Genomic DNA, 72,089 nt, shown 5'->3' with positions numbered 1-72,089 from the left:
TGTGTCAGACACAGATTAAATTCTTGCGGCTATACGTTATTCGCGCGTATACTTTGGTCACTGCCTCTCGTCGAAACGGGCACAACATGGTCATCAAATGGGCCGTCATGCGCTGACACGGGGTGACATGGTGCGACTTGGGCCCAGATGGGCAATGCGCCTCGTCACATTTTCTCTCAGACGGGCTCCCTATCTCGTGCCATGATAAATAATAGGTTTATGGGTTTGAGCTAACGCAGCAAAGTAAATTTGAAGCGCTCTCTCATTCTGACGAACCGAGTGCCCACCTGCCTGTGTCTGCTTCATTAAGCGCCTATCGTAACACTGTAAAAAAACTTTACCGTGCAGCCATGCAGGCTGCACGGTAAAGTTTTTTTGCATTGCAGCTTCTGGCCACGCATTGTGTGTACGTGAACCTATCGGCAGGAACGTCCGTAAGTTTGCAAGTGGCATAAACTTCTCTTAAGTTCCAACTGCGATCTATAATGAAGCACGAGATAAAATTTACCATTATTACCAATCATGCCTGGAGCGTACAATAGAAATCGCTTGAGGCATAGTAAATACCACTTGCAGCTACACGTACACGCATAATAGAGCCCTGAGAGCGTGCTGCCAGCGTGGCAGGAGTGTGATCGAATTGAAGTTGACGTTTGCTGCTACAAACAACTTGTTAGTTAAACCACATGTATTGTTTTTATGTGTCGCACATCAAACTGATTTATGCCTCTATTTTGTGTGTTTGAGGTATGATATTCAAAGTTTCGTTGAATTCGTTACATAGATCTGTTCCCTTCTGGTGGGGAATTATTCGTCCGTTGTTCAACAACTTGTTGCCTACATTAGCTGCGAAACTTGCTGTTTATCATCTGTGCATCGCGTGTCCAAACTCCCAATCACCCGGGCACTTCCCGGGCACGTTCAACTTAGGAAATCTGGATAAGGCGGTCGTTTACGGCGAAAAGCGCCATACGTTGTACTTGTATGACGTTCAGTACTGCATGAATCCTATCGTGTAGCGCACGTCAAACTCTTGATCACACGATGGGAATCGTTGCCGTCCCCACATTCAGCTGCGAATACCGGTACCGACGATCGGCCTTCGCTCCGGTGGATTGACTGGCTCAGTTGTCGATCTCCCCAATCCGACACACGTGGCAAAAGAACAGAAATGGCCAAGGACAGATTCATCAGCGCGAATCCGTATCCGGATGTAAACGTATCCGAGGAAGAGCGCCAACAACTGATCGAACTAGTGGACGGGTTTGTTCAAGACTATTTCAAGAAATACGAAAAGTTCGTTCTTGTCGACAAGCACCAGGTAGACGAGCGGCGTTGGGGACACGTCAAGTCGAAAGACAACCTCCACATCTATACTGAACGCTCTCAGAAGGAATTGGCTCGCAAAGGTCTGCAACCGGAGAACGCACCAAGTAGCACGGAGCTTGGGGATGAGGACACCTCCGCAAAGGAATCACCCGTTATGCTAGTGTCGGAACGTTCGTTGGAGAGATGGATGATCTCATGTTTGGTGTCGTGAATCCTACGCTCGATGTTATGCGGATTAAAGCCTCGTATGTGCATGATCTCGACAGTGCGGCTGTTTTGTGTCCAGTAGTTGTACCAACGGAAGACGGGCCTTTTCGATCGCTTGTAGTGAAGTGGATGACCATCGATGTCCCTCTCCAATCCGCAAATTTGGTCAAATGTCGCGATTTTGTGTACATCGAAGCCACGGGCGCGGATGGTATTCGAGTGCACGGTGAGGGGTTTTCGAGTGCAGACATTTTTGCCACGAAATGGCGGAATGACGAGTGCAGATAACACATGGCGATATCGTCGGCTCTATACTTGTCTTGTCCGGTCCATGCTTGTTTGAATTTACTACACTGTCCTTGGGGCCGGATGCAGAGCTCACCAGGATGTAAGAGGAGAAAAATACACGTATTTGTGAGAAGAAAACATGAATGAGCCTTGGATCCTGGCTCACTTCCTACACAAGGTACGCTGAGCTCCGCTAGTCCAGTCCTACGCTCACATGCTCAATGCCAACTGTCACTCCTGATCGTCTTACCTGTCCAAGTCCTGATCGTCGTCGGCGTCACGGTCGACACTGCGGGGATGCGATTCGTGTGTGCTTGCGTGGGCGGCAGCACCCTTCGTAACATCGAGGCCAGTACGTCTTGATTCTACGATCAGCTGCACCAATTCCTGGCACTCTAGGAAGACTTGCTTGCCTCCCTCGAAGTCGACAAGCCATCTATATCTACCACCCCGACTTGAGTAGGCTTGAATTGTGCCAATCATGCTGATGTCTTCCTCTTCTCCGTTGACGACAACGGCAAAATCCTTTGCTATCTGCCAGCCATAAGGATAGTGCGGTTTCTTCATCAACTTCTTTTCCAGGGATGATATCGAAAACGTGCGGCAGTCGGGTGCATCAATGAAGAGTGCACCAGCGATTTTGCGTTGTCCCCCGCAACGTTTCGTGGTAGGACGAACGCCTGCTTATCGTTGCTGCAACATGTAGCTTACATTAGCTACGTCTAAACTAATGAAGGCAGAGCCTTGACGCATCTTCTTCCGTGCTCAAGCCTTAACCTCAGCAGTGCACTCGGTCATTCCCTCAAGTTGAACAAGGGACACTCGGTTTCACACCTTTCGAACAAAAAACTAACGGTGCACTCGATTTCCTAAAAAAAGCACTCGAAAGTAATATCGTTCCCGAAGCCACCGGCATTCTGCACTTTACCAGCGGCGACCGCGTGGGCTACCACTTGTTGCATTCCATCAATTTCCCGCAGACAAAGCCGCTTCCGAATAAAATCCGCGGGAATCTTTCCGTGTTCGGATTCTTCCGGCAAGTTGAGGAAAATGTGATCGATAATTTTGCTAGTGGGATAGTGGATCCTGGAGGTGATATTATGCGCTTTTTACTGATTCCGACGGCAGCAGAAGCTCTGCTTTCTGCCACAAACTACGTGTATTGTGGACAGATGAAAAAGATATCGTGGATGTTGCAGCGTCGACATTTCGCCTTTGTACGCCAAGATCAGCCAAAAGATTTAGAAGAGTGTGTGATGTGTACCAAACGTACGACCCGTGGGAAAATACGGGGTCTCGGGAGAAGCACGTGCAAGCTTTGTTACGGCTGTGTCTGCTATCCGTGCAAGATCCGCAGACGCATCAGCTTCATCACGTTGGATGGACAATTAGTTCAGCGTAAAGTTACGTTTTGTGCAAAATGTGTGAGCATGGCTACCCAGTGTGAGGCACAGGACGCCGCGAGGGATCAAGCAACGGGCTATGCGGCTTACAAGACCCTCTCAACATCATCACAATCCAACACGGTAGAATCATCGATGTTCGAGTAGCTTCGAGCTCCAATACTATGGAAATATATGCAATTTATGTAGGTATTAACTAGAGGCGTTGCTTTGGCCTTTGATTATTTGTGTTCGTTTTGAAAAAAAAACTAAAAGTAAAATACTTCAAATTTATTAATTTTAGAAATATAATGCGACGTGATATTTAGCATTACTGTTGGGACAGACAAGCTAATAATGGATGCCCCAAAGTGCAGCCGAGAGACGACTAATGCTTCATGGGCATCGAGAAAAGGCGAGCTGTTGCAGCATGTTCAGCTAAGACAAGTTGGTCCAAGCGAAAGCAACAAGAATCGCTATTGGGCCAACTTGCTGAGAGTATTCTGGATAAAAGCTGAGGACATTGCGATCCTGAGATAATTATTCGAAGCATCCAAAGCTTGCGCTACCTTATTACCACTCCAACCCCGGTGACTTTGTCTTCAATAATCAGCGGTGGGCTTCCTAGCAACATTCACGCAGCGCTTATCACAGAACGTACGCTAAAAAACATTTTGTACCCGTAGGGTCAGTCTGTGGGCTATCGACTCAGGTAACAATCGCAGAATAGGGAACGCTCTCATTGCTGCAGCCAGTTCGACAAGCTCAGGTGTTAGGATTTTTCTTAGGTGTTACGATTCCCTTGGAATTTGGAGCAAAGCCGCTCAATTAATTCCAGATCTCGGAGACGAGTCGATAGCAGGCGTCTCGACGAATTAACGTTCGCGTCTGGATAGGGCTAACTCGAACCTTAGCATGTGCAGGCTGTCGAAGGTACGATTGTGCAGAGTGAGTTGAATTGGCACGCTTTGTGGATCGGCAATTCGACTGAGGAGTCCAAATCGATGGAGACAGCTGGGATTTGGGTCTTACTACGGGCTCTACAACGAAGCGGAGCAACACGCTGTCGCTCAACTTAGTGACGCCATTATTACGTACATCACATTGCTTCCAATTATTAGAATTAGCTAATGATGCTTTTAGAAAAGCTGCGTTTTTTCAATTATTTTTGATATTTTTGCTTTTTCAAAATGGGAAGTTGCACTCAAGGTATGTTTTGTCCACCTGTGTAAGCACTGTGTTTCATATCGTGTACATCGTTGCTCGAACCTGACTTGAATGAATATGACAGTTTATCGGACCATACTTAAATTTTGTATGGGTACGTACTGCCAATTACCTGCCAGCAGAAACCACCGACCAATCGCAATAATCCAAATCATGATTTTAGCCAATCGGATGTAGTAGGTCTAGGTGAGTCATCTAAACCACCCGATCGGACATAACAAGTCCGATAAAACTCAAAAATATGTGTCTGTTCATTCAGTTGTCATGTGGTAGACGTATCACTTTCATATTCCTCTTCATCGGACCTCGCGATGGGTTTGGAGGAATTGCAACCTGGCAACACATTGCGAGCTAAGGCAACTGCTGTCGCAGCATTTTACAAGTTTAAAAGGGTGAGGAGGCTGAGAAGGAATGAAATGTATTGAGGCGAATGAGAGTGGCAAGAGCTTTGTGTGCGTCATGGATAAGTTCAGAATGTATCTTGCGTTTAGTGAAGGAAATAGGGTAAATTGCCGGCGCGAAACACTGCAATGCAGTACTAGCGCCAAGTAAACTTGGCTCCTAGTGCAAGTTTTTCAGCACCGAGCTTCGCTAGAATCGCGGCTGCTTAAAATGGCAAAAACTCTAGATAACTTTTGTCTAAAAATAGATGGTGGTGGCTTCGTAGCAAAGGCTCCACCATGTACAAAGGCTGACTTGAACAAGGGTATTTATCAAGAGGATGATACAACGAACGAGCAATTAATCAGAAGCAGATACAAACGCAGTGATAGGTCTAAATTAAATAACTCACTTTCCATTTTGCAGAACCAAGAAGCTAAGCACCTAGCAAACGTCGACGCATGTCTCGCCACGGCCGCCATGCCACCACAAGCGCACCCCGCCTCTTTCGGTAAGGCACACGACGGTCGCTTCTGCTGGGGAGATAGCAGTGAGATATTGGAGGTTGCCACATAGACAGATTATATTTTGCATTTTCTGACGACGTCGATTGCTTTTGTGGTAACAGGCGTTTATCAGGTCAAGACGCACTTAGTACCTGCTACTCGGTCAATGCAAGAGTGCAGGTATGTGTCTATTTAGTGAGTATTGCTGATATTTTTAATGCTGACGCTTGCTTCATTGTAATGATGATGCAGTATATGGAAACGATGAAAGTGTTGGCTACGTAGTCGAGACGAGCATAGTCATGGTGAGCTTATCCGAATTGAGCTGTAAACTCACTCGCGCACGAAGGTATTCCAACAATTTCGCTATATATTTATCTCAATTACCTATCCCTGCCCTATCTGTACAAATCTGCGCACTAGAATTTACTCTTTTTGATCATCAACAAATACTGGACACAAATTCTTTACTTCCTACCCCAGATATGTGCTCATGATGAAGCTATTGGGCTGTTCTCGAAGGTCACTCGGGTCGCGTAATTAAGTCAGTATTATAATATGAAAATGTTAAGATGATCTGAGCTCATTCATCCTCAATCTATCTTATTATTAACAGATTTTCTTCCATCTGCTTCAACAGTGAGACAATATTATTATTATGCATTAAGGATTATCCACTATCTTTAGCTTAGTTTCTGCTCTCTTTCTCGTACTCAGCACGTTTTCTTCAGGCAGTAAAATGAGCTTCACCAACGACGTACATGTCCGGTAAAATTCCGACACTCACGTATTCTACTTCTGCTACCGGTGTCGTGCATCTTTGAACGTTGGGACCAGTCGGGTTGCAACGGCTGCATGTGTACGGCTCCCGTTTGAGTACGCCAGCTCCCTTCAACTGCGCTGAAAAGTGCTGCTATTGCCTTACATGCGAAAGTTTTGTTGTAAGCGGCTTTGGCTGTTTCTTAATCGCTGTTTCTGTAATTTTTGATGGTCGTTTGCGCGACAAAGCAACGAGCCATTGACAACCAGTTTCATGCTCGGAACACAATCACTTAATATGAGTTCCGCCACCGACCTTCTACCGCTCAACACTTTTATTAATGTTAAACGCGTAGTACTTGACAAAAGAGCCCGCCGTCTCCAAGTCCACAAAGTGTTAGAATTTTTCGGGCTCAGCAGCCTTCAGATCGAGCTGAAGGGCTATCTGCTGCAAGGAGCTCATCGCGAGATCGTTTTAAAGTGTTGTTGAGGAGTCACCTTAGCTCTTGCCGAGAAGTCATCTTTCGTCCCTAAAATACGTTTTATAAGGCTTAAACCTTATGGAATTTTATACATTCCTAATTTTATTTAATATACCACTGTTAGTTATTTCAGACCAATCACTGCGTTTGTATCTGCTTCTGATAAATTGATAAATTGCTCGTTCGCTGTATCATCTTATTGATAAATATCCCTTAAGCAAAATGGTTGTGTATATGTATGTCAATGCATGTTCTGAGGGTGACTACCAAGATGCTGCTCTTCTGTGTCTGCTCTTGTTCCTGTTAGGGCGAGCTTCGGACCTGTCGATGATCAAGAAGCGGAATATCGCTAAAGTTTCCGCTCGTGTCTTTGTCGTGTTGGAAATCCCACGTGAACTCTAGCTACAAATGTAGTTAGGAAGCCCCCACACCAATACGCCTGCTAGGATAGCAAACGATCGCTCGGGCGGCCTGAAGACCCCGATTCTGCCCTTGCACCGGGACAGACTGGACCTTGCAAACCACTTATAAAGGCCAACCAGTAAGAATAAGAGCACTATACTTGCACGAGCAAAGCTAATAGGTGCTATGAATCCTCGTGGCCCAGCAGCGAAAGGGTACTAGACACGTGTAAGCCTTTTACGAGGGCACCGAGTGTTCAACACTCGGTTGGAAGAACAAAAGGGATGCACTACAAGCACTTCCAGTCGTGCAAATAGGCAACAATAAGCCGTCACGTAAAATCTCCCGATAATAATCGGCCAATACACACACAGTCTCTTGGCCTTGCCGGATGATCCCTAGCTACAGAGCTTCGAGCTCACCGACATGCATAACACACTCAAGCAAACTTAACCAGAATCTTACCTTGAAGCTTGACGTCGCTCTGTGTACTTGAGTGGGAATTCTGTTCTGTATTTATATTTGCCATTTCGGGCCTATTTCTAATACATGTAGGAATCCTAAAAGTGTTTACAAATATCAAGTGAGCTATGATCCGTTATGAATCTTCTTGCACGCCAAGCGTCGTCTGTAGCATCGCATGAGCATCTTTAACAGATCGCGCACTTTCCCAGACAGTGAACGTGCCTTCAAAGCGTTGTGGAGTCTTCCGCGAACTCATCCCAACCGCCACCGAGGGTTCGTACCGTAGATGGTCAGTTCTTGGCCGCTGAATGCGAATCCGGCCAGTCCATTATTACCCCCCCCCCGCTCTCAACGGACGTACATTATAACATGCGAGGCTTTCCCGGAATTGGCCTTTTCTTAACGTGTTGTATAAACATTTCATTTCGCAAAACGACACGGAGGACTAATGGGAGCCCGGCGACAGACTCGCAGCGAGCGTGATGCCTTCTTGGCAAGGTTGAAGGGGAGGAGCATCGCAGAGAGAGCGCGGCTGAACGCTGAGCACGAGGCGTATGTAAGGGGCGAGAGAGAGATGGACGCTGACTTCGGCCCTAATGCCCCGACTGGCGAAGCAACGCCCGCACCAGAACCGCCGAGAACAACGTTTGCAGCATCTCGCCTGCATATCACGCTCCGTGTCAGCCACAAGTAGGAAAGACAGCAGGCTACATAGCACATGCGAAGAAGGAGCGGGCTGGCCGCTAAGGTAGCAGCGCCGACGACGGCGGTAGCGGTTGAGAAGAAAACAGCAGTGGCCGAAAAGAAAAAGGCGGCGAGCAAGAAGAAGATGGCAAAGCATCGTGTTGCTGATATTAGACGCGACGAGAAGCAAGCAAAGGAGAACAGAGCAATTGCGCGTGCAACAAGTGCTGTTGCCGCTCAGGTAGAAGCGAAGAAGGGTGAGCGTGACCGCGTGGCGGACGAGGAAATACGAGGAGGCCAAGCTCGTGAACAAGCGTTGGCGCAGCTACATAAGAAGCAGCCAATCGCGGCAGAAAAGCGGAAACGCACTCCTACGAGTCATCACGTCGGCGACGACGGTGTAATCGACCAAGGTCCAAGTGCAGACAGTGGTTAGTACGTGTTTGAGAGCAAGTTGTATATTCAACTTGTACCGGTGGCATAGTATGTGCTGCAAAAACCTATCACCTGGCAACTCACCACAGCGCGAAAATGCACCCTTATCCTCAAGCTGTGTGACCAGGTATGTGTGCACTGTATACAGCACGTTTAAAGACATTCATGCTGATTTATACTGCATGTTGTGTTGGCAGGTCTCTCAGTATGGATGCTGGCGAAGCTGATATCAACAACACAGCTGTTGCCACTGTTCGTTTTTTTTTCACGTTTCAGATGAAGACGCATTGAACTCGGATGAAGAAGAGAGCAACAATTCAGAAGGTTGGTGCACAGAGTAAGTGGAGGGAAACACTGGAGGAGACACCCTCATTGATGAGGCTGGGCAGGATTTGAGGGTGATTGGTCAGACGATGATCCTGACGGCGAATATGGGGCGAATCTCCTCCGACTGCAGAAGAATCGTTCGCAGAGAGAACTATTGAAGCAGCGGGCTGCTACGGCCAAAGCTCGAGTGTCCAGAGACGGGAAGACAATGACAACGAATTGGGACACGATGACGAGCGAGGAGAAGGAGCTACTTGTGATGGATGAAGAAGCGCTGGCAAAGATGCGTGTCGATGGCTGAAACTTTAATACGCATTTCATGCGTCAAGAAGTTCTATATACTACGTGTACTGACATCTCATGTTGTATTATACATCTAAATCATTCCACCCAGCCTGTACGAACCGAAGGATATTTTGGCCTGTTCTCTGAAGACTATGGACCGACAGAAGAACTCGTGGAGCTGGCAGATTCACCGCTGCGTCTGTTTTTTTCTTCTTCATGCCCCCAGCCTGTGGAGACGAATTGCAACGGAGAGCAACCGGTACTGCAGTCAACAGTTGAATGGTCGAGTTGACCGCATGGCTGCTGCGTTACAGACGCGAGGTGAGGAGGTGACGAGAGAGGAGGTGCTGCTGAGGGAAACAAAGTCGCATAAGAGGATTCAACCCGAGGACGTGGTGCACTGTACTGGCTTGCTTGTGGCTAGAATGCTGTGTCCTCACAAGCGAAAGCTCGTTGATCATTGGGCTAAGACTCCTGTTGGTGCTGTGTCTAAAGGAACATTTGGCCCCTACGTGAGGAAAGCTCGCTTCGATCGGATTATGCAGAGCTTGCATTTTACGAACACCGCTGACCCGCGCGTGGAAACGGATCGCGCTTGGAAAGTGGGATCTGTTGCTGACACCTTGCAAGAAACATTTCCAACGAGGATACACAACGCCTCCAGTGGTGTCATTTGATGAAGCAATGATTCCGTCAAGGAGCCACCATAACATCACTTGCCAGTTCATGAAGGACAAGCCTCATAAGTGGTGGACCAAGTTGTTAATGACCTGTTGTGCTGGCACTGCTTACTGTCTTCGGTACGTTGCCTGCACCTTTTTTTTTGGCTAAGTAGCACATGCTGTAGAATTATTCATGTTGGTGATCTATATGTTGAATGTACAACGTGCTAGGATCGAGGTCTACTGCGGGGCGAATCAGCACTCGGACGACCTCAGAGGGGTCCTACCAACGCAGTTTTCGGCAGACCCGAACTCAGGCCCTTCCGCCGTCTTGCGGAATCCCCACAAGGTTTTCCCACCCCGCCAAGACGGTGTGTTTCATGCGGTGGTCACCAACCGCTTTTACACATCTATGTAACTTGCACTGCAGTTGCTTTCTCGCAATGTGTACCTGGTGGGGAGAATCCAGACAAAAAAGAAGTTTTTTTTTCGCCTGCTCTGGTCGTCAAAGCGGCCAGCCGTCCTCCAGGAGTTGAACATGGATCCGCAACGATTGCAGTATCTAAAAGCTGCCCACATATGCAAGGCTTACAATGGTGGGGTCGCTTGCCGGTCTATTTACTTTCTACCGGAAACAGCACTGTGATGGAGACTGCAGGTAAGTTTGGCTTAATATTTGTTATGACACTTGGGTTTAGCTAAGTTTATCGTGTGTATTAGGGCGTCACGTTCCTGGTGGTCGCAGAATCACCATTTCCAGCCCGTCCGCGATGCGTGATTACCATCGTTGGATGGGTGGGGTGGACATCCACGACCAACTGCGACTGCAGCGCTATTCGCTGCAGCTGTCTGTGCGCTTCCGCAAATACAACAAGACCATTTTCCTTGGGCTGGCTGACAAAGCAGTGGTCAATGCTTTTATCGTCTACCGCAGGGCGCTCAAGCGGAAAGGAGAAACTCCAGCTGACCATGCTGAATTTTCGGAAGTGCTTCAGACCCAACTGCTCCAGACGACTGGTGAAGACTTCGAAGAGGTACGTACAACTTGTTGGGATGTCGACATGCTCTATATTCTACTTGTGTGACTTGTATTTTTATTGTGTGATCAGAGCTTTTCACCAGGACCCGCAACACCAACGCGCGTTTCGACAGCGATTTCTGGCTCGCACAAGCTGTCTGAGTCTCCAGAGTGGGTTCAAGTGCGAGAGGGGGTTAGGCAGCGGCCCCAACACCAGTGCAAGGTCTGTTCTATCCGCCGAACGAAAGTTGGTCGGCGCAGTGCTACCAGATTCTACTGCGAGGCCTGCATCAATGGAAACAAGCGGTGAGTAGTGGTGGATTGACATATTGCCCATATCGCCTAACACGCTATATAGTGTCTACCTGTGTGATCGAGTGCGACCGAGTCACTATATGAGCTACAACATGACGTGCCATCAAATATGGCACATCACGTGGAAGAACGGTGACGAGCGCCCACGTCCTCGTGTCGGGCGAGACGTCCAGATGCGTGGCTTCGGCAAGAAGTGCCGCCGCTCTCATGAGCAGCAATGACAGCGACGACGAGGGGGGCTCTGAAGATGTTGGCGCTACAGGCTCCAACGTGTCTGGGGTGCAGATAGCACAGAATACCGCTGATGTTTTGGAAGCGGAGGAGGCAGAGAATGTTCACGAGACGGCACTGGAGGGAGGAAATGATAGCGAATGAGGATGAGATGGTTGCTTGTTGGAAGTATTCAATCGAATTATCCGTGTCACCGCGCAAAGTTGTGCAACTTCGTTCGACCTTTGTTCAATCAAAATAAAAGAGCCAAAACACACTGTAGTATATACGCCGTGCATCACAAGTTCGGCTAGTCCACAGGGTATTTGACAACATGTATGGTACAGAACATTGCACAGGATGTGAGCAACTTCCCGCAGCTCATAAAAATGTGTCGTACTTATGACAGACAATACAAATCCCTAGTTTAAACCGGCCTTTACATGTAGTATAATACTACATGGTAAGGCCAGGTAGGGGGCAATTTTTCGCTTGCGAGCGGGGGGGGGATAATAAGGACAGCCTGGATTGAGTGACTTCTGGACCGTATCCAATATCCGTTGAGTGCTCGGTAGTGACATTGTCAAGTCTCTAGCACCTTGGAGTTACAGTACATCACGTGTCCGAGGGTTCGTTGCTTGAACATCTTCGACGGTGCCGCATCTATGTTGGGTGATTATCCTCAACGCTGGATAGATCACTTCACCACATCTTCTTTCTTCGCTTGGTCCGTGTGAAGACGTCGGAAGAACAAGGCTTGTCTCTCTTCCCCGACGCCGACTTCGCAATGTGGCCCTCTCCGTCCAAGCTGCACCGTGCCAGCTCTTATCGGAAACCTGCCCGACCAAGTGCAGCAAACGCCGACCACACTTTCACCTGACGTGCCGCTCGTGGAACTATTTAATGCACCACCGGCGACCTCTGGTCTTGCTACGCCTGCTCCTCCTCCTCGTACTACTGCGGCCTCGACAATCTACGCACATGTCAACCGTGTACTTGATCGCGTCGCCCCTGCCGCCGATGTGTCAGCTGCTCTCACGTCGCTCACCTCCCGCCGTGGTGGGGCCCAATATGCCAACAGCTGCGAGAAGATGAACGCGCGCTGGATCTTTGAGCACGGAACTTAAAACCCAAGTACCACAAACAAAGGGTCCAACTACATTTTCAACACAAGTAGAGAAGACCACAAGATTGCCAAGGTATTGAGTGGATACAGACCCGAAGACATTATCCCTCTGCAAGACCTGTCCAGCTTTGACGCAGACACGCTTGACGAGTTCCAACGAGTCTTGCTCGCAGCTTGCTATCAACTAGAGACGGAGGGCTTCAACATCAACCAGAAGGCTCTGGACGTCCTGACCGCTTTCGTCGTTAGGCACTTTCCCGTGTAAAGGGCTTATATCCCAGCCGTCCAGCGGTGCAACAACTTGAAACCTGTAAAAGGCAGGCTGGACGTACGCTACCGGAGCTCTTAGCCTGGTCGCGGCATCTTGCGGGAGCATATTTCCTGGCAAGACAGCATAGAAGCATCCACTTTACCATCCATGCCAATCTAACCAAGCCAATAACCGAAGGTCATCGATCACCAGGTCGCTGTGATTAAACACATTATCGAGAATTCCAAGCACCAAGACGCCCGCATGGATATGCTTGACGCTAAGCTGAACGGTGATCCTGTAGCTGAAACACAAAAAAGAAGCATTCAAGATGAAGACGCCACAGATGTGAGCAACCCAAGCAAAAACAGCGTAGGGGATCAGCTACCTACCTTCATGCGACTTGGTTTAACTGGTACGCGCAAGAGCCACGCTGGTACGCCCAAGCACAGAAGCAGCAGTGCTCAAAGGCCACGCTGCTAGTCGCGTACATGAAGCTGTTTCTCGAAGACGGCTTCGTGCTCAACCAAACGTCAGCGGACTGCCGCGATCGAGTTCTGGAGCTGGGGAAACGCGCCGAGAATGCTGTACTAACGTACTTGAAAGGAAAACACAGCATCAACTCTCGCGGATCGAGCGCGGCCCTCAAGCACCTCCAGGGGGTCCACAGCACCGGCGCGCTAAATACCACGATTCAACGCCACCGTCAACTGCTCCAGACAGCTGCAATTCATGACCCGTCTCCTGGCTGCACACAGGACTTCTTAAGAATGTTAGTAAGTAGGACAAACAAACTAAATTTGAATGCATTCACCCTTCCTCACAGCAATAATATAGTACAGACTCCGCCCAGAAACTGAAAAGGGTGGTTCCCCCAGGTTATAAATTATGCACCGAATATGTAATATCACAATGCAAATGTCTCACATTTATTTGTCAAATTAAAACGTCGCTCATTCTCACTTGGTGTCGACGCGTGGGGGGAGGGTTGCTCTCCTTCTCCTCTGAAAATACTATCCCGCTCTTCATAAAGCAGTGGCGAAATGTCTCTGGAGTGATATCGTCCCATGCTTCGTCAACCCACTTCATTCCTTGCAGTTGTCCAGCGTAGTAGATACCCTTTCCCTCCGGAGCCTTGTGTGGCATCGACTTGTCAGCCCTATCGCACGCCAAACTCATGTGCCTATCGCAATAACCACTCTTTGCTGCCGCAATAATTCCGGCGTCCATTGAAGATGTAGTGTTTGGCGGCAACTTCTGCACAGTGATGTTGGTGAGCTCACCGCTTTGAAGTTCATGAGACGTTGCGTTGTCGACTAACAGTAGAATGTCTCTGCCTGCTGCACGCATATCGCTATTAAATAACTTGATCCACTCCGTGTACAAAGTCCGCGTCATCCACGCTTTAGTATTATTCTGGTAGTAGAAGCCGAGTTCATCTCCATACTTTCCCTTGTAGCAGTGAGGGCGTAGAGCACTCTGACACTCCATCACAAACTCGCCAAGCTGGATCCCAAGCTCCGGGCAGCGTACACGAGATATCCGCCCTTTAGCGGTGGTAGCAGTTTAAAGCTTAGCCTTGATGATTGCTGCGTCCCGCAGGACCCTAAAGATTGTAGCATCGGCTGGAGGGTGCGAAAGCTCGAACGCATGTAGCGCCCAGCGCGCCAATTCGGACAGTGTCAGGGAGGGACAGCGACAATGTTTTTCAAAAACCCTGCACTTCTGGTTGATAGCTAGCCAGAGACCTTTTGTGCCTTTCGTCATGTTCTGCTCTGCTCGAAGACGTGCAATGATGCAATTGGCGGGAGGATTCGAAATTCAAACAGTAAGTGTGAACCACATTTGCGTGAGACAGAAATCACCTCCTGAATATGCTAAGCCTGATACAGCCGATTTTGAAAGGTTATAAGCAGGAAGTAATTTTCAGTTTCTGGGCGGAGTCTGTATTTGATCAATTATTGTAATAAGTGTATTCGTCTAGATTTCTTGGGTTGAAAGTAACCTGATTTCGAAAACGGTGCAATAATTGCTGGCGAAAATGGCAGCTACTTGAGAGTGTTGTTTATGACGAAGTGAAGCTAGTGTGGATGAGCAAAGCGTCCTGTTGTTAAAAATGCGATTGAGCCTACAACTGAGTTTGAACGCCAGCGGTAACTCGACTGAGTCGTCCAAGTAGGGGGACATGTTTTTGACTCGAGGTTGAAAAAATATCAATACAATTACTATTGAATTTCTTACGGAATAACATATTTTTGCACCATCTTCCTTCCAGTAAATATGCAAAATACTTTTGCATTACTCAGTCATTCAAAATTAAAGTATAAATCACCGGAAACTCATTTCAAACGCATCGCATCTCATCGACGCCGTGTCCCTCTACCTCTGTCGAGTTACCGCTGCATGAGGTGTGCAAGTTCAACTCTCTCACTCTACACAGCCACATTTTCGACAGCAGCTCCTGTTTGCTCCAACATACCATAAACCTTGAGCGCAACAGCTGAATTGCACGCATTTAGTTCGTCTAGAGACTCACTACCGCCAGCTTGAGTCGCACAAGTCGTTGGTGAAGGCGATTCGTCTTAAGAAAACCGGACAATGATCGGGTGGATATGCTACAGATTTCTAGGCCAAATCGTTTCATCAGAGGTAGTCGAATTGGCTACGACAATGATATCGTGAATTCTTCTGCAATTCTTCTGTGACAATGACAATACGGTGCTGAACAACCTTCCAGCCAATAAACGTAATGTAGACTTCCGCGTTGAATGAGGGCGACGGGATTCTGTCTACTGCAATCATAAGTCGTCGTAGTGATATTGTGTGGTGGATTACGCGCACTCTTCCTGAAGATTAATTAAACCTGCGGAAGGCTTTAGATGAAGCCGTGGTCAACGGGGGTATTCTCGAAGCCTAGTGGCTGCTAGCTAGAGGAGCCCAATGGATTCGGTTTCTACCTCACTTTATCGCTGCTCACGGACGTTTAAATGTTCTGAAGTGGCTAGCAGAGCAAAACCAGCTGCGTGCAATGGCTACACAAGAGTCGATCAGAAGGCTACACTTTTGAAGCTATTGACAAGGTCGCTGCCGGAAATCATCTCGGAATGGTGAAGTGGCTTCACCTGAGTATCGAAGCGGAAGAAACTCAACTGCTGCAATAAAGCTCTACCAAAACCTACACAAACTCGATTTATGCGTCTGACAAAGCCGTGACGTATTTGTTGTCACAAATCGGTAGTAAAATGTTGAGGCGTTTTTCTCGTCTCCACACAAAGTATCGACGCAGAATCGTTCGTATCTCATTTCTGGTACAGCTATTGGTGTCCAGTCAAGCCCACTTCTAGTTTTGCTTTGGGGCACAGCAGCTGAGCCGCCGATGTGCTGGAAGAGAGCGGGGCTTCACTTCCCCTTTAGGTTGAACGTACGTAGTACGTCACAAATAGGATCTTATGAATGGTTTAACGCTGTTTTCAGTATTGCAGGCCTGTTATCTTTCGTCGAGCGGATTCTTTCGCTCTGGGGGCCGCCCTGGCTTGCCCACGCCACTTTTAACTACGTAATGCACGCTACAAATCTGTAGCAAACAATCAAATGCCTCAGGATCAACGGTGACAACTGATATGAAGCTCCCACGATCTCGACTAGCATACAACGTGTACCAGGGAGATTTAGCAGGATCAATTAGCGCTCCAACTGTTAGAACATTACGATCAAAAGAGTACATACAACGCAGCCGTAGAATCAACCACACCTGCTTCTTTAAACGAGCCTTCCGGTGCTCGCACGCTAGCACAAGTCGCTGGGCCCTAGCCATCAAAAAGGTGAATGGTCCGCGTACATGTACCCATAACGTTAAAAGTGTTAATTTTGGTATGCTAGGAGACATATCACAAATTCAACATATATTTCAACACATTTCGCTTTTAAATTTGTGTTTGTGATTGCATTTGTGTAGGTTTTGGTAGAGTTTCAATGAATGGAGCTGCAAAAAATAGTTATTTGAATATGATCTAACGGCTGAACAATGCTAGATGCATCACAGAAGCTATGGATCAGGCCGCCACTAATGGACATATCGATGTCGTTAAGTGGCTACATGTGAACCGTAATGAAGGATGCACCGTTGCAGCTTTGGAGCAGCAGCGAAGGATGTGGTCAAGTATCTTCACCGTCAGGGCTTGGTAATATCTAATATGATATTTATTGCCAGGCAGACCCCACGCCAATTATTAATGGAGTTATTTGTCAGTTTTCTTTCCAATACATGTACGTGACAGATGGAGGCGTACATCACACTGCCGCCTCGCACTTTCAAAAAACGAAAACCTGGGATCTAGTCAAAACGAATACGCGCATTGGAATTGGAAGGGGGGTTTAATTGGAGAACCCTCCCGACGCGCCCCACCTCCCGAACGAACACCAACTCAAACATACCAATCGTACTGATGGATACATTTTTGTGATTACTAAAATACTGACTAAAACTACTAATAGTAGAAATTTTCTACTATTGGTATTTAATACCAGTACGAAAATCACAGAGAAAATTTACCAATCTGATCAGTTCGCGTTTTCTTCTTCCCGAGCTCGTGTCCGCTTCTTTCCCAGCTCAATTGCCTCGGCAACCACACTTGCATCCCACAAGCTCCTATTGAACTGCAAAAAAGAGTATCGTCTCCAACGTCATTGGGTTAAGGCTTCGGCGCAGATGTGAGAACACAATTTCTGCAAGTGAGAACAGCCTCTTCACGTCATTAGATGTAGGCGGGATCCACTTCAGGTCCTCTTTAGAAGAAGTCACTTCCTCCTGACTCAGCGCAACCTCGGCAAAGGACTGATGGACATCTTCACCTTCCTCCTGCGGTACCGTCGCCAAAGTATCGGAGGTCTGAAGAAGTTTTACTACAGCTGCTCGTTCTCCTCTTGTCAGGATATTCTCTCTGCCAGCCATAAGCTTAACGACCCCATTCTCGAAGTCGGGAATTTTGGCCAAAGAGGCTGTAGGAGACAGGTACAACTCCGTTCCAGGGTAATGCTTGATGACATGATCAACCAGAGCTCGCACATCAAGCAGGGACAACGTCGTTGTTTGTAGCTTCTTGTTCACACTCTCCAAGTTCTTGAGATCTTCATACAGAGCCTTCAATCGAACATTCTCTCGCGGGGTGGGAATGAAGTCCGCCAATTGGCCGTCGATGTGGTCCAACTTCGAATAGATGCGAAAATAGCGGTCGATCATGGAGAATGTGCTGCTCCAGCGTGCTGCATTACGATAGACGGGCATGAGAGCGGCTGCCTTGCGGAGATGATGCCGGTTCTTGATCGTGTTCAACTTGCCCATGAGCGCATGGACTTTATCCAATATATCGTCGTCCTCGCGCATGAGGGCTTGGACGACCAAGTTTAATCGGTGGCTAGCACACCCTATCATTGAAACCAGTGTCTCGTTTGCAATGCTACATTCACAGACGCGTGATCGCACACGTAGAAGCACAGCTGAGAGGCATGAATCTCGTATGTGTCTAACACGTCGTCAAGCAGCTCGATAATCGCGTCCAATCCCATGTCCGACTCGTCCATCAGAGTCGAAAAGCACAATAGATACTTGTCGTCCTCAGTTACACCGATGACCGCCACGAAATGCGTACCGTCCTCGGTCCATGCGTCGATAGCAAAGCCAATTTTCTTGCCGCGCAGTCGCAACTTGATCCGCCCCTGAACGACACTTCAGCCCGAACATGTTCTTCTTAAGCGTCTTCACGCTCACTCGGCTCAAACGAGTATACTTCCGCGTTTTCGCCTTTTCACACATGCTCAGTTCGCGGTTCTCCATGATGATCCAGTCCAACCAGTGATAAATTGTCCTGGAAAATTTATCACCCTTCACGAGAGTGCCGAGGCTACCTCCTCGCCGCTGAATCGGCCGGAATTCGTCCTCGTAAGTATTGGCATGGCACCGTACGAGATGTTCCACCAGGTTCGTGTACCCAGTGCCTCGAGCTTGCTTCCGACGGGAGAAGCAGATCCGACACTGATGGTATCCGTCGCCATCGGGGACAAAGAGGGCTCTGGCAAGGGATCTTGGGGCGATTGAAGACATGGGTGAGCGGCGTAGAATGATGGTCTTGTGCTGGTTTCGGCAAATTGCGGAATGACAGGAAAGAAGTGTTCTCCTATAGCGAATTGCGCATGCTTCCACGAATACCAACCACCAATTGTATAGGGTTTTAAAACTAGTAGTATATGTTTTATTGGATGAAATTGGGGATTGGGGTCAACTAGTTATTGCAATAAGTTACTGCCAGTTATTATTACAGTTACTGAAGTTTACCAAGCCCTTTTCACCGTAACCGAACGGAAGGTTGCACATCTGCAGCGATGGATAACGCTGCACATGGAGGCTATTTGCGAGTAGTAGAATGGTTTTACTGTCATCGCAAAGAAGAGTGTACAAATGCGGCCACTGACAACGCTGTAGAGTCCGGTGAAGTCTTTCAATTTCTGCACTTTCAAGGCTCTCAGAAATGCACATTAGCAGCATCTGGCAACGCCTTAAAAAGACAGATACTCGCCTAGCTTTACGCAACTATCCAGCTCTTCGAGGAATAACCTGCAAAATTCTTCTAGCAGCCAATTCGAACATTAACAATAAAAAATTAAACAAGAAATGGAAAACAACTTCGTAAAAGATTGGAAATTACTGTTGTGAACAACTGTAATTTAAAACGAAGTAGTTTGGTTTGTCAAAATCTATATTGAGTTGTGTCCATTTTAAGGATCCTTATTTATTTTCAGCCTTTTACGCCAGCTTTTTTATAACCGTTTTCGCAGTATTAATAGTGCGTAGGTTGAATATTAATAATTAGTAGAATGGGCCTGCCAGAAGCGAGTGCAGCGAGCTCCCCGCGGAGCCTGCAGACATGATAGAGATGGTCTTGTACGTGAAAAATGTTGTACTTCGAGACAACTTTAATTCAATAATAGGAATCGTTTAGGACGCATCAGGAAAACAGGCAGGATATTGCCAGTGAAACCCAATTTAACTTGAGATGCGGTTTCACGCAAGCCCGTTCGACTAAATCAGTACTGATAGCTATTATTGTGCATTTCACTGCTTTTTTCTTTTTCACTTAGCCTGAGGCTCGATTTATAATAAAAAGAGGTCGTTTTATTAAATCGAGGTCTATAAAACGTACAAATTGATCTAGCTAGACTGGCTGATAAATCGAGCTGCGAATGTCAAATCGACCGCTCGGGATCGATCACCCACCAAATCCACATCGATTTCCTGTCAATCGACCATTTTTGCCGTTTTGATTTAGTAATTCGATCACAGATAAAACAAATCGATGCTTGCCTCTTCCCATCTCATTTTTACGCGTGGTTTTATGCTGCTCGATCAAGCCTTGATATTGTAGCCTTGATTCAAGGCTATAACGGATGGACCAAAGCACAATACATGTTTTATAAAACTGAGTTACAGCACGAATAGCTATCCCAGCTGCTTCTTGATCTCCACATGGCGGATTTAACCAAACAAACAATTCTAAACAATTACACGGATTCAGCTTGAAAGTCGCTCCGGCCTGGTCGCAGCGGGACGGCGTGCGAGGATGAGCGATAAATCCAAAGGGTATAATAGCTCAACTTGTGGACAACTATCTCTTCAAGAGATATCTACATCAATTCAAAACTGAACCAAGATTATTGCCCAAGTTCCCCCTGCAGGATCAAGATCTGAGTCAGCACCGTCCTGTTGTACATGTATTAGGACTGCAAGCCAACGACAAATTGTCGGACAATGTCATTGCCGCATTATGGCCCAGTCTGTGCAAGCATCCGCTTCGAGAAACGCTGCATAGAGATCACCCAGGCTCGTCTTTGATGCACACGTTTAACAGTGGTGAGCCCAGATGGCTACTGTCCATCATTCAAGAGATCCAGTCTCTGTGAATGGTCATTGTGTCTTCACTCCAACATTTCCTTTAAATTGGCCACTATTAATACATTTCTCATTCCTGCACTCCGATGAAAGGCCGCTTTATCGTCAATCCTTTCAAGGAGCTCAACTTGTCTTTGGAGGACAGAGCCCAGCTCGAAGACCTGGCAAATCAATGCATCACAACCAACCTCGACTTCTGCACAAAGTTCAATGCCAAGAAGCGCATCGTGGACACTAATCGATGGAAATTGCTCAAGGAAGGACAAAAACTAAAAGTTTACTCGGAGCGATCGGGAGTGACGACAACTGCGGTTGCTCAGGGCAACGAACCGACAGGATCGGGACTACCTATGCTCCTCTGTGTGGGTACAATGGAGGGCAAACTCGACGACCTCATGTTCGGTGCCATCAGCGAAAACCTCGAGACGATGCGAGTCAAAGCTTCGTATGTCGATGACTTCAGTGGCGCTGCTGTTCTTGACGACGTGGTCGTGCCTACAGAGGAGAAGCCCTTCCAATCACTAGTAATCAAGTGGATGGAGCTGGATATTCCTTTCCGTTCCACCAATTTAGTCAAAAACCGCGACTACGTGTACCTCGAAGGCACAGGTTTCGTTAAGAACGAACAGAACGAACGTATCGGCTATCATCTGCTACACTCGGTGAGCTTTGCGCAGACCCACCAACTCCCTAATCGAGTGCGTGGCAACATGTCCTTTACCGCATTCTGGCGTCAACGCGGCCCCAACACGTTGGAAATGTACGCCACGAGTGTCATGGACCCGGTTGATACCGGTTTGATCCGTTAGCTTGTGGTGCCGAATATGGCCAATGTATTCCTGTCCACACTGAAGTACGCTTACTGCGGACAGATGCGTAAGCTCACGTACATGTTGGACAAGAAATACGCTGAATCGAGGTTGCGAGGAGCTCCAAACATGAAGAGGATTTGTGTCACGTGCTCGTCGCCGGTGAGTGGTCGTCGTCTAGGCGACTTTGGAAAGAGCAACAGCTTCTGTAGATTGTGCTTCGGCTTCGTCTGCACCGCCTGCAAGATCACCAGGAAGTTGAGCTTCGTGGATCCGGATCTTCTGCTCTCCCAACGCAAGGTGACGTTCTGTACTGCGTGTATTAGTGAGGTGACCAGCATGAGCGCTATCGACGTTGCTCGAGCACTGATTGCTACCAGAACCCTCCAACTTACTGAGCGAGCCAGCTTCATGAGAACGTTGTCGTCGGACGACAGCGGCGTGAATTCATCGTGTTCTAGCGGTCATTAGATTTGACTGTGTCCAAGGTAGACACAGAGTTGGTATGTAATAATCCGAGAGGCTGCCATCGAGTTTTGTTGTAGAACGTCGCTCCGTTTTAAAGATCGGCACGTATTAATAAAACCATGCACAAAAATGAGATTGAGAAAAGTACTTAACTTCAAACATGAAGTGAATTTTCAAAGTTTTTTTTTTGTTTTTGAATTCGAAGACCTGCTGAAGTTCTATTTACAAGCTTGTAAATTTGTTTGAAAGTGGCATTCTATCTGTTCATAAACGACCTTTATCAAAGGCGTGCAGCAAGCAAGCTTCAACGTGCACATACTCTGCTTAGGTACTCAGCCGAACGACAGTCTGCGCTGCGACGCAGCACACGTTGCCCCCGCGGAAATTGACATCCGCTCTTGATTTTTGTCACCACGTGTCATGAAACTTTTCTCTTGGTTGGATCTGCGCCGTGCATGTACATGTAGATTTCAGACTTCCTATCGGCGCTCCTCTATGGAGAAGTCCGAGCTGCACTGTACATGCTGGACGGCGCATCGATCTCATTCGAGGTAGCTTGACTGGCTTGTATCTCTTGCTCCTCTTTCCCTCCCTTCAAAGCGTCATCCTAACTATGATATAGCACGGTTGGTTCCATCCAAAACCGACATCAGATAAAGATTAAATCTTTAAATTTATGAGACCGCTCAAACGTAGCGTTTTCAACTGCGCTTGAGCAAAAGTAAGGGGACTTTTCGATTAGCAATTCGAAATATTTAAACAGAGTTGTCCAGAAAACTATCCGTAGCCCGTACTGACAATTTCTCGCGAGATGGACAACCTCATGTTAAGTGCTACTATGGACGCAATGCGCAATGTGCATTGTGTCTAGAGTGCATTGCGTATGAAGGTCTTCCATGTACACGACCGTCGCTTTTGCCCCAATCATTTTGAGAATACACTCGATCATCACTCTTTCACTCTGAGTTACCGCTTTTCTAATGCTTCCAAAAGCTCCAGAGCGTATTCTATCTACTGTACCACGAGTTACATGTATGAGCCTTGTACCACACGGTAAAGCTAGCTTATACTACGTAGTACGATGCAGAGCTGACGCTTCCGACGTCGCACGACGCCCAATCCAATTCTAACTACAAGCTCGGTGTGTGAAAGTCAGCAGATGAGACTGGGCGGCAATAAAGGCTTCACTGTGCGCTTATCCTGTAGAGATTACAGGTGTATGAGTAGTCAAAGACTACATTTTGTGCGAGTTACCGGTATGTAGGAAACACTCGACATACTTCTTCATGCCTTCATTTTTGAAATTTTACAATAAATAAAAGTAAACGAAAACTGTGACAATTATGTAAGAAATCATTATTGAACTTGTACAAAAAGAACCGTTCTGCGGCGGCGCTCTCCGGGCAGTGCGGCAGCAGCTCTCGCTCCTGTACAGCTGCTATCCACCGCCCCAGTGTTCTACCAGACGTCAATCCAACTGTAACTGACGTGGTGGGGACTACTGGGCCGAAACTAGTGGCTAACTACCTGAACGAACGTGAAGCTTCATCATTGCTGGGGTGTGTGGCGAATTTGGCTCAACTTTGAAGATGAACACGAATCGATCTTCTCAATATCCTGCACGTGATCGGCTTAGCAGCTACAGGGCGCTGAGGCTCAACAGTCCTGAGAGTTTACACGCCGCTAGATCCTCAAAAACACCACCTACCCGCTGCGCAGTCTGAGGGCACTTGTGTCGGTGCTCTTTTCGCTGTGCCCCATGGCTCATTCCGACTGGTCGAATGACTGGAAAGTTGATGGCTAAGGCTTTAGATCCAAGCGACTATACCAGGCTGAACCCTTTATCCAGTCAGAACGTGTTTCTACCTCCCGGACAGTGAACTCCAGCATGAACTTTCAGCTGCGTTTCTGGTCAGTTAACACGCTCGTGAAGTATACTGCAGCGAGCGCTTACACACGCACGACGTGAACTGGTGTAATGTGTGCGTACTAACGAAGAGAGAACCGAAGGATTCGATGCTGCACCACCGGCACTTGCAGGCAAATTTGCAGCAATATTATGATTCGATCTTTCTCCTATACGTGCTAAAACGTAGCGAGCCAACGAGTCAGTGAACGATACGTCAGAACAACAAGACGGCGGGAGTGATCCAGTCCTCCGAGCTGATACAACACAGCACAAGGCTCGACACTTGCTCATGGCGCTCGGCTACACGATACTGGGCATGTTGCACGCTGCGATAACGTTAACGGTATTAATGGACGTGCTGTCGATAAACGCAACGATGAATGGAGCAGTAGACGCTGCGAAACGCGACAGAAATATACTCTTCCACTGCAAATATTGTAAGCAAAGTGCTGTTCGCTTTTATCTAAGCTACATTTTCATTTTATCAATGTGTGTTATGTACTTCTTGTTTCAGCTTTACCGGCATCATCAAGCTGCCTCTCCGACACCAACGGCATCTGTCGCTGTGAGTTTCCGTACGTGCATCATGAGTGGATTCTTCATGCCGATCGTGAGTCCACCCGAGCAGGCCACGTCTTGGCCCGGCACTTCGTCCAAGTGGAAGCGACATACTACACAGGCGACTACCATCTTCATCTCCATCATGGCAAGTTTCCGTCCCACACAGACACGCGGGCCGGTGTTGAACGCACTGAACTTACCGGACGATACCTTGAGCATCTCTCCCGTCTGCGAGTCGATGAACCGTTCCGGCACAAAAGATGCCGCATCGGCACCCCAGACACCCGGCATCCGAGCCATAGCATGATATACCAGAGCAATATTCGATCCTTTGGGTACGAACGTACCATCCGGAAAGACCGTGTCGCGTATACAGAGTTTCTGGGCCAAACCCACGGGAGAGAACAGTCGCAACGCCTCGCAGATCGTGGCCTCCAAGTACGTCAAGTTCTGTACTTCTTGCATATCCGGCACGTAGTCGAAATATGTTGCCAGTTTAGGCAATTTATCCAGCAGCTCGGCACGCAGCTTTATCTCCACGCGAGGATTGAGTGTCAGCAGATGGAACAGCCAGGCCATAGCGTCCGCGGCCGTGTCACGCCCGGCGATTAACGCCATGAGCACGACATTACGTACTAAAATGGGGTCAACGGGCTTGCCGTCCACAGTCTCATTCGCCAGAATAAGCGACACAATGTCTTTTCTATGCGCTTTGCCCTCGGATTCATTGGCTCCGTACGTGTCCATCGTCTTGGAGATGACGTCCATGACGAACTGGTCGACCGTCGTGAGCGCGTCACGCAGACGTTTCTCGGTGCCAACGTTCAGCCAGCGCTTGAGCTTCCAGTACCAGGTGGGCACGACCAGTCGCGCCGCGACGATATGTTGCGCATCCACAAATGCGCGTTCGAACGGATGCTCGTGCTGCAGTGTAAGTGTGTTCATGTTAAAGCCGAACGCGATCTCTCCGAACGCGTCCAGTGTGAACCGACCCGAGTACGTGAACATGTCGACGGGGTCTTGTGTCTTGGCTGCATCCGTCAGCACGTGCTGCAGTGCACGCACGTGTTTCTGAATGATAGGAGCCATGTGTTCTCGTAGAGCTCGAGAGCTGAAGAGGTTGACGAAGACGCGGCGATGGAACTTCCACTCTTCGCCTTCGACGATCAAGATGCTGTCGCCTAACAGATCCACGAGCAGGTCGTAGATGTGGTCGCCTTTGAGGAAGTTGTCGTATTGCGTCTTCATTACATGTTCGTAGTGCTCTGGGTTGGCTGTGAGGATCATGTTGCGTTGGAACGGCAAGCGCAGTGTGAACGGCGCGCCGTTGCGTGACAGGAAGACGTCTGTGACCCAGTCCAGGAACCGGGTGGCGTGGTAGGCCATGAAGACGGCGTGTCCCACGACCGGGATCGCGGACGGTAAGAACGGCGCTCGTGTCGGCCCGCGCGCACCGGGAGTGACGGTTTGCTGCTGCTTGGACAACTTCTTGTCTATTGTGTCATTGGGCAGACACTGCGACGCGACCGCGGCACCGACAAAGACGCCGAGCATTAACAGTCCGAACTTCTTGAACGGATCGTCCACTTCGAGAAACCAGGTGAGCATGGTGAAGGTTGGTAGCTTGTTGGCCTCAAGTTGAGTTTGATTGTGAACGTACATGGAGGTGACAACATGTTGTGTCACTCACTGTAGCCACTCACGGTACTCGCGGGAGAATGCGCGACGGTTCCGGCACACAGCGCTGAAGTTGAGGAGGCGAGGAGGAAGCAGTCAGCAGTCAAGGATTTCAACAGATGGGCAACGAGACCAGAGTGGACGCAAGCAGCCTCTCCGCCTCGTGCCATCATTTTGATGACCCTAGGTCAACAATAACGGGCGGGATGGGTGAATCGTAGCCACTTCGGCGCGTACACGTTCGAATCGAAGCGGACGATGGGAGACACCATGGTTGAGGTGGCTTCGTCGGGAAAATAACAAGTGCCGGTCCAACGTTGCCGGCATTGTCGGCATAGCCGCAAGCACGGCGAAGGCCGAGCTTGTGTTCGACGTCTCAACAGACAGAAGAAGCAGCAACTGACGGCGGTATGTGCCGGTCGTGCGGGGTCCTGCGAGCCCTGCGTGCATCGCTGAAGTGACAATACGTACGCGGACAGTGCTTAGCAGGTGCATTCGGAGTTGTATTCCCTCGACACAGATCTGTAGCCCCTACAGATCGTACTCAAACGACCGAGAAGGGTCCTCGTCGTGCAACTGACACTAATAGTGGCCCACTGTCCAGTTCGGAGACCTCGCCTGCGCCATCATGTGCCCGTCGCGCGAGTCGCCCGTGGTGGGCCGTCGAACAGGGACGCGGCTGCTCCGGCAAGCCAGTCATCGATACCGCTTTCGAGCTATACCTCAAGACTGTAGCACGGGCTCGATCACATTGGTACGCGTCTCCAGGTACTCGAGACGAGCGCTGATAACTATCGGTGTGCTCCATACAAATCAATATTGATCTCATAACGGACTTGCAGCTGCTAAGTGTCGCTTTCGAAAGCCTGTTAATTAGCGTAGCAAAGCTAGTACACGAGCTGCCTTGTCCACCACAACACAATACACCCGCCGGCTGCGGCGTCAACGATGCCCAAAGACCGCTTCAACATGAGCCCGTATCACCAGCTGAAGCTCACACTGAAGGACCAACGCATGCTGCTCGAGATCGAGAATGACCTGGTCGAGGACACGTTTCGGAAGTACGAGGAGTTTGTCATGAGCAACTCGCAAGTAAACCCGGCGCGCTGGCGACACATTAAGTCGAGGGACGACCTGCACATCTACGCGAAGCGCTCAAAGAAGCCGGCGGCCAAGGTTATCTGCAACCCACAGTGTTGCCGCCCCGACGTCGAGGAATACGACAGTGCCGGCGTTAAGCCGGTCGTTCTTAGTGTCGGCACTTTCAAAGGGCAACTGGACGATCTCATGTTCGGCACGGTAAACCCGACCGACGACATTATGCACGTCAAGGCCTCGTACGTGCACGACTATAGTGACGGTGCCGTGTTGGCCACGCTGGTCCGACCCACGGCCGAGGATCCGTTCCGGTCGGTGACGGTTAAGTGGCTACAAATCGACTTACCTTTAAGCTCTACTAAGCTTATTAGGGACCGTGACTTTCTCTGTCTCGAGGCGTCGGGCATTCTACACTTCGCTAACGGCGAGCGCGTCGGCTACTTGATGCTGCATTCAATCGAGTCGCCGCTGGTACAGCCGCTGCCGAACGTTATCCGTGCCAAGCACAATATCGCCGGGTTCTTCCGGCAGGTCGCACCTAACGTGATCGACACGTTCGCGTTCGATTCGGTCGAACCGGGCGGTAACCTATTGGAGTCGGTAGTGTTACCGGTATGCGCCAATGCTTTATTGTCGGCTACGAACTATGTCGAGTGTGGCATCATGAAGAAGCTCACGTGGATGCTCCAACGGCGCCAGGCAGCGCTACGTGTGGGCGATTTCGCACCCATACCGCGCAACGATGATCTCTGCGTAACGTGTCGACGCAATCTCCAACCAGGCTGCATGAATGGCCTGGGGAAGGGCAAGTGCAAGATGTGTTTGGGCGGTTTATGCTACGGATGCAAGGAGGTGAAAACCATCAGCTTTCTCTCTCCGGATCGAAAGCTGCTGCGACACAAAATCACGTTTTGTGGCGCATGCGTCACGATGGCCACTCGGATGAATGCGATGGACGCAGCGCGCGACCAGGCTAATGGCTTCCACGCCTACAACGCTACTTAAGGGGATCGAGTAAGGGCACATCGATCATGTTGTTCATTGCGGTTGCATGTATTAAGGTAGTTAATTGTCAAGTACATTCGTCTTCTCTGGTGGAAGCACGATGCTGTGTACCAAAATGAGGTGGAAATTGTCACGGTTATGACCATTTAGTAGTCTAGAATCATCTTTGAAATGGGATATTAAAACTTCGATTAGATAGAGTATACATTTTGGACCTTGCGCGGAGGCTCAAGCTACAGAAGCACAGAGCCGCATACAGCTCATTAGGTGCCTGACCCCATACGCACATTAAAATATTCGAGCATTCGACAGTGGGGCATTCTCGGTATTGCCCTGCAACTTGGCAAAATGTCGCTAAGCCACGTACTTCATTTCAGATGCCATTAAAAATACTGCTCTGCTTAGAACACTGCAGGTTACACGATGACCATATAAGCGCTAAACTTGTATCGTCTGGGGTAGCTTGGACAAGTAGCTCAACTACATGCACAAACGCAAGATACATAGTATTAGAGTCAGGCGAAAAGAAGCATGCGCTTTAAGGGCGATCCAGTGATGCAACGCATTCGCGCATTCAGACATCTCCATGCACAAGAGCTGTAGCTTCAGACTCTCATTTAGTATACTTATAGCAATCTTGAGAAGCCTTCCGGCGGTCTCTTTGGGTGTCTTATAAAATACGGCTCTGATTTTGGTATACAATTAAAAACGGGAACACACTCGCATCGATCAGATGAAGTCGTCTCCTCTCTTAAATCCCAAGGCATTGCCTGTAGGAAAATCGTCACTGCTGAATTTAGTCGGGTCCAATCGATGCGAATCCCCGGCCGATTCAATCGTGTCTCGTTGGCCGGACAGGCTGAGCATGGCCTTGGATAACTTTAGACTACATAATCTACCCATCCGTTATATATCACTTTACCACATTCGCTTACTAAATTTTACGAGCTAAGCCATGTTTCACAATGAGGTGGTTATAGCGCCTACATTGATTCAGTCACAACGTTTCTTAGTAAAACCGTGAATTCATCCCACTCTACTGCTGCATGTAGACAACTCCGGGTAAGGTTTCAGTTTTACACAGACCAGCGAAATGTAACACTGCTTGATTTTTGCTAAAGGAGCTACTATGACCACAGTAGCTAAGCTTTTCATGGACTAAACGATGATATTTAAGAACAGAAGTAAAAACATGCCAGTGGCGTAAAACCCGAGAGCGGCTCCTGGAACAGATGAAGTAGTGTGGTCAAAGCGGATTGCATGTATTATTCCTGTTGTTGCAAATGCGAAAATGTGTAGCCCTTGTGATTGCCAAGATGCTTGAGCTACATCCAAGCAAACCATCAGGGACTTAGCATTTAAACGTTTAAGGATCCAGGGCACCGGTAGGAAGGGTCCACGAATAAACATTGCCTTATACCAGGGCAGCCCGGAGCTCGCCAAGCCATGGCACACGATACAACGGTAGCTCACGATAGCTTGGACGACCGACCAACCTCAACTCCACGCTATAGCACGACAGCATGGACGGTGGATTTACCAATAAAACATCGGAGAGCATGCAGCCACGCGAAATCACTGAGCCACGCAGCACGATACCAGTGTAGAACCTGGAGTCCCCGAGCAACGGAGGACGATACTTCATTAGAACACGATTGCACAGACGGCAGACCAGCCACGAGACTACGATGAGCACTCTAGCGTGAACAGTGGCTCAACCACTAAACCATGGAAAACCAAGCAGCCACAGGAGCTATATACGGGATCTTATCATCAGCACACGACACGCCATGGACGCTTATCCCTGGTCGATGTAGAAACAATTATTGCTACCTTCACCGTTGACGTTGGGGGTACGAGCGGCATATCGATTGGATACGGACCAGATCGGTGGGTTGACATAATGGCATGTTTAATAGGCTTCGAAACCGACTTCAAACCCATGTCGGTGAAGATACTGCCCTCACAATAACATCCCATGACGGTCGAAACTTTTCAAGTCGGTGTATGCCAGTTGAAATAACCTGTGCTTGAATAGAGAACATTCACTGCTCCCTAATCCACCCCTAAATGTTGGAGAAGAAGCCAATTAGAACCACGTCTGCGATTACTTTGGAGGCTTGCCGTCGACGCCGCTAAAGCGAGGGCAGGCGGATGAAGGCGCTCGATTGCTCGCTGGAGATGCTGTGCGGAGCTGCCAGTAGACAAAAAATTGCGACAATGCCACAAAACACGGACAAGCAAATTGTTTTGTAAGTAAAATGATTCCGTTAATAAGCCCAAAAGAAGTACGAGGGGGCCCGATGAAAGCTCAAACCTAGGACAAACACAACACAATAACATGAGCATTGGTGCGCGAAACAATTAGCCAAAGTTCGTAATTAAAGTGGATCGAAATAACTTTCTACAATAGAGCTTATCACGGTTAGAAGATAGGTTTCAGCAACTAGTCAGATCAAACCTACCTGACCCGTCCTTCTCAGCTCGTACCTCCCTTCAAAACCAGGAAGGTTTGGCTGCGAGGTGAAGATCTTGCATGATTGGTGAAAGTCCCTGTGGAAGATATAATTTGACTGACCGCCAGCAAAAGCCCCGCCATTTTCAAAATCACACGAGCATACACACAGTAGCTCGGCGGTGACTGGACTCGTCGGGGCGGCACTGACGAAAATAGAACGGAAGCAAGCCCCTACGCAGTGCGATGGATGTAAAAACAGTCACTACCCACAGCCACGCTTCTGGCATGTCGTCGGCGTACATTGGCCTCTTGGAGCTCTAGCGTGGAAGAAAGAGGCTTTTAGAGTGAATCCTTCAATGCCATTGGCATACTCACCAATTAGAGTACTGAATCTATTCGTTAAAGCGATAAAATTTGATTTGATTGAAATTCAAACGTGATAGCTCCTAATGGCATTGTTATAAGATCAACCATCTCGTAATTTTTTCCCCAATTATTTTTTAATACCAAAGTACTTCAAGAAGTAAAAGGCAAATGAAATAGGATTTTTGCAAACTAAATATCTTATAGCCCTTACAAATGCGAACCTACTAAAAAAAAGCATAAACCAAAAGCTGAACTTCTTTCAAACTGTGTCATATCAGTATTAAAACTCATTTTGAAATTGTCTGTACAGTAGACATGTTTTATTTTGTATTATTAAATATCTTGAACAAGCATTAAATAGGTATTATCTAATACAACTTGATATGTTTGAGCCACAGCGTACCGTCAAATCCTTGCTCGACGTCAAAGAAGTGGCGTGATGCTGCCGGCGGCAGCCTGCCGCTAACTTTGGAAGCATTCGGTGCTCTACCGGCTGTAAGACAGCCCTGACAATCAGCTGCTCCACTCGTTGATCCATGCTCCTCACAGTAGAGGGCGCCCTCCTCGTCTAACACCAGCTCTCATCTTCTTCCAAAAGCTGCATGACGATCCAAATCACTTCTGTTCAAGGATACTTCAACTTCCAAAAAAACTACAATCGTTTCAAATATCTTTAGAAATGATCCTCTCAAAATCCTAAATTCTTAAAACTTGTCTGCATTGCATAGTTGAATCTCATCAGCCCCACACCATGGTACCACCCGACTGCATTGCCGCGATGGCGCAGGTACCGGTACAGTAATTGTTAGTGTAAAGTTTCGAGTCCCATCTGGCCCAATGTGATGGGGGTAGACGCAACAGGTACGTGCTCGTTGCTCATGCACGTCGTCGCGAAGACGCCCTGTCACGCACAATTCGCAGACATCAGTGGGGGTAGTACCCCTTTCGCTACATGTACAAGCGGTACCTGACATCGCTGGTCTTTTCGGAGCTGAAACAGCGTCGCTCGTCACAACCGAATTCGCGTCCAGACAAACATGGGCAAGACCAGCTTCACCTCTAATCCCTATCCAAAGCTCGACCTCACGGAAGCTGACCGTGAGATGCTGCTGCAACTCGAAAAGGATCTGATCAACGAAGTGTTTCCGAGATACGAAGAGTTCGTCGTTGTCGATAAACGGAAAGTCAAACGTGCTCAATGGAAAGCCATCGGTGACGACAAGAACCTCCATGTATACGTCGAGCGAGACGGCTGGAGCGGTACTTCCCAAGACGAGGACGTTCCCGTTCAAGACAGCACCGACAGCTGGCAGAAAAATATGCCGATCATCCTCGCGGTGGGCACTTTTGAGGGAGAATTAAACGACCTCATGTTCGGTACTGTGAACCCAACACAAGAGATCATGCGAGTCAAGGCCTCGTATGTCAAAGACTACAGTGATGGCGCAGTGTTAGCCAATATTGTTGTACCCACCCTCGACGACCCTTTCCGTTCCGTATCCATCAAATGGACACAGATCAATCTACCACTGAACCAGACTGGATTGATCCAAAACCGCGACTTTGTCTGTCTAGAAGCCACCGGTATTCTACATTTCGCTAATGGAGACCGCGTCGGTTACCAGCTTCTTCATTCCATCGACTTCCCAAGTACCCCACCACTTTCCGGAACAATCCGAGCTCGCCACAAGATCATTGGATTCTATCGACAAGTTAGCCACAATGTCATCGATACGTACGCCTTCGACACGGTACATCCAGGTGGGAAAGTGTTCCGATCGGTGGCTCTGAAAGCCTCAGCTGAAGCTCTACTATCCACGACAAACTACGTCATCTGTGGCCAAGCTAAGAAGCTCACATGGAGGCTACAACACCGTCACGCCGAGACACGGTCGTTCCGTCATCGAAGTAGCACACGCAGCGTTCTCGGTGACAATTCGTGTACAGCTTGTGCACGAAATTTGGGTCCAAGAAGCTTCGGTTTCCCTAGAGTCACGGCTTTGGGAAAGAGTGTTTGTAAACTCTGTCTGAACCCCGTGTGTCTCAAGTGTAAACGTCCGAAAGGGATCAGCTTCCTGACTCCGGATGGGAAGCTTCTACGTCACAAAATCACATTCTGTGTCATGTGTATGAGCGAAGTCACGCAGATGGATGCGTTGCCAGCAGCACGTGATCAAGCAGAGGGATACCAAGCCTACAACGTCATGGCTTCACTTTCCGGATCCGACATTCTTTCGGATGATCTGGATGTCTAATGCTCGGAGCAGTTTGTATTGTCAAATTTGTAGTCATGAACAGCAGGATAAGTGTTCCAATATCCACGCGTGCATCTCGTTAAAGTGATTGTCATGCGTGTCAAGTGCAGCAGATTCTGTGTAGTCCACATAACAACGGAAATGTAGGAAGAGCACCGTCTCAAATTGAATATGTGCGGCAGCAGAAATCACATGCATCGTTAATCGTGGTAGGCGTCAAGCCTCTGCTCATATTTGAGGTCTCCATTACTTGCACCGTGCATGGCTCCTTCCATGCAACTTCGGCTCGGTTAACACCTATGGAAGTAGCCATGTGCTGCTGCTTCATCCGAGACGTTTTGGGTACATCTTTCAGATCGATTCGAAGGTAGCCATTTAATCACGCCGAGCTGTCCTGCCATGGGTGCGTTGTTCATAGCTCTCGTTATACACCTCGATACGCAACCAATGCTGCGTTATTTATCGATTCTTGTGTGCAACATTCTGTTCTATACTGAATGTAGCCAATTCACCGGATAATAAAGCTGCGAAAGTACAGTCTTCGGTTTTCGTCAATATCATCCATGTATCCATTATTCGCAGCTATATCCATTTACCTCGTTGCTCCAATACTCGATGGTCATTCTCAATGAGAGAATGTAAAATATCCGTTGCACCAGCGCACGCTCTGGCCACCACCTTGGAAGAGACTGAAAACCCTTGAAACTTAATCGAGACCCATACGAAGGACAGCGTCATCTAGACCCTTTAAAAACAAATAATGTCCATAAGTCTTTCTCTGTACGCAGAAACCTGAGTGTCCATCGGTGGTCGAGATCGTGTACCGCGTTTTCGCTGCTGGTATGTCTCATGGAGCATAATTTAACGACGTAAAGTAGCGACAAGCTCAATGAAGAGTAGAGGAAGTCGGAGACACAATGCACGACCTACCGGAGGCCTTGAAACGCCGGCTTGGGACGGTTGACGAAGGCAGTACGGCGGAACTCGGGCAATCTTCGGTTGGCATCCTCTGTAAATTTTGCTGATAATTATGTAAGATCTTCACTGCGATAAAGGGTTTAAGAAATATAAATAACTAATGAAGTTGCATTGTGTACCATTTTTTTACTTCGGTATTGTAGCCATTTCTTTGACCTAACCAAGCGTGCATCGGAGTGGTCACTCTTGAGCGTCTCGATTGCAGCTTCATCTGTGCAGACTGGAAGTGTAAGAAACAGCGCCATCTCGAACTCGTTATTTTTATGCAGCATAACCAGAGCGGAATACGAACAGTTTTCGTCGCGGTTGGCATACAGCCACTGGCTTTAGCGTATCCATTATATGGATACGTTGTGTAGTGTTCACTACACAGCGACCCTCGCAATCTCTCGAAGATACTTGGCAACTTCTAAGTGCCCGTGAAAAGCGGCTGCGTGGATCGCTAGCATCGCCACCGCGACCACAACTCGTTCGCTTGTCGTATGCTTCTGCTGGGTCAATTCGACAACCCAACGCACAATTACTAAGTAGCCATTCTGCGCAGCGATCGGTACAAATATTATATATTTGTTCTAATACTCGACTGTCATTCTCATTGAAAAGCTGCAAAATGTACATCGCGCCAGCTTTGCAGGGTCCGGCCACCACCTCGGACGAGAATGAGAGCCTTTGAAACTTGGTAATCATCCACTTGATCGTTGCCAAGTATTTACGTTGGACGGCGTCCTCTAGACCCCTTTGAAAATAAATACTATCCGTAGTGTTTGTCTGTGCGCAGATACTTCCTGATTGTCCATCAGTAGTCGGGGTCCTGTTCCACGTTTTCGCAACTGGTCCAAATACGCTCCAGAAGCCTCACGGACCGAGTTTTGACGGCATAAAGCAGTGAAATGGCCACTGAATCGTCTAAGAAGACGGAGACGTGGTGCACGATATGCGGGAGGGCTTGGAACGCCGACTTGGCCCGAAAGTCGTACTGGTGGGGCACACCGTAGGTAGGCGACAGCGGTCAACGGAGGCAAATTCAAGTAAATTATGTGCGGTGGACCACAAATTGCAAATAGTGCGTTAACCAATCTACTGAATTAATAATGCAATCGGCTTGAAAATAAAATAAAGACGATATGCAATTATGAATTGATATTGAGCTCATGCACCGTTACACTCCTGGACACAATGATACGACCACCTCGTCGAGTGCCCATAACTCAGTCAATTTTTATTATTTGACGGTGTGGTTTTCACACAATTTGTAAAACATGCTTCGAAATAGCAAGGATGTGCTAATTCTCGCGTTTTTACACTTTAAAGGAAGGCTCACATAGAAAAAGAGATTTGTTAAGGTGGTCACAATCTACGGCCACTATCGGCCCATGACATAAACCTATACTTCCACTGGTTGGAAATGATCACGCGAAAACATTTTGATCAATTGTTTCAGCTCAATTTATACAATACAGCATCTGATTGGACACCCGAAAACCCCGCATCTCATCTTTTTAAATCCACCAGTTTTGCGCCGAACGGACTTCTGTAGCATCTGCCGTTTGAGTTTTAGCTCTCAAGGTCTCAAGCCTCGCCTGGAGTGCGACCCGTCACGCCTGCGCTAAGCTGCAACTTCCTCTACAAGCATGCCGAAGTCCAACCTTACCAACAACGAGTGCAAAGCCGTCATTGACGAGCTTCTAAAGATCACCAACAGCGGAGAACTACCCAGTGGAGCGTTTGCTAAGATTGGTGCTCTTATGAGTCGACATCCAGACACCGTGAGGTTGATGTGGAAGCGATACAGCTCTGCAGTGACGGCTGGTGTCGTGGGGGGGGGCTTAGCCGGATTAGTAAGATTAGCGGCAGAAAGCAGAAGAATCGAGACGAAGTACGTGACAAACTGAAGAGAGTTCCTATCGAGAATAGAGGAGTTGAAAGACGTGTGGCGGCGGTCTCTGGTCTCGCTTGGCATATGATAAGACAGGCAGTGAAAGAAAGGATGGTGATGCGGCGAGCTACGTTTATGAAGCTGGTACTAGCGAGTGATAACAAGATACGGCGGGTATAGCAAGCGTTGTCGTTTATCGACGAATAAACCTTGCAGCTCGAGCTATGCACAATCTAGTGCATATAGATGAGAAGTGGTTTTACGCAGACCGCACCAGACGATCACACTTCGTTTTCGACCGCGAAGAACTACCTGCACGTGCCTGGAAGAGCAAGCGATTTATTCCAAATACGATGTTTTTAGCTGCACTTGCACGGCCAAGGCAAGCCTCTATATAATTTATTTTTGGAAATGACAAACTTTAATTTTAGGTACGATCCTCACCGAAAGCAGCGTTGGGATGGCAAAGTTGGGATATGGTCTTTCACGGAACAGTACAAGTCTAACCGGCGAGGCAAAAACAGAGACAAAGGAACTATTTGTACTCGTAATTTCAATACGGTCTGCCGGGAAGTATACAAAGATTATCTTCTGACGAAAATATTCCCAGCGATCAAAGCGGCGAAGGAGCGATCGTCGTAAAATCATATTCGTACAACAAGACAATGCAAAACCGCACGTAGCGCCAACGGACCCGGATGTTATGAAGGCCGGAACTGAAGGAGAATGGAACATCAAGCTACTGTGTCATCCCCCCAACTCGCCCAATATCAGCTGTTTGGACCTGGGTCTGTTCGCTTCCATGCAAATTATTCAGTATCGAATACCAAGAAAGGGTATCAACGCTCTCTTAGCGTCGGTGATGGACGCTTTTCGGTGATAATATTGGTGAGGTTTGTAAGACTTCCGACTTGCTACATCACTGAAGCACGAATGCAAGACTAATATTGAAGCATGAATAATTACAGTGAAGGGTGCGCCGCACCTACCTATCGCGTTGAGCTCGTCCAGCAGAGAACTTGTGGCGCCCTACTGTGTAGTGCATGCGGCCCACTGCTAATCTGTAAATACAGTCAATGGCTGAGAAGTGAAGATGTGTCTCACTTCAGAATTTCGCACCTGCAGCGCAGGCAACCAATCACACCACTTCAAGTTCCTGTTGTGGCTATTACAACCACAGCAAGCTTGTGTGTGTTGCGTCTTACTTCCTTAAATACAAACACGAAGTATGTACAGCCTCAGCTACGGAAGCACTCCCGATCGTTTGAACAGGATACGGTCGTAGAGACCACAACTTATATTCCGTGCCCGTTTACACATATCCCAGTCAGCGAGTTGCAGCTTACCGCAAAGAGAAGTTCCCCTGACCAGTATAGGGAGGTCCAGTTCTTGTTCCGGAATCGAGATCACTTTGGACAGCACCCACTACTAGATCGTGTACACCCAGCGTGCGTACATTGAGTGTAACGACGCACCAACGTCACAGCCAGCGATGGCCATGACGTTGGTACCAATGCGTCCTACTTTCTTCAATTATCTTCCTACTTGTCTATGTTGACTGCCAACTGTCTTCTTAAGCTGCCAATGAGCGGCCAGGCAGAGACACGCCTGACCGGAAGGCAATCACAATGTTTGGACGAGTATTGCCAAACATGGAACTTCAATGACAGTCATTCTTTTTCATTTGAATTCACTATGGAGATTCTGACCCGGTTCAAATGAACCGCGGTTCACTACTACGCTACGCTACTTCAAGATTCGACTCAAGGACTACTTAGAATCTGGGTTAGTGAAATACATATACTTACATAGGGTACCAAGGAAATGCAAACAAGCACTTCCTCGTGGCCGACAAACAACTAACCATTTCAATCTCACTTTCCAATTTACCTTCTTCGAGGCACGTCAGTAGCCTCCTACGTCTTACCTTCGAGTCCCCATCGCTGGACTCTCGCCGCTCTCCTCCGCTTCGCTCCTCGCCACGCGACTCTTCCCGTCATCGAAGTCCCTCTGCGCCGTGCTCTCAGCAGTCGTCACATTGAGGGCAGTACACAAAGCGCCTCACACGGAGAACGCTCACGGATGTTGTACTCCCCAAGCGGCCAGCGAGTCAAGATCTGTTGAGATGCAACTCATTAGGACGTCTATCAGCCATACCACGCGCTTGTTGGTGCGCTGCAGTACCTCTCGCCCCGACATTGGTCATGCGGTACGATACCTGAGCAAGTACCTGGCAGACTTAACCTTCGATATTTTTACAGAGTCCAAACGGGTGCTACGCTACCTGTTACAAACCCACCAAGGACATTGCACTTCATATGGTGGTGATTCCTGGTGATGACGTCTGTGCTACAGTTCTTACGGGCTCGGACAATGCTAACGCTCGAGATGACACCAAGTCTGTATCGGGCTACGTAATGTACCTTGACGGCAATGTGATCTCGTATGGTCCGAGGGAGCAGGAGACAAATGCACTGTATTAAGGCATTGCGATAACGAGAGCGTTCGTGGCATGCTGTGAATGGTTACATGGCAGCCGCATCCCATGCACATGCCAATCAGTTGAGTTGGGGTACGTGCATTCCCTCGGGCTCAAGAGGGATGACTAAGAGACTGCGTGGCTGATCAACGGTACTTAAAGCTCAAGCTTGTCACTCATGACGCGGTGTGCCGCTTGCGCTACCAGCCCTCGATGCGTCTGGTAGCAGCCGTGACGGCGCGAAATAATGTGATGGAGCAGCTGCACAACCGCTTGGTCCATGCAAGTACGAATTTAACACGAAATTCATTACGAAGGTCTTCTCCTCGTATGAATTTGTTCTATGTAAATCAGGTAAGCTCAAACATACATCTTACAAGCGTGGAGCTTTGCTCAATCCGCCATGGCATATGGGGACAAACAGTTCATGCTGGTAGTGGATGAGGCAACGCGATATAATTGGTGCTATGTATTGTCGAGAACCGGCTAAGCTGCGGTGCTGTTAATGAGCTTAAGTTGACGACTCTTATGTAAATCTAAACCTGAGGCTTTAATGTGGAGAAGTTCTACTCAAACTAAGCGATGGATTCAAAGGTGCTGATCGCCAGTCGTTTTGCGAGCGACGCGGCATTGCTCAGATTTTTGCTACTGCTTACTCCCCGGAGGAGATAGAATAATTGAGCGCGCAAATGGTATGGTATTGCCACAGCTATGAGCACTACTTCATGCAACAAACCAGAAAATTTTACTGCGGGGAAAAAATCTCCTTTACGCGGTCGACACTTTCAATCTCCTGCCTACTCGACCACTGCTGTGCAAGTCCCCGCATGAACCACTGCTCGGAAATCCTCCGGGGCTGGAATCTGCGAATATGTGGGCGCATTGTACATGCACAGGTGTCTCCAGAAACCGACATACCGGGGTCAAAGCTTGTTCCACGTGCTGAGCTGAGTCTGATACTTGGGGAAGTGTAGATGCACGAACGTATACAAGCTGATGGATTTACTCTCCAGGTATTCGCTACGAGACGAAGTGGAAACGTATACTACCACGAGAAGTTGACATTGGTTCAAACCTACATGCGACAGCTACTCCTGAATACTTACCAGCATGGTAGTTATGAACTTCTAGTCGCGATTTTCGGTGGTTCTGATTTCTTCCTCGTTTTTAGCCCCGGTCATTCCTCCGAGCCGGCAAAACTTTACGATTGCCAGCGGAACCCGAACTTCGAATGCCCCATCCATAAACTTAACTGGTGGTAGACAATAAGCAAGTGGGAGTACACGCTGATGCACAGCTAGCGGCCAAAGCATCGGACGAAGAGAAGGGAAGTACTGTCCGGCAGAAATCGGTAAAGCATGCCAAGCGTAGGCGTGGCAGACAGCGTGGTGAATCTACGTCGGATAAAGTTTGCGATTCATCGCGGACGGTGTTCGCATCAGGTGACGTGGTGCAGTGACTAAGCGTAACAGGCGAGTATCTGCTCACCTTATCGAATACGTGGTGGGGTCTGTCATGGCGGGAGACATCAAGATTCCCAGCGCACACAAACAAGCTAAAGGAAGCATTCAGTGTCTGGAATGGCAAGCAACCTTGAAGGAACAGGTTGAGTTACTGCGTGAGCACGGTGAATCTACGTCGGATAAAGTTTGCGATTCATCGCGGACGGTGTTCGCATCAGGTGACGTGGTGCAGTGACTAAGCGTAACAGGCGAGTATCTGCTCACCTTATCGAATACGTGGTGGGGTCTGTCATGGCGGGAGACATCAAGATTCCCAGCGCACACAAACAAGCTAAAGGAAGCATTCAGTGTCTGGAATGGCAAGCAACCTTAAAAGGAACAGGTTAAGTTACTGCGTGAGCACGGTGAATCTACGTCGGATAAAGTTTGCGATTCATCGCGGACGGTGTTCGCATCAGGTGACGTGGTGCAGTGACTAAGCGTAACAGGCGAGATTCTGCTCACCTTATCGAATACGTGGTGGGGTCTGTCATGGCGGGAGACATCAAGATTCCCAGCGCACACAAACAAGCTAAAGAAAGCATTCAGTGTCTGATATGGCAAGCAACCTTGAAGGAACAGGTTGAGTTACTGCGTGAGCACGGCACGTGAGAACTAGTGGCACGATCAAAACTAACGCACCAGACAGTGATGGAAAAGCGAGCGATACACGCTATCGAACGTGATGCTCAAGACTGATCAAACGCTTAAAGCTCGACTTGTGATCAACGGCTTTAACCAGCCGCTTAGGGCCGATTGACTGGGCACCCACACAAATGGGACCTGCTTCGAGACGATAAGGACAGTGTTTGTTATGCTTTTAAGCGGAGCTGACCTGTGTTGCAGTACGATGTTAAGGCAACATTCTTGTATGGATAGCTCGAGGATCTCGTCTTTACAGAGATTCCATCGGGATCAGGCGAAGACGACCCAGGTGGTGCATTGGTTTACCAGTTCATCAGGGCTATTTACGGCTTGAAGCCGTGTGAAACAAGACGCTGCACGACTTTCTGCAAAAGGTTGGGCCCCCGCGCCTCGACAGTGACTACGGCTGGTACACCATATATGAGGATGACGCGGTGGTTACACTCCTGACTATTTGCGTCGATGTGCTATTAATGATGAGGACATCACATCTGCCCGTAGCGACATCAAATACACGCATTGCTACACTTTCTGTAGCCCCCAAAGCTTTACTTCTCCCTAAAGCCATCTTCAATTCTTCACTCACGTCATGGTCTACGTATCGAAAATTGAGAGATTAGCCCGTTCAGCTTCATAAGGTTAGTCGAGCCTACACGGCCATGGCCATATTCATATGGCGATCATCATTAATATTTGCCTCCTTGCTCTGATCAGAGCCAACAGGAGTCGTTGGAGAGCATTGTATTTTTTTATTTTCAGGACTAGCTGGTGCAACAGCAGAGTACACGGGTGAGCCAGGGGTGATGCGGCTACGAAGCTGCACAGCGGCCGTTGATCCTGGTACGTCTCGCATCAGCTCATAAATAAACTTTAGCGGAGGCTCTTGCTGAACAGAGCGCACTTTCTGGGCTCACGCGTATACCCAGCAGTCACAGATTGCATACCACGGTCGACACTCGTGGTAGCCGCCGTTGCTCGCCAGCCCAACGCTCACGATGGCTCTGCTTACTACCGTATTCACCGTAGAACTTACACTTGGACGTCGTCTTCTTTCCGCAATTGTCTTCTTTCAATGCTCAGAAGTTATTGACTGGTGAGAAGCCGTGGTCATCAGTAAGCTGGTTCTGATTGAGGGCGACTACATAAAACCGAGAGCGAATGACCTCAATGTTGACTGCAGGGCTACAGCTGTAGTGGTCGTACAGCGTGCTTCATATCTTGCATAGATCGGCTTCATCAAGTAGCACAACTTAGCGCTCAATGATCCCGTCGGAGAGACTGGATATGATATTGCTTTTAGCTTTGGCTTCACGCGTACGCCAGCAGTACTTCTGCTTCGCGGTGACCCAAAAATCAAAGGGCTACGGCACTACCACTAATCTAGCCATATTGTAGAAATATCGGCCTTTTGTGCAACCTGGCTTGCAACCCTATTTTGATTGGTTAATACTAGTGCTGATGATTGTGTTGAAGTGCACAAAGCGGTAACTACACACGCAGAGCAGGATGGCCGCCATTCTTACGATCCGCACGGAGGGCCACCAAGATACTTGACACTGAGAGCTGCCTACCATAGACTGAATATACCTTGTCTATCGCTGCGTCACTGGTAAAACCTGACCGCACCAAGCTAGCGACTACGTCCCAGAACACGTTTCGCCTAGAGAAGGCGAATTTGCTCGCACCACGCTCGATTGCCGTAAAGTCTTTTGCTGCTTTCAGGTCACCGCATCCGACCTGGTATTCGTGCCAAAGTTCGAATAAATATTTCGGCCGCTTTGAAAGTACAGCCGTAGACGCTCGGCGAGTCGGAGGCGGATTAGGTGGAGATGTAGTTATATCCTGCGTAATAACGTCGCGCCGAAAAGATGGCTTTATGGCAATTCGCTTTAGTATGGCCTGAAACTTCCGTAGCTCTCGTTGGTTCTTTCGCCGTAAACGCATGACTTCCGTCCAGCACTTCGGCTGTTTGGCGTCGCCCTGCTCCAATCTGCGAGTGAAGGGCTGCTAATTCACGGCGACTACCATCTCCGAGTACAGCGCTACCACGGCATGAACCTCGTGAGCTCTCGCTTGTACTGGCTTGTCATAGTGCTGGGGCTTGTGGCGTTCTTTTCTTTCTTTGCAAACGTCTGGCTTGATCTCACTTGGATTTTGATATCTGGTTCTACACTAAGTACGTTTGCAACCTGACTTGCTTTTTGTATCAGATTGAGTTGCAAAACTGACCTGAACCTGCCACCGTGTGAACAACCCAAGTTGCGATCGCCACCCCACCGTTTCGCGCTGTACAAGGCACAATTGTGGTCTATACGCTACGTGCAGCCAATCAGAGATCAGGATTTTCAAAAATACAACCTTGGTTGCAGATGGCCGATAACGTATAGATATGGCTAGATTTGTGGTAGCGAAGACGCGCTCACGCCTGGGTTGGTTGAGCCAGTTTGGCTTCAATGTCGAAATTCGCGATAATTTGCGGCTTGCAAACCAAAGGCGAGTTAGTCAATGCGGGATCAGCGTTGGTGCCGCCATCTTACTGTGACTTAGTGTTCCCACTAGAAATAGGTGGCGACGCAGGATCGTGCGTGCTAGAGAATGGGCTCATAAGTCGAGACTTGTGCACACTTAGCGTTTGAAAAATGAGGAAGTGAGACTCAACACACATGAATTTGCTTTGGCTATAATAGAGCGACCGGAACTTGACGTATGAGGTGGGGTGACTGGTCGCCTGTGCTGAAGATGTGAAATGCTGAAGGGATAGCTACCTCCATTTCTCAACCCGAGCGTGCGTTTGTCGTTTAGCTCTGGACCGCACACACCCCTCACAGGCGTGCCTCAAGGTCTGTGCTGAACGAAATGCTAAAGTTCAGTGGCGCAGCGGCCCCCCTCTGTTGCCCAGATGCAATGTCACACCGCACACTAAGCGCACTGGCCACTAGGGCTGGGGACGTACAGCCGAACTACCACTCTGCGACAAGTACGCTCAGGGGGGGGGGTTGTGCTCCCTTTGAACCCTCTAGTAGCCCCATTCGGTGCTTTAAATTAACAAATGTATTCTTTCAAAATTGTGTGTTTCTCACAGACCATCAGCACTGAACGTCTTCGGAAAAGAAGGCGAAGTGATGGCACTGACTAGTGTCACGCTACAATAGACGTCTTCAGCAGCATTAACGCGTACTGAGAGATCATATCGTCCTGATTTGCGTCCTGTGCGGTCGTTGAAGGAAGAAACAGCTCACGGCAGAAGCAGCTCGTGAACACTGAAGACAGATCGACAGGCGCAAGACGTCCAGCAGAACGTTTCAAGCTGTAGTCAGCCCAATCGTGCTGGTAAGCGCTCGCACTGATCTATGATTGCTTGCTTAATGAGTATGTGATGCTTAACCTGTAGTCGAACTGCTTGGCCTTTGACGATACAAAGAGCGCTCAAAATGTCGAGATCAACGGCAATCATCAAGTCGAACGAGTTCAAGGCGTGAAACCCGTCCAAACGCACCATGACAGTGCTTCATCGGTAAGTAGCTGTGTGCTTTAAAACCGATGTCGGAGACTATTGTCAAATGCTAAATCGTTGTAGCAATGGAAATCTAGCTTAATCCGTCGTGCCATACAGTCGGGAGCGAAGGTATACGAGCTCGACCTAGAGCCACACCTACGTACGACGGCTTTAACAAAGCCTCATTTATCTGCTGATGCTGTGGTGTCTATCTGCAAACCAAGATCACGCATTTCCTGCACTACTCCATTTTCTGAATTTGATCAGCTCTTTGACCAAGCGTTGCGCTCACTCAACGACGCCAGATGACGTGCAACGTGCCCCCCGCTTTTGGAGTCACTACTCATTTTACGCCCGATCGACAGTACCTTAAAATCGCACGTTTTCTTTATGCTGCAGTGAGATTGCCAGTAGTGGATACAAGTTTATTGGAAACGTAAAACACAATTTACGTATAGAACTTGCACTACTTATATTAGCAAGCTATTGGAGTCCCTGCCAGTTCTCAGCTACAAACACCAAGTCTCTCATCAAATCCGGCGCCAGTGAGCTTCGTTTGACTGTCAAAATATCTCCAGTAGTTGAAAACGCTCGTTCTGAAGGCACGCTGGTTGTTACACACCCAAGCCATTTTCTTGCTAAACGACATAGGTTAGGATAGCTGCTAGCATTGATATGCCACCACTTGAAAGGGTCGATGGAGGTCTTCACAGCTGAAACAGCCCCCAAGTTGCGCTCACTCAACGACGCCAGATGACGTGCAACGTGCCCCCCGCTTTTGGAGTCACTACTCATTTTACGCCCGATCGACAGTACCTTAAAATCGCACGTTTTCTTTATGCTGCGGTGAGATTGCCAGTAGTGGATACAAGTTTATTGGAAACGTAAGACACAATTTACGTATAGAACTTGCACTACTTATATTAGCAAGCTATTGGAGTCCCTGCCAGATCTCAGCTACAAACACCAAGTCTCTCATCAAATCCGGCGCCAGTGAGCTTCGTTTGACTGTCAAAATATCTCCACTAGTTGAAAACGCCCGTTCTGAAGGCACGCTGGTTGCTACACACCCAAGCCATTTTCTTGCTAAACGACATAGGTTAGGATAGCTGCTAGCATTGATATGCCACCACTTGAAAGGGTCGATGGAGGTCTTCACAGCTGAAACAGCCCCCAAGTACTTCGTGAGCTCTTCTTTGCAGGCTTGCTCGAGATCTGGCGTGATTGTGACATCGTCGTCAGGACCAAACACAAAATCATGCATAAACCTGGCTTTTGCAGGTTGGACTGGTCTTTGAGAAGGCGGATTACCGCGTGTGTCTGGAGACGCCACTCGTGCTAGCACAATCGTAGCTTCAATCAGATCTGCGCCCGCCTTAGCCTTCTCGATGGGAATCTAGGTGAGGCATTCGCTTAGCCAATCGAGGATCGAGAAACGCCAACCAGTTCAATTCACTTCCCTCCCGTTTCTTGAATCTACTCTCAAACAGCGTTAGCATAATGTTTTGGCACTCATTCATCATCAGTTCCAGGGAGCCCGAAAATATAATTTATAACAATTTCAAAGGACATCGAGAAATACATAACGCGCGGCAACCTAAGAACTCAGCAAATAAATAAATGAAGCGGGGGCATTGCAAACGTAGATTATTAGTGAAATAAAGTACCTAGCCTGGGTGAAGCCGCCTAAATGCAAGCATCCACGGTGGTGAAAGAAGAGAGTAGTTTTTGTTGGGGTGTTCCTGGGAAGTTGCAGGATGAGCTAGAATATGCGTTTCGAAGAAGTCGAGGGGCTCCAAACCAACCACAAACTGTTGGTTGTTGTTGTCCGGGAAAATAAATTTTGGGTCGTGGTACACCAACTTCGTAAATACATATTTTGCTGAAGCTTTTTTCGTAAATAAATTATTGAGAGAAACAAAAACAGTAATTGTCAATAAATATATTTATCGGGCTCCCTGATCAGTACCATTTCATGAACGAAACATTCCTCCCCTGCCTCGGCTTCAAGAGCAGCAAACAGGTTTTTGCTCTCAAGGTGCGAGCGAATCCCTGAAATAAGTGGTAGATCTAGCGGCATCGTATGATAGTTCTGACGCCCAAGTGTGTCGGATGCCACCGTGAACGGGCCCAGTAGCCTTTGCAGGCACTTAATAGAAAACCACTCGTTAGGTTTTGGCCGACGCAGCTTGTTCTTCATATCTTAAAATTCTTTGCGGCCATCGCGGCTTTTTTGAAAAGCAAAAAACTTGACAAGAGCTGATTCCAACTCGATGAGACGCTTCAGCATTTTTCAGCAGCTATTCCATCGTGTCGGGCAGTCGACAATCGGGCACACTACGTCGTTGACTTTGACATTAAGCTGCTTCACTTGGATTGCACCTATTCGGTGCTTTCCTTTAGGCGATTTTTGAAAGTAAACAGCCAGCGTTCGGAAGTGCTGTGCAATCGTGCGCACTGAAGTCACTTCAGTTTGCTGCAGTGCTGCAATAGTATCGTCTAAGAACCCATCCAGATCTTCAATAGCAATCTCTCGAAGCGCTTCGATTTTGCTTCGATCTTGGGGAGACAATACTGCTTCATCTTCGTGTTCAACAATGTCCTTATCGCCTTCTGCAGCAACAGTATCCACCCATGCAGGCTCCGATTCGCATTCCTCTTCTTTTTCTTGATCATGACACCAGCAACAACGAAATGAAGACTATGTGCAACGCATGCTTCGTCTTTGAGACCCAGTATTTTAGCCGCTGATACCATGTTGGACCCACCGTCTCTCAGAAAGCGAGCGCAATAGCGTTTATCGAGTGACCATTCTTCCGAAATTCGAGTTATGGCAGCGGCTATTGAGTCTCCGTCGTGAATACCGGGAAGTTCGAGAACCTCGAGCGACCCGTTTTTAGCGGTAAATTCGTCATCGACGTAGTGATTAGTCGAAGCAATGTAGCTTTTCGCATTCCTTCCAGTCCAATATCGCATGTGCTTGTGTAATATCTACACCCACGCGCGATATTTACTTTGACACGCCGGCGGTACTCTTGAGCCAGTATGATGATCTCCAGTCTTAGCTTGCCACGGTTAGAAAGAATCACTTTTACAAAGCCAAGTTCTTCAGTAATAACGCGAACAAATTCAACGAAACCTGCGTCCTCCACAATCATCATCGGCCCAAAGTAACGAGCCGCCCATTCAGCAAGAAGTTCATTGACACGTCGTTTCTGCTCAGTAGTGCTTTCTCGAAGGGGGTGCTTCTTGCCCCTGTCAGCGACTTCAGCAAATGTATTCGCGATATTGCGACTGATAGGGGCACCCTTACCGCGCCGTAACTGCTCAGCCTGGGCCAGATACGCCGCCGACTCAAACGAGTGGTAGGCATCCATATGCTGCGGCAGTTTTGACTTGCCTACTCGAAATCGGATTGTAATTTTGCAGAGAAGGCAGTACGCCAGCTTAGCATGATCGTTATCCAATTTATCTATGTCAATCTCCCAGTACCCCTCACTTCGAATGAGTCGGGCAAAGTTCCAGACCTCTTTGCGTTGCTGACGTCTCATGACAAACAGATCTAGATCAAGTTCCAGTTCAGCTTGTGCACACAGTGCCTTCACGTCGATGACAGCAGTCTCATTCAACAAAAGCTGCGAATCGCGATACGGTTGGTTGCACTACTGGGGACTGTCTTGAATGCGTCAGTTGCTGCCGCTGGATCTGAAGCTACTGTAGTTGAAGCTAGAGTTGCAGTTGTTGCTGTTGTTGCTGAAGCTGGGTTTGCTGAAGTTCGAGCTGCTGGCGAAGATGGAGCTGCTCTGTTTGTCTTGACGCAGGTGTAGGTGGTGGGACCAAGCTGCGTCGAGCATGGGTACGCTCAGGGGTCTGGCAAACCACTTGTTGGTTAGACCCCATATTAAAGACTGACTTTATTACCGAAGTGGGCATGCGTCAGTGGGAGTGCCCACTTGGAGGCAATTTAGACTTAATATTTGTATGGTATATCTAACAAAAGCGAAGGGGTTCAGAGGGAGCATGCGGTATATACGAGGGATTCGAAAGGAACAGAGGCTGAGCCCCCGGGTGCAGCGTAGAGAGGGGGCTAGCGTACGTTCACGAGCGGTACGTCCCCTGCACGACTGGCCACCAGGGTCTGTACGGGACGTTCCGGCATGCAGGGCCCTCGGGGTGGCAGCACAGTCCTTCGGTTGTTTAGGACATCGCGTGTCGATTAGGAATGATAAGCATCTTCAGGGATCTCACCGCCGAGCTTTGAAAAATTAAGTTGAACAGGACTCAGTATGAATGCGTACACGGATGCACCGCGCTTCAGGGCCAAAGCGCTAGCGCCGAGCCGTATTATCGGTATGCTTCTCTACAGTAGTAAAACTGAAAGAAGGCTTTTCCGATGGAATGAAAATGACCAGCTTTCCATTAATAATATCCTTCTGAAATCGATCAGTAAAGTAAAGATGTGGAAACTTGATTGTGTTAGAGACCCAACTCAATTTGTGATTGATCCAAGAAACCTTTTCTAAACATAGCCCAACTCTCTAGTTATTGCCTCTTGTCGAGCAATTCTCAAAGAAAGTGATTTCGCGACTGATTGGTACACTCAGTTTCTTTACTTATGCGGAACCAATTTGTATAAGCGTTGGGGCAAAAACCAAACATTTCAAATTTGTATTAAATCGATATCTACTTTTTGTGTGCGCATAATCTCGAATTAGTCCCGTGAGCGGACGCTAAGAGCATCTCCACCGGTGCGTCGCTATATGTATAGACTCGTTGCCTTCCGATTGGCCGGAATGTTTTTAGCGATAGACACCGAGAGGCATCACTCTCCAATCTGTCGCTATGTGGAGAAATCGTCTTCTGCGAGAAGCTCTTGACGACGAGGAAGAGGCGTACGTCTGCTCGTTACTTTTGACCCCTCGCGCACCGAAAAAAGAGAAAACACGGCGGTTCACAGCCCGGCAAGGCTGCAAATGTCGACAGAGACTTCACTGCGGCTAATGAGATGCTTGTGCGGCGAAGTATCGCCGCACAAGCATCCTGGTACTATCGTACGGTATGACTGCAAGATTAGCGTCCAAAGGTTGTCCGCCTTCTGATCGGCCCCTGTGATTGGGTTCTGCGACGTAGCGCACCACGCCGTGCACAGGGCGGCGTCTTCCTTGTCCGACCATGCTTTTCCTCGAGGCATTGTTCGTTTGCAAGTGATCCAACCTCCTATAGATTTCAGTCGCTATGGCGTCCGAAATAGCGACCGAAACCCCCCGGAAGCTAAAACATTACGCCTGGTGAAACCCCAGTAGTTATCAATTTGAGCTCTTCAGTCGCTATATAGATATAGAGCCCCACCGGTGGAGATGCTCTAAGTAGTTCCAAATCTAGACTCAGAGTATTGTAGTACTACACAATTCCAAAATCAAATTTGCATTTATTTAAATATTGATATTAGCTAATACCGGTAGTACTATTCTACTTCTTTGTGTCCAGGGCTTGAATAAAAAAACCTTTATTATACTGCTGGAAAAAAAACGCTCGATAATCGAGATTATAATGCAATAAAAACTCATTTCGTACAGGAACACAGCTAGTATATGACTTGTTTTAGTATGTCTGGTAAATCAAGATTTGTTTCTCTTTTCAAAAGCTGCAATAGTAATAAATTCAGTACGCCTTTCGGCAATCATCCCTTATTCCGTAAATATAATACTCATTATATTGATATTTTAAAAAAAAATTATGCCCTGTTTGTGTCAATCCCGCCTTGGCGCCTTTTTCTCATATTATACTTTTCTTCTGGTACGTTACATTGGTGTGATCGTTAGCAAATTACTACGACAAGGACGAGCAATCGCGGTGCGGGAGTAAAAAGCGGGTGGCCGTTGAACAATGTGCCGATGAAGTCGGGCGGGGGGGGGGCTTGGTCGTCGAGTTTCGCTGAGTTTTCTTGCGTGTAGCAGGGGTTGCACAGGACGACCCCTTGCTGGTGGTGCTTGTGGCAGTGCGTGGAGCACGTGTAAGTGATGTGCAACGGGATATGCTGCCTGGTAGGCGAGGGTTCTTTTTTGAAAGTGATAGAACAGTCTGTGAGGGACCTGCGCTTTTGGCGCGAAAAGCGGGGGCTCTCGTTGGGTGCAGATCGCGTACGCGCGTAATGTTGTAGCAACTACATTTACAAAAATTATGTGTCCTACGTTGTTGTCAAAAAGTGTAGAGGAGGCACACCTTAGGGAGTGATGTCGGGGAAAAGCGTCTTTGCAACCGCGCAACGATGGATGGAAAACTCGCAACACGCACTGGTAGCTCGCGTCAAGCTCGCTTCTTGATCCGTATGCTCGTCGCGTTTCCCTTCAAAGTGTGACCGCCCTACGAATGGCAGCGGCTGTCATCTTCTGCAAAATATCTACCCTTTTCCTGGATCTGCGGCAATAAATAGCGTAGGGCAAATATTTATTAGTAAAAATGAATAATTGCAGCTTGAACATTACAAAAAAAATATTTGTGCATTAGTCTTACATGCTCACCACTTTCTCATAGTCGAGAGTCCTAATGCGGAGAATGATTCCTTATTACAATTAGTGTAAACTCCAAACAGAAGGCCAGATTTACCCTCACGTTCACTTTTTTTTTTCTTCCTTTATTCATCCGCCGACGGTAGTAACGTCCCAATACTTAAGATCATCCTCGAGAAACATGATCATCTAGAGCGTCGCAGGCGAGCAAAATAATCATGTGCTACACACAAACCCATAAAAACATTTTGTGTATTTGCCGCACCTAAATTAACCCCTTGGTTACCAACGTCATAACTTACGACGTAGTGAAAACCTTAAGTCGTAAGTTACGACTTAACTGTCAAGATAAACAGGAAATGGCTCAGATGCGACGATCCCATACTTTAATCAAGTCTGTTTCTCTGCAAAAAAAATATAAGCTTGGAAAGGTAGTGGGCGACAGGGGAGAAAAAGGCTGTAGGTGGATTCACTGTCCCACTATCTCGGGACCGTACGTTTGGTGGACGGTGGATGTCCTCCACCAGTACAGAATTTGCGGACTCAAGCAAAGATGCCGGTCAGAACAAGCAAGCGGACAAAAGCTCAAGCAGAGGCGCTCTCAGCAATCGACGTGCGAGATGTGGATTTTGGTCATCTATGGCGTCAGCTCGTGCGTGTCGGATGGACGTCAAAGAGGCCAACGCGGCTGTCCAATTTGCACTCGTACTACCCACCGAACGCTGCAAAGGAGCTCCACATCGAGGGCGTGAACATGTTTGTCGGTAAGTCTGATGTGGTTAGTCTATTGTGAGTGTGTCTAATACGTATTCTGTGCTGTGTATGCGAAGGAGAACATGCGGTAGTAAAGTATGCGTTTGAACAGGGCATCATTGGCGCTGACGAGGGAGGTGCAGGCGACGACAGAGACGACGAGAGTGAAGAAGGTGAGCCAGAAGTTCCTGCAGAGTGTGAGAGGGTAACACCGTCTCAGATTGACACGAGTGTTGCTCTCTCAGCGAACACCGTTGAAGCATTATTTGGATCCGAGAGCGAGGACAGCGAGACACCTGCAGAACTCCCGCTATGCGCCACAAGTCCGCACATAGAGGATGAGAGCTCAAGGGCGTCACAGATAGACACAAGTATTGCGCTTTCAGCAAACACCATAGACGAGATATTTTGTGGAGCTATGAGCGGTGATGAACCTGATGTAGCGCTGTCACTATGCGCCGGTCAAAATGGTGCTGTTGTCGAGCCTGTGACGCCAACAAACTCGAGACGAAACGATGAGCGAACAAACTCGAGAGAAGATCGTGGCTTGCTACAAGAGAACGTGAACATCATGAAGGACGAGGACAATGCAGACGAGTATGAGAGCATGGACTCGGAGTCGGATGGCTTTGGATCAGATGATGATAGTGATATTGTTCAAAGGCAAATTGGTGACGACGTGTCATCTGACGAAGAAGAGGCGCCTCCTATGGATGCAGCATTTATTGATTGCTTGGGGGGTTCTCTATATATCGAAGACATGAACCCGATTACACTACGTTCGATGGCGTGGACTCCTGCATCCTCCGAGTATGAAACCGACAATAGCGCGTTCAAAGGTATGAAGGATCAAGCGGCTAGGCCTGTGGAAGCACTTCGTGCTAAAAAGGATTCTCCATTGGAATTGCTATTCTATTTTATGCCGGTGAACCTGTGGACATTCATCACGAGCGAGACAAACAGATACAAAAGGTCATACCTCGAGGAAAAGGCGCGCCAAGAGCGTGCACGTCTCGTTCGTGAAGGACGCAGCGTACCAGGACAAACGCTACGGGATGTTCGCCGCCGCATACGAGTCGAACCTGATTACGTACCGCGCGAGATTCTTTGTGTCATGGGTCTACTTGTAGCTCATATGCTCAGCCCTACCCGTCCGTTTTCAGATCACTGGGCTATGACCGATGATGGCGCGCTTTCGGCGGGACGGTTTGGCAATTTCATTTCTCGAAATCGCTGTACTTCTATACTACGAGATCTACATTTCTGCAACAATGACACAGCTGACAAGAGAGACAAGTTGTGGAAACTGCGAGCTGTTGTTGACGTACTTCAAATGACATTCCTAGCTGCGTGGATAGTGGCTGCAATCATCTCTTTCGACGAAGGTGTACTTCCTCAAACGTCCAAGCGTAACAGTACCCGTATGTTTATGCCGGACAAGCCGCACCGTTATGGCACCAAGATGTTCATGACGTGCGACGCAGTGTCTGCTTACTGCCACAGGTGCGCATTTTTTTTATAAGTGTTGCAAAGTCGTAAGTTATGACTTGATGGTCTGACATTTGCATTATGTTGTCACTTACGACTTTAGATTCGAGATATATGTAGGGAAGCGTCAAAACCATGAAAGTGCAAGTCAGGCGTTTGACCACAAGACAGGAGCAGCCGCTGTAATTCGAAATTTGAAGGCTGTGTTGGATGAGAACGACCCCGGATTTCGTGTCATTGTTGTCGACAGATTCTACACCTCCGTTGCTCTCGCCATTCAACTACTTTCGATGTCGGTCTACATGATTGGAACAATCATGACGTCAAGGCTGGGATTCGACAAGCACGTCGTTGAGCGAAGGAAAACACGACCAACCACAGTAGAGCGCGGGTCATTCACGTACTCAAGGTCGGTTGCGGTGCCCACCATGGTTGCATGCCACTGGTGGGACCGCAAGCCTGTGCACTACCTGGCCACTGGGGTGTCAATGGCCGAAGATACCATCAAGAGAAACCTGAAGACGGTGGGGCAGTCGACGTTCAGCTGTCCCAAACTGGTGACCGATTACCAGCGCTGGATGGGCGGAGTTGATGTGCATGATCAACTCCGCCTTCAAACGTTCTCCGTCCAGACTTCTTTCAGGTTCCGAAAGTACTATAAGGGTCTATTCTTAGGTCTGTTTGACTTAGCGCTTGTAAACGCGTACATCACACACAAGGAGGCCTGTCGCCTCGACGGCGTCGCCCCAATGAAGCGCGTGGACTGGTACAAGTTGCTGCACAAGCAGCTCACGCAGCTCACGGACGAAGACTTCAAAACAGCAGCGCCATCACCGTCTCCAAGCGCGCCAAAGCGCCGCCGCAACGCTTCCCACGTACACAAGCAGCTTGATGATTGGGTGATTGTATCGGGCGTTCAGAAGCGGCGCCAGCGCTCTTGCAAGGTGTGCTCCCTCTATCGAGGTGAGCAGAAGAAAAGCTACCAGACTACTTACTACTGTGAAGACTGCTCGCAGGGTGATGCAAAGTGCTTCCTCTGTCCCAAGGCGCGCAGAGGCACGGATACAACGTGTTTTCAAGTGTGGCACGACGACTTCGAATGTGGCGCGTCAATTCCGAGTCACCTAGGTAAGCGTGTCGTTCTGCGCCGTGCCCCCAAGGCCGCCGGAGTGCGAAAGAAGACACGTCGAGAAATCTTGTCTGAGGAGAAAGAAGAGAGCTAGTGAGCCTCCCGTACGGTCTTTAGCAATGCTACTAATGCATTTTGCTGAGTTTCATATGATTGCTGTGCTGTGTAGTTCCGGTTATAACTGTGTTTGTGGATTGTGATCCCGATCACATGATCGGCTAAGTTGTATCCGTGTACTTGTTAGTCAGCGATGCTGAAGTACGTCGTCAGTGTTACGACGTAAAAATCGGAAACCTCTGTATAACTGATAGTCCCACCTTAATGATCAGCCAAGTGGAAAAGACAGACTAATACAAACTCCTAGATAATTGTATGCTGTAAGTTACGACGTAAAATAAGGCGGTTCGTGGCCTGAATTCGCGGTAATAAAGGGGTTAAAGTTATTTATGGTAAAAAAATAAAACTGTTTTTAGCAATTAGTTTTGGACACTCTTGGCTACTCTACGTTGTTTGAAAGAGAGGTTCACGACTGACAAGTGTAATCTTAATTTACAAAATAAATAGGACATTTTTTTTATAAACAACTTTCGAACCACATATCATACCCTCGTACCCCGCTGTCGAAAAAACCTCTCTCTGGGTACGCTGTAAATGCGGCTTTGCCCAGCCACACGCGCGTAATAGCTGACACTGGTCACAACATCTTTAAACCAGTTGAAAAGCTCACTTTCTACCTTTATAACCAATAAAAGGTTTTCCTCTATAATCCCAAATTTCTAATATTTGGTTACTTTCTCAGCAATCTTTGTGTTTAATATTGCTACTTCCTGATATTTACATAAATATCCAGTACCCGCACACCAATATCCGTTAATGTATGTAGTAGGAGTAACAAAGAGTTAATTTTTTAGACACTATCAATATCGGAGTTCTAGTCGAAATTTCGGTTTCGCTGCACACCAGATCCAATTTCACGTTGTTCTATATTCTATGTCATAAAACAACTATAACATTCGCAGCGTTACCAGCTTGCCATCCATCGTGATAGAGTTGGGGAATTCCTCGTTGACCACAGTTGTCACCATCAATTATTGAGGTTCATTACCGAATAGGAAGCATAGGTTATTTTCTATCCACCTGAAGGTGCGAGAAATATACTCATTTCATTTCAAGATGGTCGCCCAAGTGAACATTGGCACGGCACCGCTACTCATCGTGAAGCTGGTGTTCTACGCTAAAACCCGACTCACGAACATATCACACGTAGTCGACACCGTCTCGCTCTACTTGGACTCCTCGGTCGAATTGCCGCTGCACAAGGCGTGCAAGTTTAACTCCCTCAACCTGCTCAACCGTATCTTCAACAGCACCTCAAATAACAATGCGCGGTGCAACTGGAGTATACGCGTTCTACTTCAGCAAGAGCCCCACTACCGCCTGCACGAGTTCACGAAGTCAATGCTAGAGGCGGTTCGTCTCCAAAACTTGGATATGATGAAGTGGCTATGCATCAACCTTCCGGGACAAATAGTCACTTCAGATGTTGTCGAAGTGGCTGCAGCCATGGGGTCATTTCCTATTCTTCAGTTCTTTCTTGACAATGACAATACGGGATTAGCAGGCCTACCTCCCGCCACCAAACCAAATATCGGCTTTCGTGTTGAGTGGGGCAATCAGATTTTGTCTGCTGCGATCTCGAGTCATCGTAGTGACATTATGTGGTGGCTGAAAGGCCAGCTTGGCAACATCCAACATGACTGGCATCACGTGCTAAGCACAGCGATAGCTAGCGGGGATGTGCTCATGGCAAAGTGGTTGATGCGTAAGAAAATCAGCTTTTGGTCTGGGAGATCTCAAAGACTACGTACGGCTCAAAAAGCGATTACGCATGGTCGTCTTGACATTCTAAAGTGGTTAGATTCCAAACACCCATTAAACGGCGTGACGGGGTGGGTAGTAGCTGCAGCACAATGTGGGAAATTGGCGATTGTGCGTTGGCTACTAGACAATGGCGTTGGGATAGACGGGGAGGACTTTACCGGTTTGGGCGAAGAGGCAAGTCTCGCTGTTCATATTGCTGCTGTTGATGGCCACCTAAAGGTAGCGAAGTATCTTCGTGCTCGGACGCAAACACCTACGACTACCGTCGAATGTGCCCGTCAGAGAGAAGAACAGTTCAATCAGCTTCGTCAAATCGAAATTTTTTTAGATATGGACGAAGTAGCTGCGGTAGTCTCGTGCATGACGTTAGCAATCGTTGCAGGCAAAGGCAACCTTGAGGTCGTACAATGGCTCTGTGATGAATACGGTGATGCCCAAGAGGTCAATTTATTCGTGGACGCGACTGGCGAAACGGTGTCAGCTGCCATGGACGACGCAGCGAGAAATGGACACCTCGAAGTTCTGCAATATCTCCACAACTGGCAGAGTTCGATAGATACTTCTCTAGAAATGACGAACCGACCGTCTCCAATATGCTCCAAGGCAGCAATGAACGGTGCAGCTGCTAACGGACATCTAGAAGTCATTCAGTGGCTTCACTGTAATCGCTCTGAAGGTTGTTCAGTTTTAGCCATTGATGCTGCCGCTGGCGGAGGTCATCTCGAAGTAGTAAAATGGCTTATTGAACACCGTAAGGAAGGATACTCAACTGCTGCAATGGATGGAGCTGCTCGAAATGGTCATCTGGAAATGGTTCAGTGGCTGAATGCCAATACGGACGCTGGATGCACCACAAAAGCTATGGATCAGGCTGCCACGAAAGGCCATATCAATGTCGTTAAATGGCTACATGAGACCCGCAAAGAAGGATGTACTGCTGCAGCGATGGATGGGGCAGCAGCGAATGGATATCTGGATGTGGTCAAGTATCTTCACCGTAACCGAACGGAAGGTTGCACAGCTGCAGCGATGGATAACGCTGCACACGGAGGCTATTTGCGAGTAGTAGAATGGCTCCACTGTCAACGCGAAGAAGGGTGTACCAGTGCGGCCATTGACAACGCTGCAGAGTCCGGTCACTTCGAAGTTTTTCTCTTTCTGCACTTTCAATGCTCTCAGAAATGCACAATTAAAACGATTGAAGCAGCGTCTGACAAGGACTCATCGCAGATACGCGCCTGGATAAATGCCAATTACCCACCTCATTGGGTCATCGAAGAGGACTAAGCAGGCTGCTGAGAATCGATAGCCATGTCGTTCGGGTACAGAGTTCGAATCCTTGTAAGTCAAGCGTCAAGTTCAGAGATTAAGTTCCCTTTTATTTGGCGCTCATAAATAAAAACAATAAAACATATTTTTTAAAAATATATCTGGAAGACGGGGCACGTGCCTGGGGCATTTAAAAGATGATTATACCGGGATGTATTATTAAGCGAAGCTAGATACAGGGGGGCCATACCAAAAGTTATCGGACCAGATGACCTTATCGGACCTATGCATTATACACAGTTTTTCTCAGATAGGTACGAGATTTAGAGATGACGCAAAATGCCAAAGAGTGGCCAAACAGACTGTTTTATAGATGGCCTGAAGCACCCTCTGGGCTATGAAAATCACTATCTTTTCTTTGCATTTTAGTGTCGTGCTCATGAGCTAGCAAATTTAACAATGAGGACGATCGTCCGGATAATTTTGCATCTGTCCGGTAGATAAAAATTGACGACAGACAGTTGTCAGAGCCATTATTGCTTATTGGTTAGTTTTCAGCCAGTAATAACGTCCCACTTGTATTTGCGTTAAAATATAGGTATCGAATAGTTTGAAGCCTATCACTTTCAGTCAATCCGTCACCGACAGCTCACGGTGGCAGCCAGTCTTACCTATTTTCAGCCACAACTACGCTGATCTCCCGAACGGGCTGCATGATCTTCAAAGCCTTCAGGTCGCCTCTGACCCCCCCCCTCCCCTTCCAACGATGTAGATCAACTGGGAGGGCGCATAGTTTCGACCTTGAGGATGCATGGGTTAGAGGCCTTGTGGCAAAGATCAAGTTTAGTGGACAGCTCGGATCAGCAAGAAAGGTGACCGCATATGTGTATTGAGGTCGATATGATTTAATGGTCTGTCCTGTATTACGATGTAATTTACTGAACTTGAAAACCAAAATATGATAGCACAATTTTTCCCATCTCTATGTTTTAACTGAGCTACCCCAGCTATTGCTCCTGCTACAATTATTGCTGGCGAGAGCAAGACCTAAAAACCCAGATCAGGCATTTCCTTCCCTTAATGCGCTCTTGGATGCTTTAGAATGAAATTATGTGTTGCCTCCATCTATATTTGTTAAAGCAGCCACATCTTCACATCCTCCAAAAATTGATATGTATATAAATATACTTCTAACAAAGATGAAGTGACGAGTCGGCCGTCTCCAATACGAAGGCAGCAATGAATGCCATAGCTGCAAACGGACAATACACACAGCTTACCCCCGCACATATTGGCCAACTGGACGCGTGAGGAAACATGGAATGTGGTATAAGATGTGGGACAATATAAGAAAACGACCCCTAGTGAATATAGCATATACGTATTGAAATGTTAACAATGTAGTAGATCCCATGGGAGGGACTACATAACTCTACTGCATAAGTATATCTGATTGAATTGAAAAATCGAGCCAAATTCGATGGCATACTTGACATCTTGCGAAGAGCGCACTGTACCTCATAAGTACATGCGTCCATCAAAATTGTCCCACACGAATGGAATATTTAATTGTGCAACGGTGCGGGGAATTGGGTCCATTTCCGACAATTAGTGTATTAAGATACTTGACGACCACAGCCCTGCCACTGTATCCTTCGTTGTGACTCTAATGGGATGTTGCAGCTACACCCTCCGCCCCCCACCCCACATACAAAACTTCAATGGAGCAGCCCTCGGATCGATTCTCCCCAGTTTTGATGCTGGTCCGCACGTGAACTTGAATAGCGATATCATACGACTTGACAGGCTGACTATCGACACAGGCGCAAGCATGGGGTACTCTTCGAAGCAGCGCGACCTCCACCATTCTAGTATCTTGAATGACAGGCTGTCGGCCTTCCTGGCTAGCAAGGCGGGGACACCGCCGCTAAAGCGTGTGTAGAGTAGTTTGTCTTCGCAACGCCGGCTCGCGTTGCGACATTCTTGAGAGCTTTACCGCCGTCATCAGCACCAAGATTGTCTCAGAGGTACGTATGGTTGGCAACAACCAGGTCCCGTCGAGCCCGCATCACGTGTTTCAGTGCTCGTACTGGACACAGGGGTCGATCTCCAGACGCAGACGCGTATATTGTTCTCCAGGCGCATTGTTCGTAGTTATCGTTTTTCGCAGGCCAATCATCATCGACGTGGCGAGTTCTGTAGCGATTGGATCTCCGCGTGCGTCGGTATAGTGAACGTCCTACATTCTCGGACAATATTTTTTAGGGAGATTCCACTTTTCAATGTTTCTAATAGCCGAGGAGCGCGCTGCCCCGCACGAGACGACCATGCGAACGATCCAAGTCGAGGAAACAGCGAAGCAGTCAGGGAAATACGGGTGTGACTGGCGATTTTTTCTTAATGACTTGGACATACGCTTTATTTCTTGAAGCGGTACATTGAGGCTAGGCGAGCACGTTAAGTCAAAGTCACAAAAACGACGGTAAAGCCATAAACACTTGACAACTTCAATAGGATGGTCGGACATTGATTGCCAGTGCCGGATAGGTCCACCCACACTTCCACAGGTACCCTGCAAAGTACGCCAGGTGGTTTGAGCTGCCAGTACCGTTGGCTTCAGCCAGGGCAGCCAGCGCATCGCAAGAAGCTTCCCCATCGTTGCCAATGATCGTAGCATTTGTCGTTGATAGACCATGTGAGAGATTGGTTACGCAGAGCTGCTCCCAGCGTCCGAATAGATCGGTACGAGAGATTGGTTACGCAGAGCTGCTCCCAGCGTCCGAATAGATAGTACGTACCTCCAACAGTAACCAGGATGAAGACAGATTAGTTCATCAAAGAGAATGCTCATGTGCCCATGCGCGAGTCCCTGCGTTGGACATCCTGTTTAATTCACTAGCAATGTGCTCTGCTGATAACGTCTACTGCTACTCAAATTTGGTGAGTGATAGTAGTCGATTAAAGCGTTTCGCAGTTGAGTGGCGGCTCATGTGGCGAGTTGCCCAGGCAACTACACTGGTGTTGTCGATGTGGAACTGTACGACCGCCGTGCGTTTTCCTGTCATAGTGGACCCTAGTAGAGAACAGCTAGTACTGCGGTGTAATGCTCGCGGACGTCGATCCAGTATTCGACGGTGCCTGAATGCAATTTTGCGATCGCTTTTGCACTGTACTGTATTCTGATAAAGGTTTTGCTTTGTGATTCAAGGACGCAGAGCCCGGTTCCAAAAACGTCCATGTTAACGTAAATACTGGGTGTTGCGGCATCGGCAAACCGAGCGACGGGAATTCCATTGAAGTGATTTTTGTGCTGACGGACGGCGCGAAACCAGCGTAAGTCGTCAAGTAGTGCAGGCTGTATTACTTGGCATCCGAATTATGGGTCGGCATTCGATGCCACGGGAACACGCTGGTAGAATGCTCTTGCTGGTGGCAACTACGTAGTAGCATGTCGGAACACACCGAGAAGCTTGTTTAGTTCTTTTTTTTTTCGTGCGTCCAGCTTCGATGGCTTTCTTGACAGTGTATTTCGCTTTGTCGGGTTTGGCGTCGGGCTTTGAAGCTGTACCGTTGCATGTGCTTCATTGTAGACCACGTGCCTTGTTGTTCGTACCCCATAGAGTGAACGTTTCGTCATTAATCGTCACAGGACCGAGGACCGCCATTGCCATTCGAAGGCCAGAACTGGCCTTTGTACAGCGATGATCACGGTTAACTTTAACGCATGTGGGATTGTGGCGCCACAAGTTTTCCTCTAGGTTACCCAGAGCGCTTAAGGCACTGTTAGGAAGGGGCGAAGACTCGTTCAAATTGTTAATAACTGAGCCCGCACGGAAGTAGAAGGCTGGTGGGCCACGCCGGCCGAATCCACAGGAAAGCTCAATGACTACGTAGCCATCAAATTGGAAGACAAACATGTGTACGTCGGATTCGGGAGCCGACGTCACGTGTCGGAGCGCACCGGAGACGTCTCCGAGCATCAAGAGCACCGCCGCGTCGAGGTACTGAGACCGCAACTTGTGAATAGCGACGTGCTACATTAGAGGAGGCGGGTTGAAAGTGATGTGCAGGAAGCTGCTCGGTCGGTGAAATCGTTTACCGATGATCCCTGTGGGTAACAGTAATCTTTGATCATGCGAGTATCGCTGCCCGCTTCCTCAACCACACCGATGGGGCTAATGAGGCGTTCCGACCAGAGCTCAAGTGCGCATTCATTAAGCACCAGATAGCGACCGTCATGCTGGCCTTTCCGAATGTGTCTGCGTACAGCGTTTGCATGTTGACTAGCGCTTTTATGGGTACGGGACCCGCATGGTTGATCGTTGAATCGCGTTTAGTTCCAGTGTGGTTTCGCGCCTTCGCGAGATTCCAGCTATGGTACAAATGCTTGGAGGTGAGAGCCGAAAGGAACGAGGACATCGTATAGCGACTTGTTGAGCCTAACGTCTGTCTTCGTTAGACCACGCACTTATCGGACAAATACAGGAAGTGGCAGACGAGATCGTATGGCAAGGTCGGACAAGAACTAAGCAAGCATGGTGTCAATTTTGGCTTCTCTTTGAAGAATAAGGGGGGGGTCAAATTAAGATACAAACTCACGTAGTTATTCGAGTCTGGCTTCCTCGCTGATATCGGCTAGACGCTGAAGGAACGGAATAGTAGATACCGAGCGTGTGTAATTATCCCTATGCTGAGAGCGACCATGTCAGCACTTACTGTAGCGCATGGCATTGTCCGTTAATAATACCTGCTTAGTGTCAGGCGTTAGGCCGTTGACGTTTTGTGAGCGATAGTCCTTCACAACATCCAGTAGTAGCTTGGGTCAGAAGTGAGCTCGTTTGTTGTTGAAATAGCCATCGTTGTCATTACCACAGCATCCCATGACTGCGAAGAGCTTCATGCAGAGTCTTTTGTCGCCTTGCCGCGGAACGGAGGGCAGGACAAGGGCGGGCATGGCTGTTTGTCGACGCTGACACTTTCCCCGTCGTCCGTCGTGGTGTGTATGACTCAGACTGTGCGTCGCTTCGCATCCAGTTGGAGAGCGGCGTAAACCTAATAGCTCTTGTAAGTCTTTATCGGTGCGTGAGAGCTCGTGTTGTACATCCCCCTCCCCCCCCCCCGAGGTTACAAGATACCCCGATACCACGAAGCTTCTCGAACATGGAGGTTATCCAGTACCCCATAAGCCGCTAGCCTACAGTGTCTGACTCAGGTATTCCTTTGACAAAGGCACGTTCGCTGTCGATGAGGTCCGTAATTGCGTCGATCTAGAATCGTGTACGAACACTCGCAGGCCTCGAAGTGAACTGTTTACGTCAGCACAGGAAGCAGCCGCCGGCGCAGATCGAAGCATGCGTAGTTCGAATAGCTGGTATCGGATTCTAGATTTGGTCATACAGGTCGACCGTGCATCAGTGAGAGGCCGCGTATAGCAATATCTTCTTCGGCGTCTGCTGTTTCGACCTCGTCGGCTGGTTCAGGAGCTTCTCCACTGTCGATACGTGCATCCCCACCTCCACTTTGTAGACCCGCCTTCATCACAAAGTCCGAGACCATGTGCTGCTCAAAACGTTGTCGCTGTAGAGGTGCCTCCACTTTCGTGCATCGCCCTTGCAAATGATCGATCCAGTGCATCGCGCTCGTCCTTGCTATAGTGTGGAGACACCTTTGCCTCCAGTTGCTGAGCCATAGATCGCAAAGCTTGAGCTCCTTCTGACTGACGCTCCAAATCCTCCACCAAAACGTTGTCTTCAAGTAGCATGCGCCCCCACCCACGCAATATCTTCTCGCAGTTGATGATATGGCGCTGCATTTGTTTCACCATCGCAGACATGGTTGTAGTGCAGTGATTACACTTCACTCGCCGAGTCTTATACTTTCCCTTGGGATGATCCTTGAAATGAGACCACACACCTTCTTTGCGTACCCGACCCATTGATTGAAGAATTGATAATGCCCAACGCGAAAGGCAAGGACCCAAGGCACAACCAAGCACGATTGGTTAGTCATTTAGTCCACTTGCGACGAGTTCCGAAGGACTATGGTGAAATGGCAACGTTGACAAAAAAAACCACAAAAAAAACGCAAAAGAAACATTTTGAACCGAAATTCGATTTTTTTGCCGAAAAGATCAAAAAGACAGTTCAATAATTGCCACTGACATGGCACCGAGTCCACTCATATCAACACGCTCGTGTCGGGTGGACCTACTCATGCGTAAGACTCAGCTACGTTCGGTTAATACGAGCTCAAGACGACCATGCAATTGTGCGAGCTGTGGGGCTCCACGCCGAAGGTGATGGTCAAGGGCTGAATGCTTCCAGTTTGACGATCGAGTTTCGTGCTGTCGAAGCGTCCAAAGGGTTGCTGGGGTCAGGCAGCTACGAGGCTCATCATGTCGCCTTTGTTCCAATGCAAGGGCCGCATTCGGCGTAGTGGACCTACGGTGTTAACGCTCAAGACACTTGGCTTAACGTCCTACCCGGGGAGAAGTCAGTGACAATACCACCGACGGAACCGCTGCTGGGTATCAACGCCGAGCCAATTACCTACGCACCTCAGGCTGGCGTAACGAAATCGGATATGATTTTAAACCCGAACCAACTACTACATCCTCAGGTTGTTATTATTGGTGCATGTCGCGAAACGTAGAGCAATCTGATTGCATCGATTTGAGCACAGCTGTTGGTTCTATTTGCTCCCGACGATCGTAGCACTCTTATTCGACCCTCCGCTCTCAGCGTGGTATCGCGCAAGAAAAACACATTAGATCTATATCGGGACCCTCAGGTGATCAGCCGAAATGACGGCAAGCGACACAGATATTGATGTTAGGCAAATGAATGCGTCATCGAACCCGTCTAAGTTGTCGGACGAGAACGACATCCAGGCTTTACGAAGAATGAACCGTACCCTTGGCAAACGACGTCGTACGCTTGATCCGGAGCAGAGGAACCTACGTGCAGCGCTACGTCACTCTGACAGCAAGGGGTATACCGATAAAGGCCAGACTCGTAGGACGTTTAGAGAATTTGCCACTCAGCGACGCATCAATCCGACTCTTCTACATGCACGTTTTCACGCCCCCCCCCTATTTGTACTTGAGCGGATAGAGCACTCGTGAAATGCGCCATTTCTGCGGCTTCCACCAGAATACCAGGGCTTATGGGAGTTTGTATTCCACGAAGTTCTAGCTGAAGCGGAGTTGATGGAACAAGAAATCTTAGAGGCTGCTTTGTCTTTAGTGTCAACTCCTTTGGACATCGACGACAACATTCTCTTTCCCAACGTAGACGACGATTAAAGAGCTGAGACTGGGTGCAGCAGCGCTGGAGATGGAGCAGAAACGCAAGCAGGGGTAACAACGAGTATTACCCAAAAAAAAAACATGACGGCAAAAATAAGCAAAAAAATCGGTTTAATATATGTTCTTTTTTATGTATAAAAAAACAACCTATCTATAATGGCAATACATAGGTAAAGGAGAGGTGCGAGGATCTCGGAGAGCTGGTGTTTTTGCACAACGTTGCAAAATGCAAAGTGAGGTCTGATTACTGCCTAGCTACTGTCTATCTAGCAATAGCAGGATCGTCCTCGGGATCTTACCGTCTGTCTGAAAACAAATCACCCTTTGGCTAATCCCAGCCACCTTAGGCTTTATACTGGGAAATGTGAGATCCCAACCATTAAAGAGGCCTGCGTATTTTCATCGTAACAAAACGGAAGATTGCATTACTGCAGTGGTGCATGATGCTACACGCACAGGTCATTTGCGAGTAGTACAATGGCTTCATTGGCATCGTGAAGAGAGCTGTACCAGGCTGCGATCGACAGCACCGCAACATACGGTTACTATAAGGTGTTTCTATTTCAGCACTTTCTATGCTCTCAGGTCGCAGAAATGCATAGAGGAAGAAATGTCTGGCAACGGCTCACAGCAGAATATTGCCTGACAACTATAGAGCAAACACGCCTAGTTTGATACATGTGATCATCTGATGCGAACCATTCTTTTTATGAGCTGTCAAACTTACCCCTTTGCGTGGTATACGACACACCTTTTTCTTGGCGAATAATGATTTCAAACACAATAGAAGTACAAATTTACACCTGTATAAAATGATACTTACGAGCCTAACTACGAATCGCAATTTAAGCACTCTAAACGAAAGCGGGGCGTCTACTCTATCTCTTGAGCACTTATAAGTGACGGAATGCTAAAAACTGAAGAAGTTGTTATCGCTCAAAAATATTATCTCCATTTTCGGGCCCTCAAAATGACGATACATTTAGGAGTGTTATGAGCTCAATATTTTATCAATTTTTGAGATTCAAAATTTAGTGTACAATTCAGGGAACTATATCCAATTTCACATGCTTAAAGAAAAGTGTCATTATATTCTTCGCCGGTGTACATGTACGTCATGGCATGCTGCATCTATGTTGGTCTGTAGGTTAGATTACTAAAGTAGTCGTGATCATATATAATTATTATTAAAATTCTCTCTATTCCCACCACAGGCCATACCAACCTCTTTAAAGTTTGTCCGCAGCACTCTCACATTAATCTACATGCGCCCGTTGCGGACGACCGCTCGTAGTAGTTTACTCTGTCGCATTAGCAACGAAGACTGCTCATTTCAGGCACCTCTCTTGCTGCCCAATCATTTTGCAACATTTTGCATCTTCACACTTTAATGTGATAACCCTAGCTACATTCGCGTCCAATGTAGCGTCATTTTAATCCTGATAGACCTAGGTAAGGAGTTGCCTCTCTATATCGTTCGTCAATGACGGGCAACTTAAGTTGTGTCAGCACATCTTCTCAATAGGACGAAACTTCTTGTAACTGCCCAGTTGGGGGTATGCATCCCGCCGCTAGGACTACATCGCACACTGTGTTTCTCCTGCACGATACAGTCCTTGCTTGGTCTCCTTCAAAGTCCGTCTGTGCAGTGCAAAGATCAAGATTGGGTTGCCCGTACGAGTTCACGTAGGCGTGACGCTACACTATCACATATATCGGACAGGGATCGGGAAATAAAATGTTTTATTTTACGGAAGAACGATCACCTGCGTAATAGCGACTGCAATACAACAGGAAACAATAATAATTACTTTGCAATACAATGAATATATTGGGCATATGCGTCTCCTCAACGACTGGCGAAATCGATGGCAATCGACGACGGAATGTGCCACCGTGCGTGTAGACGCAGAACAATGCGACAAAATGCGTAGGGCCATGCGTCCACCCGTCGAAAATGATGTCAAATGCATCGCCCATCTCCTCCTCGAGTATCAAGCCGACTTTGGCGGCAGCAAGATGCATATTTTCCTCCAGTGTCTTCGAACTTGTAGATCGCAGACGCGACATCTCACGCGTGAGCGGGTCATCCACTTCGCAGAGAGGCAAGTTACGCACCACAAACATCTGTACAAATGGTCCACCGCCTCTGAGACGAAGCCATAGGACTCCATCGTTCCGTTCTCCGCACGGCGAGATGTAGCCATCTCTGTCAAGTAGTCAGGGTGCCTGGTGCCCAAGTAAGAGAGCAGGTTGGAGTAGGGCCTGCTTGCGAGCTCCGTTACAGATCTTGCACGTGTAGCGATAGTCGGCTCCCGCTTCAAAGAAGAAAGCACAGATGTCAGTACTTGTGGGCATAGTGATGCTGGAGGGTTGCAAAAGAGAAAGTTGCTGGTCTTGAGCTGTGGAAATGCTAGTAAATAGCGAAGTGAGATTGAAAAGAGTTTGAAAACAAAGTCGCAGTCGGAAAGAGCGAGAATACACAATAGTTGGCCCACGTAGACACCAGTTCTTTGACTTTGTTTCTCTATAATCTTCTTACTAAGTCTTTTAAGGTATTGTATTGGGTATTATTGCACAATTTTTGCATTTATTTTTTGCACTTTGCTTTAATAATAAATATTGTCCCCACTATTGTACGTATTTTTGCCCAAAAAGTTATTTTTTCCGATCCCTGATATCGGTCACTCCGCCTTCTTCCCAAACTGCCGTGGTGCCGAGCTGTCTTAGCTGTATCTACAGCGCACTACTAAATGTGATATTGACACTTGTACATTAATTGACACTTGAGTAAAATGTGCTTGCTTTCACCCCGACCCAACGCAAAGATCTGGTCATTGTCGCGCGAAGATAGATAGCGTGTGCGGCTTGGATAAATGGTTTCTGGCAGGTCACAATACAGTCTCATCGCATACAAGTTTAGCAAGGTAAATTTTCTTCATCTACGTGCATAATATTATTTGTGCAAAGGAAGCGTTTTATATGACTGTTTTAACTGAGCTCTCAAACGATCCAGAACTGTTATGACACGAGTATACATGTACATAATCGCTGCATTATCACATCACCGGAAGGACTCTGGATAAAATCCAAAGAATAGTCTAAAGAGTTTGGCAGCCCTCTCTCCTTCACGTCTGATGTGCGTATAGAATTAGTTAGGTCAAACGATTCGCAAGACACTCGTTTAGAGCCGTATATTATCTCTGATGGAGCCAAAAAGTATTGACTGCACATCCTTATGACATACAGCTCCCCATGAACGACGCGAAGCGATCACAAAAATTAACAATTTGTTCACCGGCAGTAACAGAGGATCCCTTTGATTTGTTAGGGAAACTTTCAACTCCAACCGGTTCTTGTTCACACATCGTGAATCTTAACCGAGACGACGACGCCTGTCATCGCACATACGGTCGAACCAATGACGAATGCGCTGAATCTACCTTTTTACGCCGTCATCACTCAAAATTGGCTTTGACATTAAAAAGAATGTTTGGTGTTACACTGACTTGAGGTATCCAAGAAAAGATAATTGGCGATCATCCCTGCTCTCTTTCTTCCATCAACTGTAGCATTCCTCGTTTTCCTGATACCAGGGACATTTTCCGTAGATGTAATAAGCATCACCCAATCTTTACCTGCGCCAGACTGAGCGCGGTTGTGGTAGACATGAGGATCATCACAAGCTGCTCAATGGCGCGTCTACGGCTCAAGAACACTTCGTCCTCTTTAAGGTACATACACCTCTTGATTACATATCTACTTCATACATTTGGCAGAACTTCCATTAAAAAAACAATGATGAGAGGATTTTTATTTTTGCTAAGAATTAGCACCGAGTACCCAGTCATATGAAGGTTGTTGATATTGTTCTGCTCGAGAAGTGCATCTAGGACTGTTAACATAAGCTGAGCCCAAGCTGCATGTTGTGGTAATCTAACACGAAAGAAGTGTACATTTAATAATAGTTGGTAATTTATCTAAACAAGCGGCGCTAAATTGTTTGCAGTTTACATGTTTTCATGCTCAGCATCTGAAGAGCAGATCCATTTTTGAAAAGAAAGTAATACGTCCTAAACGAGTCCTAAAATGTCAAAAAAACAAAAGTCCAAAATCCCGGGGACAGGTAATATCGTACTAGGAAAATCTCATTTTGACAAATAGGACATTTAGGACTCGTTTGGGACACATTATTTGACACAATTTTTTCTGTACATTTATTCCTGAAACATGTATCGCAATTGTACAGGTTTTGTGTGGGAGACCCGCTCGCCTCCGTCTAACAGATTACAGCATCCGTTACATGTACTGTGCCGTTACCAGCAGCGACCCTTGCGGCGGGCTCGCACTCTATCACCCGATAAACTAATGCATCGAGCGTGTTTTTTTCAGACCCGATCCGTCATTAGTATTTTTCTTTTAGTCACCTGTTGGTCCAAGAAATATCATGTAATTTCTTATTGTCACCTGCGGTCCTCAAGAAATATCATGTAATACCTTATTGTCACCTGCGGTCCTGTTGGTCCAAGAAATAACATGTAGCATGGGTCCATTTCTAATCGCGACCTTAACTTTTTCACAAGCTGATCTCATGTCGACAGAGGACACGTTTGCTCCAACGACCGCGGTCTTCATCATGAAATCGTGCGGGAGTACAGGTTGCTGTGGCACCCCTGTACGATATAATGCTAAAAGCTTCCCAGCGTATTTAATGGTCTACTCAAATTGAAAAAAATGTATGTTGGTGAAGTAGTATGGATTGAAATTAGAAACACCCACCGATTTAGCAGTAAGATCAATGCAAAAGCACCCCAGCTTTACTCGACCGAATCAATAGCTCTAGTATTTGTAGAAAAGAGTCTGAAATGTCGGGTTTTCGTCAGCCCTCAGCTTTTTGTAAACGACATCGTCAGACAATTTCGAGGTGTATATCCATTAGTAAAACTTGTCTCCCCGATAGCCACTGTCGGTCAGCATCTTCGTAATTTTGCTGACGTTAAGCCTCTCTTCGTTAATGTGGTTGTTGTGGAGCGTACTGTGACGTTTGTGACCTCGTAAAAGTCGACTATGCTCACTTGGTTGATCGTGGCTGGGAGCCAAGTTTGCATTTAAACCATTGGTAATGTCTGTGGGTGATGAGAGAGCGCCGTGCGCCACAAAACCAACGCTGCCGCGATCACGAAGTCGAAGACAGCTTCATGATTGATGTAGAAAAGCAATGGCTTGGTCGCTGGATGGTGGAATGCGGAATGAAGAATGAAAGCAAATTAACACTTTCCGAAAAATTTTCTCAACGGACAATACATCTCTGGCTCGACCAATCGACGGGACTTCAATCTCAGACTGTTCGCCGTAGCTCCGAACTATTAGTTCGAGGAGGAGGGGAAGCACTTCATTTTCCTCAGCCGTTCCTATGCTATCAGCAAGACGTTAATAAGTCGTATGATATGCCGTATACTGCATCGTAGCAGGGCTTATCGATAAAATTTTAGCTGATGGGAAGCTCAAACGAATTGATGATGGTATACCGTAATCATGTAAATATACGGTACGGCACTTTTTCAATGGATGACGGTATACCGTAATCATTTAAAATACGGTACTTTTTGTAAGCTTTTGGCGAAGGCAGGCGTTATTGTGACCGACTGAAAGGTACGAAGACGAGCCTTTTGGGACCGACCGACCACCGACGTGTCCGATTGTGCCCGTCGAAGAAATTCACCCTTTCTTGTATGGGCTATATAATCCGATACGAGCACTTAGGTTTTTTGAGCGAAGACATGCTTAAGGCCGCGGTTAACCTCATGAACGAATCCAGCATTTCTGTGACGTTTCCAATGCAATGTATTTGGCAGCAACTATATAATTGAAGTTAGACTAAGTATATTGCTTCACATGCACATCTGCAAGTAGCGATAACGCTGGTACTGCAGTGCTTTCTTACGCAATTCACTGGTCCTTTCTCCACTACAGAACGTTTCGAATGCAAGCAGAACGTACACTTCACAGTTGTAGTAGTCTAGCTGAGCCCCAGCATCAGTAACATAGAGATCCACTCTGAAACGTCCTGGTGTAGTTGGTATGTGTTGCACAAGTTTGAGCGCTAGTGTTCCCATGGTGCCATCGTAGCTGCTCATGAAATCACATTACTTGATAGTTGACTTGGCTGGGCCGACCATGACACCACACCAGTGCGTGCCGTTGAAGTTCACCAGAAGCAGCATAATCGCTTAGTAATACAGCTGAACAACCGTTTTAGCACTTCGTCTGGAACGCTCACATTTCCTCTCTCCACAATACCCCATTTCACCGGGTCGCCTGTCATGACTCCCTCTTGTTGACCAAATAGCTTTGTCATTGCCTCTGTCAACGCAGTGTTACTAAGTAGTGATCTGCATCGAAAGTCAACGATCCGAATCTACAAAATATGCATACACAGTGCTGGTTGCTGCTATCGTTAGAATATGCAAAGTGCTTACCCTTTCAGAGGAAATCGGAATTGCTTCGAGACACCAACTCTGCATCTTGTTCCACCCGGAATACAGACAAAATATCCAGCGAGAAATCAATTTCTGAGATTTATTTTATGGCTCTCTTGATTTTGCTAAGCTCTTTGACTGCTTGGCGCCATAGCTTCATGGCTCTCAGTGTCCGCATCCGGATTACAAGTAATCCACTGCAAAGTCTAGCTCTGGCAATTTCTTGTGCTTCTTTTGTAGGGAAACCATATTTTCGCTCGCTCGCTGGAGTATCTCTTTAGCCAACATACGAGAAATGTCGATTGAATCCATGATAACTTTGTTAACCGGCAGCTGCGAAATCACGTAGGGTATTGGAGGGTTCATCTTCTTATCAACAAAAACAAATAGCTGATATCGGCGTAGCGGCTCCGCACATGATGCGTAGGGAGGCTCGTGTGAAAGGAGGCCCTGAATTATTTTGAGAGTCATGCCTTGATAAGTTATCTTGTGCCAATAATAGGGATACATTCCTTTTCACTTTCTTCGTCTTTGCCTTCTGCTTTGGACGGCCTCGTGGCCGTAAGAGACTTGCTATCTCAAATCCAGGTGAGTCTGCATTAATTAGTTCGGATTTAAGACTTGGGTCAGCTGCACCACCGAGTGACCCACCGATAGAGACACCGACTCCACCGACCGAGGCACCGACCCTACAGTCTCTACCGATTGAGACACCACCAGCATTTATTTTAAAATTCGATCATAACCAATCATATCGCGGAGAACAGGGGCTTTTGACGGGTTTCCGAGCATGCTACTACCACGAGTGGACGACGATACAGTCGGCGACATCAAGCTGATAATTTGACAACACAAGGCACGCAAGGGTCCTTGTTCAAAGACACTCAGACCGTTATACTCGTCCTTCCGAAGCCTGGCTGAAAAACGAAAACATTTCATCATAAAGACGCCATAGACGCGAACACAGTAAGGCCGCTGATGTTGGGTGATGGGCAGGCTGGTCAGTGCCCA

General features: G+C 47.8%; 7 protein-coding genes across 7 annotated transcripts; 3 read left to right on the top strand and 4 right to left on the bottom strand.

The window, feature by feature from the left end:
• Nucleotides 1–2,924: 2,924 nt before the first annotated feature.
• On the top strand, nt 2,925–3,374 carry PITG_07425 (uncharacterized protein; the record flags this gene model as incomplete). The annotated part of the gene is made up of 1 exon (XM_002904406.1): nt 2,925–3,374. The coding sequence occupies one exon, from the start codon at nt 2,925–2,927 to the stop codon at nt 3,372–3,374; it is 450 nt and encodes a 149-aa protein (XP_002904452.1).
• A 21,022-nt stretch (nt 3,375–24,396) lies between these two features.
• Nucleotides 24,397–26,091, bottom strand: PITG_07424 (cytochrome P450, putative; the record flags this gene model as incomplete). The annotated part of the gene is made up of 1 exon (XM_002904405.1): nt 24,397–26,091. The coding sequence occupies one exon, from the start codon at nt 26,089–26,091 to the stop codon at nt 24,397–24,399; it is 1,695 nt and encodes a 564-aa protein (XP_002904451.1).
• Nucleotides 26,092–27,036: 945 nt separating this feature from the next.
• On the top strand, nt 27,037–28,209 carry PITG_07423 (uncharacterized protein; the record flags this gene model as incomplete). Its single annotated transcript, XM_002904404.1, has 1 exon — nt 27,037–28,209. The coding sequence occupies one exon, from the start codon at nt 27,055–27,057 to the stop codon at nt 28,207–28,209; it is 1,155 nt and encodes a 384-aa protein (XP_002904450.1).
• A 3,846-nt stretch (nt 28,210–32,055) lies between these two features.
• PITG_07422 (uncharacterized protein) lies at nt 32,056–33,291 on the top strand (the record flags this gene model as incomplete). The annotated part of the gene is made up of 1 exon (XM_002904403.1): nt 32,056–33,291. The coding sequence occupies one exon, from the start codon at nt 32,071–32,073 to the stop codon at nt 33,286–33,288; it is 1,218 nt and encodes a 405-aa protein (XP_002904449.1).
• Nucleotides 33,292–41,091: 7,800 nt separating this feature from the next.
• On the bottom strand, nt 41,092–44,267 carry PITG_07421 (uncharacterized protein; the record flags this gene model as incomplete). The annotated part of the gene is made up of 7 exons (XM_002904402.1): nt 41,092–41,235; nt 41,713–41,817; nt 42,395–42,505; nt 42,785–42,935; nt 43,192–43,247; nt 43,916–44,116; nt 44,154–44,267. 7 exons carry the CDS (start codon nt 44,265–44,267, stop codon nt 41,092–41,094), a joined length of 882 nt encoding a protein of 293 aa, XP_002904448.1.
• Nucleotides 44,268–45,195: 928 nt separating this feature from the next.
• Nucleotides 45,196–46,464, bottom strand: PITG_07420 (uncharacterized protein; the record flags this gene model as incomplete). Its single annotated transcript, XM_002904401.1, has 3 exons — nt 45,196–45,221; nt 45,533–45,602; nt 46,234–46,464. The coding sequence occupies 3 exons, from the start codon at nt 46,462–46,464 to the stop codon at nt 45,196–45,198; spliced, it is 327 nt and encodes a 108-aa protein (XP_002904447.1).
• A 1,004-nt stretch (nt 46,465–47,468) lies between these two features.
• PITG_07419 (uncharacterized protein) lies at nt 47,469–48,423 on the bottom strand (the record flags this gene model as incomplete). The annotated part of the gene is made up of 2 exons (XM_002904400.1): nt 47,469–48,134; nt 48,361–48,423. The coding sequence occupies 2 exons, from the start codon at nt 48,421–48,423 to the stop codon at nt 47,991–47,993; spliced, it is 207 nt and encodes a 68-aa protein (XP_002904446.1).
• Nucleotides 48,424–72,089: the final 23,666 nt, after the last annotated feature.

This window comes from Phytophthora infestans, genomic scaffold (assembly GCF_000142945.1).
Source record: "Phytophthora infestans T30-4 supercont1.11 genomic scaffold, whole genome shotgun sequence".
NCBI classification, from domain to species: domain Eukaryota; phylum Oomycota; class Peronosporomycetes; order Peronosporales; family Peronosporaceae; genus Phytophthora; species Phytophthora infestans.
The sequence above is the reverse complement of the archived record's forward strand: the minus strand, read 5'-3'. Positions and strand labels throughout refer to the sequence as shown.